We start from the raw sequence: 72,089 nt of genomic DNA, 5'->3' as shown, positions 1-72,089 counted from the left end.
GCTGGTGGAGGCTCTAAGTTTAACATTTACATAAAGCTAATTTTTCCCTACAACAAAGGAATAGATTTTTTTATTTACTACCAAGTTTATGCCATTATTGAGAAGGTAAGCCCAACTCAATCCCAAATTTTTCAGGTAACAATAATAATAATAACCCAACAAATTTATGAAGTAAAGTGATGAGATCAACCAATAACTCAAATACCAGATACTCAAAATCTCCATAACCGGGGACACAGCTAATCATGATTAGTTTGTACACTCTGCAGAGGTTTGCGCACTTCTCCAGACAAGACTCAACCGCATCCATGATCGAAAGATCGAGACATAGTCTTTCTAAAGAGGTCCCCTTAACCGATAGATAGGCCGGTAGACCTACAATTCCCCTACATCTGCTAGCCTATCATGGAAAGGTTTCCCACAACTTACATAACTATGCTAGAGCCCATAATGGCTTGTGGCTGGACACGGAAGTTTTTGAGCATGAATAATCTTACAATCCCTTTGAGCCTGGGTGGCATTCCATAGGATGATCACACGGGTACCCCGGGATCTCCTAGGACAACACTGGATTCCCCAGGTGCCCACAACCAATCCACCCATATGTGTATTAAAGTAGCCACCTTAAGTTTCCCTCAGTTATTATCTCTCACAACTTGCATGCTTCTCACATACCAATCCCCGTCTATGAGCATCGCTAAGCAATATAAGCATAACGTATATTCCCGGGGTGATCAAAGGTATTAGATTCCTACCTCATCAATGATACATCTCCATCGTATCTACTTTTCCAAACAGTTTTAACCTTGTTTTGGACTCTAACTTGCATGATTTGAATGGAACTAACCCGGACAGACGCTGTTTTCAGCAGAATTGTCATGGTGTTATTTTTGTGCAGAAATAAAAGTTCTTGGAATGGCCTGAAACTTCACGGAGAATATTTTTGGAATATATAAAAAATACTAGTGAAAGAATCAACACCAGGGGGCCCACACCCTGTCCACGAGGGTCGGGGCGCACCCCCTGCCTCGTGGGCCCCCCGAGGCTCCACTGACCTCAACTCCGACTCTATATATTCACGTTCGGGGAGAAAAAAAATCAGGAGAAGGATTCATCGCATTTTACTATACGGAGCCACCGCCAAGCCCTAATCTCTCTCGGGAGGGCTGATCTGGAGTCCGTTCAGGGCTCCGGAGAGGGGAATCCATCGCCATCGTCATCATCAACCTTCCTCCATCACCAATTTCATGATGCTCACTGCCGTGCATGAGTAATTCCATTGTAGGCTTGCTGGACGGTGATGGGTTGGATGAGATTTATCATGTAATCGAGTTAGTTTTGTTAGGGTTTGATCCCTAGTATCCATTATATTCTGAGATTGACGTTGCTATGACTTTGCTATGCTTAATGCTTGTCACTATGGCCTGAGTGCCATGATTTCAGATCTTAACCTATTATGTTTTCATGAATATATGTGAGTTCTTGATCCTATCTTGCAAGTCAATAGTCACCTACTATGTGTTATCATCCCGTAACCCCGAAGTGACAATAATCGGGACCACTCCCGGTGATGAATATAGTTTGAGGAGTTCTTGTATTCACTAAGTGTTAATGCTTTGTTCCGGTACTCTATTAAAAGGAGGCCTTAATATCCCTTAGTTTCCAATAGGACCCCGCTGCCACGGGAGGGTAGGACGAAAGATGTCATGCAAGTTCTTTTCCATAAGCACGTATGACTATATTCGGAATACATGCCAACATTACATTGATGAACTGGAGCTAGTTCTGTGTCACCCTATGTTATAACTGTTACATGAGGAATCGCATCCGACATAATTATCCATCACTGATCCGTTGCCTATGAGCTTTTCACATATTGATCTTTGCTTAGTTACTTTTCCGTTGCCACTGTTACAATCACTACAAAACCAATACTATTACTTTTGCCACTATTACTGTTACTCCCATATTACTTTGCTACTAAATACTTTGCTGCAGATACTAAGTCTTTCGGGTGCAGTTGAATTGGCAACTCAACTGTTAATACTTTAGAATATTCTTTGGCTCCCCTTGTGTCGAATCAATAAATTTGGGTTGAATACTCTACCCTCGAAAACTGCTGCGATCCCCTATACTCGTGGGTTATCAAGACTATTTTCTGGCGCCGTTGCCGGGGAGCATAGCTCTATTCTTTGAGTCACTTGGGATTTATATCTGCCGATCACTATGAAGAACTTGAAAGATGAAAGAACCAACATTTATACCTCAACTACGAGGAGAGGTAAGGAACTGCCATCTAGCTCTGCACTTGAGTCACCTTCTGTTATGAGTAAACTTGCGACACCTACTCTTGCTATTCATTCTGATATGCCGTATGTTATTGATGATGCCACTTCTGCCATGCATGATGCTTATGATGAAACTACTTCTATGCTTGATAATACTGTGCCACTAGGTGAATTTCTTGATGAACAACTTGCTAGGGTTAGGGAGAATGAAATTATTGAAACTGACAATATTGATGAAAGTGATGATGAAGATTCTCCCCCTAGAAATGAATTGCCTGTTGTGCCTGAGGGTTATGTTATGGATGAAGAAACTGCTGGAGACTTTTTAGCTTGCAATGATAGATATGATATTAAGAAATTGTTAGCTAAGCTGAAAGAAAAATCCTTGAATGCTAGAATGAAACATGACCCTGTTTTTGCTACTTCACCTATATGTATCTCTGATAAGGATTATGATTTCTCTATCAATCCTGAGTTAATTACTTTGGTTGAATCTGATCCTTTCCATGGTTATGAAACTGAAACTGTTGTGGCACATCTTACTAAATTAAATGATATAGCCACCCTGTTCATTAATGTTGAGAAAACTCGCTATTACTTTATCCTTAAATTGTTTCCGTAATCATTAAAGGGTGATGCTAAAACATGGTTTAATTCTCTTGATCCTGGTTGTGTGCGTAGTCCCCAGGATATGATTTATTACTTCTCTGCTAAATATTTTCCCGCTCATAAGAAACAAGCTGCCTTAAGGGAAATATATAATTTTGTGAAAATTGAAGAAGAGAGTCTCCCACAAGCTTGGGGGAGGCTTCTCCGATTACTTAATGGTTTGCCTGGTCATCCTCTCAAGAAAAATGAAATACTTGATATATTTTATAATGGACTAACCGATGCTTCCAGAGACCACCTGGATAGTTGTGCTGGTTGTGTTTTCAGGGAAAGAACTATTGATCAAGCTGAATTGCTATTGAATAATATGTTGAGTAATGAAAACGATTGGACACTTCCTGCACCAACTCCTAAGCCAACTCCGAAGAAAAGGGGTATTCTATTTCTTAGTCCTGAAGATATGCAAGAGGCAAAGAAATCTATGAAAGAAAAGGGTATTAAAGCTGAAGATGTTAAGAATTTACCACCTATTGAAGAAATACATGGTCTTGATAACCCGACATAGGTAGTAAAGGTAAATTCTATCTATAGATTTGATGATGGTGATATTCCTCGTTATAAGTCTGCTAACCAATGCTTAGATGAGTTTGATAGTTTTATTGTTAAACAAGAAAACTTCAATGCTTATGTTAGTAGACAATTGAAATGTAATGCTTATATGATTGAACACTTGAGTGATTATATGTCTAGAGTTAAAGGTGAACTTAAACTTATTAGTAAACATGCTTCTATGGTTACCACTCGAGTAGAACAAGTACTTAAAGCTCAGAATGATTTTCTCAATGAATTAAATAATAAGAAAAAAGATGATGCTATTAGAGTTGTGACTGGAGGGGGTAAAATGACTCAGGAACCTTTGTATCCTGAAGGCCACCCTAGGAGAATTGAGCAAGATTCTCAGAGAACTAATGTCGATGCACCTAGTTCTTCTAAGAAGAAGAAAAAGAAAAATGATAGGACTTTGCATGCTTCTAGTGAACCTGTTGTTGACACACCTGAGAATCCCAATGATATTTCTATTTCTGATGCTGAAACACAGTCTGGTAATGAACATGAACCTAGTGATAATATTAATGATGATGCTCAACCTAGCAATAACAATGATGTAGAGATTGAACCTGTTGTTGATCTTGATAACCCACAATGAAAGAATCAACGTTATGATAAGAGAGACTTCGTTGCTAGGAAGCATGGTAAAGAAAGAGAACCATGGGTTCAGAAACCCATGCCTTTTCCTCCTAAACCATCCAAGAAAAAAGATGATGAGGATTTTGAGCGCTTTGCTGAAATGATTAGACCCATCTTTTTGCGTATGCGTTTGATTGATATGCTTAAAATGAATCCATATGCTAAGTATATGAAATATATTATTACAAATAAAAAAAGATACCGGAAGCTGAAATTTCCACCATGCTTGTTAATTATACTTTTAAGGGTGGAATACCAAAGAAACTTGGAGATCTAGGAGTACCAACTATACCATGCTCCATTAAAAGAAACTATGTTAAAAGTGCTTTATGTGATCTCGGAGTCGGTGTTAGTGTTATGCCTCTCTCTTTATATCGTAGACTTGATTCGAATAAGTTGACACCTACTGAAATATCTTTGCAAATGGCTGATAAATCAACTGCTATACCTATCGGTATTTGTCAGGATGTGCCTGTTGTGGTTGCAAACGTTACTATTTTAACGGACTTTGTTATTCTTCATATTCCCGAGGACGATAGTATGTCTATTATTCTTGATAGACCCTTTTTAAATACTGCAGGGGCTGTTATTGATTGCAACAAAGGCAATGTCACTTTTCATGTTAATGGTAATGAGCATACGGTACACTTTCCGAGGAAACAACCTCAAGTCCACAGTATTAATTTTATTGGAAAAACTTCAACTATTACTATTGGAGGTTTTGAATTTCCTCTTCCTAATGTCAAGAAGAAATATGATATTCTTATTGTTGGGGACATGCATATCCCCGTTGAGGTAACTTAATGTTATTCGAAATTTCTCCGGTTTCATGTTATTCAAAAATAGTTTGTTAACAAGACTTGATCAACCTTGTTAGTGGATTCCTTTTGATGAGCATGAGATGGATGAAGTTAGAAAGCACAACTCTCTGTACCCGCTTTTTACTTTCTGTTATTTAGATTAAATAAAGCAAAAATAGTAATTTTTCTGAATTATCCTTGCAATAAAAAATACCCCAAAAATAAAAGTTCTTCAAATGTCCTGAAATTTTTATATGATTTTCTAGAATATTTAAGAATTATTGGCACTAACAACACACCAGGGGGACCCACCACCTGGCCATGAGGGTCTAGGGCACGCCCCCCTGCCTCATGGACCCCACGTGGGCCCCCTCCACTTATTCTTGCACCCACACACTTCGTCTTCATCAACAAAATCCTCCACCAGCTCAAACCCGAGTTCTAGCTCATCTTGCCACTATTTTTGATCTCCTTGATCAAAGCTCCATTCACAAAACTGCTTTGGGGGATTGTTCTTCAGTATGTGACTCCTCCAATGGTCCAATTAGTTTTTGTTCTAGTGCTTTTTATCTATTGCAATTTTTTGCTGCTTAGGTGACCCTGTTCTTGAGCTTGCATGTCAAATTTATGTGGTCGAAAGTAGTTTTAATGCATGATATGGCCTCTAGGAACTTGTAGGAGTAGTTGCTATCAATCTTGTTGAGTTTGGTTCTCTTTTATTTTGAGTCACTAAAAATTTCAGAAATTTTTCAGAGGAAGAAATATGTATAGGAAAATGTACCAAGGTGGTTCCTCAAGGAAGCAAGAACCGAGGCTCGTGATACGTGAGCCGGACAATGAACTACCAAGGGAAGCTTAGGTGCGGCCATGTGAATGGCCGTCAGAAGAGTTCATGGTCAGGGCAGGCATCAAGGATGTATTTGACGCGTATGTGCGTAACACTGATCTTGAGGGCTTTTTGTCAGATAAGTGCTGGCAATACCTCTATCTAACTGATTCCTTTGTGAGAAGGTTTAAATTTACATCCTCGCGCAATTCTCACACTGTTTTATTTAATCTTTATGATAAATCATATACCATGGACCTAGAAGATTTTAATATTGCTTGTAAACTCCCGCGATGGGGCAATGTTAGTGAACCTCTCAAATCTGAATATAAAGACTTTCTTGCTAGTATCACTGTGGGGGAATCTAGAGAAATCACACAACCTACCATAGGGAGCATTCATTTCCCTTCCATACATTATTTTGCTCTCTTCATTGGTAGATGCATTAACGGTAAAGATGAGGCTTGTCACATGTGCGTTCCAGATCTTAGTGTCTGCAAGAGTGTGGTATTAGGTGATAAACAATATAACTTGGGGGCTATTGTTGCACGTAGGTTGCATCACAACAGTATAAGTGGAGATTTGTTTGGTGGAATTTATGCAACTCGTGTAGCTAACTGTCTTGATATACCCATACGTGGAAATGATATTGAGTTGCCTCCTTCTTACCTAGATTATAATGCCATGGTCCGCCATCAGTTTGTTGAGAGGAATGAACAATTCCTCTAGTACCGACTAATCGTTGACAGACGGCGCACCGTCCACGTTGCTCTCCCTGCTCCTACTTTCTTTGACTTTCAGGCAAAAAGGAGATATGTTATAACCAGGGAGGAGGCAAACGAGTACGAGAGGAGGACAGAGGCAACTCGCCTCCAAGCTGCAGCTCGTCAGGCAGTAGCTGCTGCATCATAGTACGGCCCCAGTTACAACTTTGGATATCCACCAGGCCAGCTGTGGCCATAGACCAACTTAGGCAAAAAGCCTAAGCTCAGGGGAGTACGTATTTCTCACCGACATTACATTCATGTTCACACACTCATGCCAGTTGTCGGTGCTCATACTTTTTCATTGTACTATCCATGCTAGTTTATTTTCTATTCCAGCATTCTTCTTGTGTGTTTGAAAAACCTTAATAAAAACCAAAAAAAGTTGTAGCTTTTAGGTAGTTTACTTTCCACGCCCGTAGTGGTAGTAATTAAAATAAAACCCCAAAAGATTTCTCGTTCTTCTTTTGCTTGTTGGGAGCTTTCTCGTGTAAATAGTTTTGTTTCCTTTCTTTTCTTTGGGGTCGAGAGGATAAGACCATGATAAAAATCATGAGTGGCTCTCATATGCATTATTGTTGATCTAACAAAGAGTTTTCTCCTGTATATTGAATGCTTGTAGATTCCAGCTTAGTCCAATGCACGTGCGCTATTATTATTATCCACACCGTTCGGTCATGCAAGTGAAAGGCAATAATGACTATATATGATGGACTGATTGAGATGAGAGAAGCTGGTATGAACTCGACCTATCTTGTTTTTGTATGATTAGTTCATCGTTCTTGATTCAACCTATTATGAATGAAACATGTTTGCAATGACAATTAGAGATTATAGTTGCTCATGCCATGCTTAATTATCTAAGAGTTTATATGGTTTACCTTGCGTGCCAACATGCTATTAAAATGGTTGTGATGTGGTAAGATAGGGTGGTATCCTCCTTTGAACGATTTGAGTGGCTTGACTTGGCACATGTTCACGCATGTAGTTGAAACAAAATCAACATAGCCTCCACGATTTTTATGTTCGTGGTGAATTATATCCTACTCATGCTTGCACTCAGTGTTGATTAATTTTAATGCATGTTCATGATTGTTGTCGCTCTCTAGCTGGTCGCTTCCCAGTCTCTTTCTAGCTTTCACTTGTACTAAGTGGGAATACTGCTTGTGCATCCACTTCCATAAACCCCAAAAGTTATTCCATATGAGTCCACCATACCTTCCTATATGCGGCATCAACCTGCCGTTCCAAGTAAATTTGTATGTGCCAAACTCTAAACCCTCAAATGAAATTCCGTTTTGTATGCTCGAATAGCTCATGTATCAACTAGGGCTGTCTATATCTTCCATTCTAGGCGGGTTATTCTCAAGAGGAGTGGACTCCGCTCCTCACTCACGAGAAAAAATGGCTGGTAACCGGGATGCCCAGTCCCATGCTTAAATTAAAATAATTGCAAACAAAACTCCCCCGGGATTGTTGTTAGTTGGAGGCACCCCTTGTTTTGGACAAGCCATGGATTGATGTTTGTTGGTGGTCGGGGGAGTATAAAATTTACCATTCTGTTTGGGAACCGCCAATAATGTGTGTAGCATGGAAGATATCAAGATCTCTTGGTTGTTATGTTGACAATGAAAGTATAGCACTCAAAAAATTATTTATCTCTATTTCAAAATCGAGCTCTGGCACCTCTACAAATCCCTGCTTCCCTCTACGAAGGGCCTATCTATTTACTTTTATGTTGAGTCATCATCCTCTTATTAAAAAGCACCAGTTGGAGAGCACCGTTGTCATTTGCATGTATTACTATTAGTTTACATTGAGTATGACTGTGACTGGATCTCTTTTACCATGAATTACAATGTTTAGTCAGTCCTTGATCTTCAGAGGTGCTCTGCATTTATGTTTTGCGGTCTCAGAAAAGGCTAGCGAGATACCATCTTGTAATATCATATTATGATTGTTTTGAGAAAGTGTTGTCATCCGAGATTTATTATTATTGCTCATTAGTCGATTATGCCATTGATATGAGTAAACATGAGACCTAAATGTTATTGTGAATATGGTTAGTTCATAATATTTGCTAAAAACTTGAATGTTGGCTTTACATATTTACAACAATAAGATCAAACAGAGTTTGTAAAAGTTTTTCTTTATCACTTTCAGTTTGTCAACTGAATTGCTTGAGGACAAGCAAAGGTTTAAGCTTAGGGAGTTGATACGTCTCCATCGTATCTACTTTTCCAAACACTTTTGACCTTGTTTTGGACTCTAACTTGCATGACTTGAATGGACTAACCCGGACTGACGTTGTTTTCAGCAGAATTTCCATGGTGTTATTTTTGTGCAGAAATAAAAGTTCTCGGAATGACCTGAAACTTCACGGAGAATATTTTTGGAATATATAGAAAATACTGGCGAAAGAATCAACACCAGAGGGGCCACACCCTGTCCATGAGGGTGGGGGCGCGCCCACCCCCCTGGGGCGCGCCCCCTGCCTCGTGGGCTCCTTGAGGCTCCACCGACCTCAACTCCGACTCTATATATTCACGTTCGGGGAGAAAAAAATTAGGGAGAAGGATTCATCGCGTTTTACGATACGGAACCGCCGCCAAGCCCTAATCTCTCTCGGGAGGGCTGAACTGGAGTCCGTTCGAGGCTCCGGAGAGGGGAATCTGTCGCCATCGTCATCATCAACCTTCCGCCATCACCAATTTCATGATGCTCACCCGTGCGTGAGTAATTCCATCGTAGGCTTGCTAGACGGTGATGGGTTGGATGAGATTTATCATGTAATCGAGTTAGTTTTGTTAGGGTTTGATCCCTAGTATCCATTATGTTCTGAGATTGATGTTGCTATGACTTTGCTATGCTTAATGCTTGTCACTAGGGTCCGAGTGCCATGATTTTATATCTGAACCTATTATGTTTTCATGAATATATGTGAGTTCTTGATCCTATCTTGCAAGTTAATAGTCACCTACTATGTGTTATGATCCGGTAACCCCGAAGTGACAATAATCGGGACAACTCCCAGTGATGACTATAGTTTGAGGAGTTCATGTATTCACTAAGTGTTAATGCTTTGTTCTGGTACTCTATTAAAAGGAGGCCTTAATATCCCTTAGTTTCCAATAGGACCCCGCTGCCACGGGAGGGTAGGACAAAAGATGTTATGCAAGTTCTTTTCCATAAGCACGTATGACTATATTCGGAATACATGCCTACATTACATTGATGAACTGGAGCTAGTTCTGTGTCACCCTATGTTATAACTGTTACATGAAGAATCGCATCCAACATAATTATCCATCACTGATCCGTTGCCTATAAGCTTTTCACATATTGATCTTTGCTTAGTTACTTTTCCGTTGCCACTGTTACAATCACTACAAAACCAATACTATTGCTTTTGCCACCATTACTGTTACTTCATATTACTTTGCTACTAAATACTTTGCTGCAGATACTAAGTCTTTCAGGTGCGGTTGTATTGAGAACTCAACTGTTAATACTTGAGAATATTCTTTGGCTCCCCTTGTGTCGAATCAATAAATTTCGATTGAATACTCTACCCTCGAAAACTGTTGCGATCCCCTATACTTGTGGGTTATCAATCAACTACATAGCAATGCCTCAATTTCCAATCCTACTCATGCAATGTTTTAGGGTGTAGCTAATGCATAAAAACTGGGTAATAAAAGGGTATGATCAAAGTGTAACTTGTCTTGCTGACGATCGAAAAACCCTAGAGATTCGTAGTAGCAAGCTTCGCACTCCGGAAAATCTATCATAGAAAAACAATAGCATACATGAGCACTCAAGCATGAAGATGCAAATAATGCCAAAGAAAAAGATCTTAACAGAAAGTTTAGGTCAAGAACTTCGACATGCAAAAAGAATCAACTAAATTGGAAATACGAAACTCAAGTTACGATCAAAAGAAGTTCAAATTCGAATCTATCTGAAACCAAATTTTAAACTTTCAAAATCGTGTTTAAGTTGGTTATCTAGATAGAGGGGATCAGAACAAATAATTTGGCGTTGGTTTCATTGGATTTGGATAAACGAGCAAAAAGTTGAGACCGTTTGAACAACATGGACTAATATGTAAAATAAACCTAACGGATAGGTCCCTGGCAGAAAAACTAAAATAAAAAGAAAAATCTATCGAACGAACGTCCGCTACGAGAGACTAATGAATGAAACCATTCGTTAATAGATCTAAACTGACGAACGTTCGTTAATAGATCGAACCGAAAAGAAACCGAAACGAACCGAAACGAAAACCGGGAAAACAAAAAAAAACTGTTCTAGGGTTTTACCGGTTTTTCCAATGAGAACCGGTGACAAACTCCGACGGCTAAAGCGGCCGCGGCGGCGGGGCGAGGTGGCGTCGGCGGCAGCGATGGCTGGCGGCGGCGTGGGCGGTGAGGACGAGGAGGCGGTGGGGCGACGACTTATAAAGGGCCAGGGGGCCTGCCTTGGGGAAGGGGCGGCCGGGGTGGCAGCGGCTCGGACTCCTGCCGGAGTCCAGCTCCGCGAGAGGAGGAAGGCGGCGGTGAGTTGGGCCAGCTGGGCTTCGGCCCAGTTTGGTCCAAAAGATTTTTTTAAACAATTTTCAAGATACGAAAAAATATGAAAAACATAACAAAAATATTTTTAAAAATTCCAGAAAAATTCACATAATTCTCTCCTAATATTTGGACTAATGTGAACATTTTTTGAACCTAAATGCCTAAAAATAAAATAAACTTTTAGCACTAATAAAATAATTAAACACGCAAATAAAATCAAATAAAATATATCTTTATTCAAAAATAAATTTCCAATATTTCTTTACTATTTTTGAAGAAGTCATATTATCTTCTTTTATTATTTTATTTATTTGAAATTATTAGAAAATATTTTGAATAAACCACTTTGATCCACTTTGCCAAATTTGAAATTTCATAAGAGGATTTTTGAGAAAACCTCCAACTCTCTTCATTGGTCCTTGAGTTGCTTAAGGTTTCTAGGATCAAAATTCAAATAAACAAATTTTAAAAATGCACAAATGATGAATGCATATGAATGATCTAAATAACATCTAAATTGAAAATTGGGATGTACATCGATTTGAAAAGAAACTAAGCTGCTGGAAGGGCAAGCTGATGTCTTATGAAGGTCGGTTGGTACTCATTAAGTTCTAACAAGTATGTTGGTGTTCCTGTTATCTTTCTTCGAAGTACCTAAAGGGGTACGGAAGAGACTTGATTTTTATCGATCTTGACTTTTTGGCAGTCAGATGATATTAAGACAAAATATAGTCTGACAAGATGGGATATCATTTGCCGACCTAAGGACCAAGGGGGTCTTGGTATTGAGAACCTGGAGATTAAAAATAAATGCCTAATGAGTAAATGGCTATATAGGTTATCTGTAGAGACTGATGGCATGTGGGCACAGATACTATGAAATAAATATTTACAGTCAAAAACTCTGGCTCAAGTTACCGTAAGACCTAACGATTCACCATTCTGGAAGGGACTTATGAGAATGAAAGATATATTCTTTCATAGGGCCAAATTCTTGGTTGGTAATGGGATGACAACAAGATTTCGGGACGATACATGGTTAGCGGAGACACCTCTAGCCATATAGTACCCCACCTTATATAATATTGTACAGCGTAAAGAGGCTTACGTAACTATTGTGCTACAGGAGGTGTCCTTAAATATTCAGTTTAGGAGATCCTTATTTGGAGAGCACTAGAACTCCGGGCTTCACTTGGTGCGGAGGTTAATGGGGATTCAACTATCCGACCAACCTGATTCTTTCCACTGGAAATTAACTAGAGGTGGTGTTTTCACGGTCAAATATATGAATGTAGATCTAACTAATTCTAGCCCAATCCTAAGATCATTACATATCTGGAAAATAAAGGTTCCCTTGCGTATCAAGATTTTCATGTGGTTTGTTCACAAGCAAGTGATTCTCACCAAAGATAATTTAATAAAGCGACGTTGGGTAGGTAGTGCACGGTGTGGTTTTTGTGACCATGACGAAACAATACAACACCTATTCATAGATTGCCCTCTCGTGAAATTACTTTGGCAATCGGTTCATATAGCCTTTCACATTATTCCTCTGATTAGCATTGAAGCGTTATTTGCAAACGTGGCTAGCTGGAGTAGATCATATTACTACGTCTCGTATTCGGGTTGGAATATGTGCGCTTATTTGGGCTATATGGAATTGCATAAATGATATGATTTTTAACAGACAACATACTTTAAATTTCTTGCAGGTCATCTTCAGGGCTATGACATGGATCCGTACGTGGTCCTTACTTACTCCTACAGACTCCAGGGAGCCTTTGGTTACTGGGTGCATCCAGTGAAAGATTGTAGCATGGGCTATATTCAACCGGTTTGGATGGCGGTCTCATAATAGGATAGTCGTCTAGTGTTCTAGTCCTATTTATCCTGCCGGTTGTGGCAATGAGTTTTCCTTTATTTTTGTTTGCTCCGTTTGCGAACTGTAATGGAGCTAAGACTTTGTTTTATTCGTACTTTTTAATAATATGGCTGCATGCATTTTTCAGATGCAGAGGCCGGGGTGAGCCGCCTTTTCAAAATAAAATAAAATAAAAACAAATCTGTCTTTGGAACCCCCAGGTCTTCTTGCTTATGTTGATACAACCTTTAATCCTGCCGTAGCTGGAAATGAAGCTTCATTTGGAGTATTCCTGAAAAAAATGAAGATTCTAATCACTCAATCTTCATTCAAGCGGCGGTCCCGAATGTGTTTCCTGTTTTGCATGCAGAAGCTATGGGCTTGCTTCTAGCTGCTTCGGCTGTCAAGGTCTTTGGCTGTAACTTAATTTCTTTTCTGATAGTAGGAGATTGGTTGAAGCTGCCGAAGCAAGGAATTTGCTTGAAAAACCAGGACATTGGAGAATTAGGACATTGATAGTCACATTTTTTTTCTTTTGCATTGTTGCTACTACTCCCTCCGTAACTGGCGTTCAAAAACGTCTTCTATTTAGTTACAGAGATAGTACTATCCACTTCCTTCGTTTCAAATTACTCGTCGTAAAAGTGAATGTATCTATAACTAAAATACATCTAGATACATTCATTTCTATGACGAATAATTCGGAACGGAGGGAGTAACTAACAGTAAGCAGCTAGTACCTGATCCTTTTATCCAGCCCTAACGCTGTGAGCAGTAGTTGTACTTCGTAGTAAGTCTACTGCTCGTCGTGCAACGGACGTACTGTGAACCGACGGGGACGGGTTGGTGGGAGGACGTAGACGAAGACGGCCCGCACGGTACTATGAACGGGCGTACTGATACAAATACGTCGACCGTGGCGTCCGTTACTTGATCTGGTCCGATCCAATCCAATTCGATCATCGGTGATGTGGAGCTGTCTTTGCCGTGTGTGCCATCGGCTGCTCCGCGTAAACAACGATCAGTTCACATGGCCTACAGCAGTCGAATAGTTTCGTATAGTATATGGTTAAACACTAGACCAACAGTGCACATATAGGTACAAAAGGTAACCGAGCATTATATACCGCGACATGACATCCACGGCCTCCGGCGATCAATGCGTGGATGAACCCGGGTTAAATATGGTACTCATCCGGACCGATACGTTGCTAGATCTGGAGAGACACGGTGAGATCTCCTTTTTTTGTAGTTACTTTGGCGTACGGCGGTACAGTAATGGTGTGTCCGGGATCAGTGCGAGTAACGGGCTTGGCTTTGCGCGCGTGAGATCGCATTTCTGTCGCTAGATCTTGGGTAATAATGCTAGAGTAGGAGTAGAGTGCTGGTAACTTTGACCGCTCAGACGCAGGCAGCTCGAGACGGTCCCGTCATTTACATCTCATACAGTATCAACTTTAGATCGCTCATTCGCTCACACAGTAACTGCAGATCGCTCGAGAGGTGACTGTCTCGTACTGCTTGCGCGATCTTAAGTGACCCTACTGCTGCTGCGCGCTCCATGGATAAGCCCAACCCTACTACGTGTTAGTTAATCTTAGTCCAGATTCGGTGTCCATATATAGCAGTTCAACTCGACCAATTTTGCACAACCAACGGCACATCAACCCTACTACGAGTTGGGTTTCTTTTTGACTATTTGCAACGAGTTAAGATGCATTTTTATAAAGTCTCCTTGTCCGTAATATGTCTTTATGTCTCTTTCGGTATCAATATATAGCACTTCAACTCGATCAATTTTGCACAACCAACGGCACATCAACGCGTATGCAGAATACGCCGGCCATGTGTTTCCTTTTGACTAATTTGCAACGTGTTGAGATGCATTTTTATTAGGTCTCCTTGTCGGCAGTGGCAGGTCGAAGTTTTTATGTCCCTATATAGATACGTTAGCCCGGCCAATAAGTGGCTTTGTCTCACGCTAAGTACGCTTGCACAAGGAACGTAGGCGTGCTTGGCCACGCCAAGAGTTCCCTAGCGGATGAATGGGACTAGGCGAGATGCTACAAAAGAAGTGGTTGGGATTACACTCTCACTGATCTCCTTTTATACCAAAAAATGTGCGACTGAAGGCTGTGCAGCCTGCTCCTTGATGCAGCTTTGGATCACGGTTTCGCCGCGCATTAAGATAACTCTGACCCGACCTAATGGTGAGAAAGATAGGAGTATATTTTACATCCCAGAGGGGCTACCATGGCGCGTGTTTCTCTAGTCCGGGTGCAACTGGTGGGTACCTAACCATTTTTTGTGAACTTACAAATTCGGGGTCAGCGATTTCTTGAGGGCCACAAAATTTGCGTCCATAATATGACGTGTATGCCGAAGTATGTTGAAATTGTATGACTGTCCGAGGGACCATGCATATACATCCATCGATCGACGAAGTTTACTGAGAAAATCGTGAAACTTATAGAACGTGTATTATTCATCAACTATCTACATTCCTACCCAAATCATCTACAGCTTGGCTCGATTGACTCGGCCAATTAGGGAGGGCTAGAGTAAACACACAATCATATATGAGCAACCCGGCCCGAAAGTCCACTCGAAGCCCGAAATGACGAAAAAAGTATGGAGAGTATCATACCATATCGTTATTGTTTTTTTGAGCAAAAGAGGGTTTTCCCTCCGATTAACATTAGAGAAACCATCAAGCATCCGATAGGTTACTGTTATAATCTGACCCTAATATAACCTAGACATAGTTCAACGCGAAGACAAGCAAGAAAATAAAACAGGAGGCCACTGCCTAACAGCAGGCACTCGAACAAGTCTAAGAGATTAGAGGCTCCAGGTGAGCAGCGCGCCCAGGCTTCATTGTCCTGATCCGATTCACCAAAAGAAGCTTCCTTCACTGCTGAATTCGAAGCACGCCAAAACGCCATCCTTGCGCCGCCTTGTAAATATTTCTTGCTACCTGCTCCATGAGTCTTGCTCCCAGCGTCAACATTCTTTCCTCTGGGTCATTTCTCTGCAAAATAGCCCAATCACAAATCCAACCACACATCATTTTTTACAATCCCCATTGGTTGAGTTGTCTCTTTTCTATCAAAGACAATGTCATTTTTACATCTCCAGAATGGCCATAAAAGGGTTGAAGTGCCAACCAAGATCAGCTTCTTGTTATCTGTCTGAATTTTTTTTAGCCAATTCCCAAGACAGTCATTGAGATCTCTAGGAGTATTTTTAGATCAAAAGCATAGCTAACTAAAGCCCAAATTATTCTGGCTACAGAACATGAAAAGAATAAGTGATCATTTGTTTCATCTTTGCCACACAGCATACAATGTTTTTCTCCCTTCCATCCTCTCCTTAATAGGTTATCTCTAGTAAGGATACTTTTCCTAGCAATAAGCCAAAGAAAGAACTTGATTTTGGCAGGGACTTTAGTTTTTCACATCAATCCTAATCAGATGCTTGTACAATGATTTGACAGAGAATTTTCTGTCCGCAGACAACATCCACATAGGTTTATCACTCCCCCCATACATCAAGACTTCCTCACACCTTCTCAGACTATTCCAAAGCTGTTGAGTGTCTCCAAAAAGAGATCTCTTGAAAGTGAAGCCGCCCCAACCTTTATCAATAGCCTCTCTAACTGAAATCCCATGGTCATTGCTAATAAAGAATAGAGAGGAATGGGCATCTTTAAGTGGTTTATCTCCTACCCACCAGTCTTCCCAAAACCTGATATTTTTCCTATCCCCCATTTTTTTTCTTATCATGGGGGTAAAAGTATTTTTTGACTTCCAAATTGTTAGACCAAAATTGGGAGTCTCCATTTCTATGTTCAATCCCAGAAAGATATTTGTTCTCAACGTATTTTTCCTTAATAATCCCCTGCCAGAAACCATCTTCATTTTCTAATTTCCACAGCCACTTAGCTAATATAGCAATGTTAAACATTTCAAGGTTTGTAATCCCCAGGCCCCCTTGATGTTTTGGAAGACAACTGGTTTTCCAGTTCACCAGGTGGTATTTTTTATCTTCCTCAGCTTGCCATACCATCCTGGCTCTGTAAAAATCCATCTTCTTTCTGACAGCAGAAGGGAGGGGATAAAAGGAATATTAGAAAGACAAGAGTGCACCAAAGTAACTCTTCCTGCAATACTAAGTAATCTACCTTGCCAACAGGCACATCTTTTCTCAATTTTCCCAGTTACATTCTTCCACATACTATTTCTGATTCTTTTACTAGACACAGGCAAACCAAGATATTTTAGGGGGGTTTCCCCCAGGATGCATGTGAATATTTCCTGATACAAATCCTTTCTCTCTCTAGCCCCCCAAACAGAAATATTTCACTTTTATGAAAGTTTATTGTCAGTCCAGACATCTGCTCAAAAGCAGTTAAGATAAATTTGAGATTTCTAGCAGAATTTTCATCATCTTGGATCAAGAAAATGGTGTCATCAGCATATTGTAGCATGCTAACCATATTTTCATGGTAGTCAGTGAGTACCCCTTTAATGAACCCTTTAGTTCTAGCTTTGTCTAATATAATGACAAGAGCATCCACTGCGAGGTCAAAAAGCAGAGGAGACAATGAATCTCCTTGTCTGGGCCCTTTGAAAGTTTTAAAGTAAGGACCAATATCCTCATTGACTTTAACTCCCACATGTCCCCCCCCCCTCATAGTGTGCATCACCCAATCACACCATTTATATGGGAATTTTTTAAGTTTCAGCATCTTATGTACAAAAGGCCATTTAATTTTATCATATGCTTTTTCAAAATCAACTTTGAACAGCATATCGCTCTATTTTTTGGTGTGAATGGAGTTTAAAGTCTCATGTAAGATCACAACCCCCTCCATGATGTATCTTCCTTTCACAAAGGCAGTTTGAATTGGGGAAATAATGGGATTTACCACTTTACTTAATCTGTTCATCAACACCTTAGTAATAATTTTGAAACTAACATTCAAGAGAGAGATGGGTCTAAATTTTTGGATTTGTCTAGCATCTTTGGTTTTAGGGACTAGAGTGATAATCCCATAGTTCAGCCTAGCCAAATCAACCTTTCCACTATGAAAATCTTCCAGGATGGCTTTTAGATCTGTTTTCAGCAACTCCGAAAAATGTTGGTAGAAGTCAACATCAAATCCATTAGGTCCGGGACTTTTTTTCTTTTCCATATTATGAACTACCTCTCTGATGTCCTCCATACTAAAAAGGTTTGATCAGTTCTAGTTCTTCCCGAGGGGAAATTCCCTCAGGGTTTTGGATGTCAAGGTTGATGCTGGAATTCTCAGCTTGTCCAAACAATTTTTTGTAGTAATCAGTTACGTGTTCCATGAGTTTAACACCCCCCTCAATGGGTTCTCCCTCATGTTCCAAAGTAGTGATTATGTTTCTTCTTCTTCTCCCATTAACCTTGGCATGGTAGTATCTAGTATTAGAGTCTCCCTATCTAATTTCTCTGTCTTTATATCTTTGTAGCCATTTGATTTCCTCCATTTTAAGAATGTCTTTCAGTTCTCTTCTAAAGGCTTTCCGAATCTCTCTATCTTGGGCACTAAGGCCTCTGATTTCGGCATTCTTATCTAGCTCATCTAATAATCCAAATAGTTCGTTTTTCCTTTTCCTGTATACAACATTAGCATTGATTATCCAACCCTTGATTTTTTTTGTCTAATATTTCTCAACTTACTTTGCCAAATGTCCAGGCTGGAACCTCTACATTTAATATTCCAATTTTTCCACAAATTCTCTAAAATCCTCCATAAGCATCCAGGCATTTTCAAATCTAAAAATAGGCTGGCTTTTCTTATGATTTCCAGTATCCAAGAGGAGAGGGGTGTGATAAATAGTTTCCCTTTCCATGGCATTTACCATGGCTAGGGGATATTTATCTTCCCAATCTGGGACGATAAAAATTCTGTCCAATTTCTCATATGTGGGCTTAGGTAAATTATTTGACAAAGTATATCTCCTCCCATCCAAAGGGAGGTCCCCGAGACCAGCATGTTCTATAATTGCATTAAAGACAAAACTAAAATGATCCACTCCCCTAGGCTTGTTTTTCTTCGAGTTGTTTCTAATTAGGTTAAAGTCACCTCCAATCACACAGGGTTGTGGATTATCCTGATAGAATCTGGAAAGTTCAGCTAGAAAGGTTGCCTTTCCATCTTTTTGTGCATCTCCATAAACTGTGACTAAATTCCAGCTAAATTTAGCTATCTTGTCAAACAGATGTATTTTGACAAGGTAAATCACTATTAACCCCTACCAAAATTCCACCAGATTTGCCTCTAGGGGAAATCCATTCCTAGAGGAAATTTCTCCATCCAGAAAGGTTATGTAACTCATTTTTTGTAAAGTCACCCTTAATAGTTTCCTGAAGACCAAAAAAATCTAGTTGTTTCTCCAGTATGGTATCTCTAATAAAGTTCCTTTTAATATCCTGCCATATTCCCCTAACATTCCAAAAAAGGCCTCTCATCTTTTTTTCTTATGCTTAGCCCCCCCACTCGAGATGGATTTTTTCCCAGCACTAATGGCTATTACTCCACCTCTTATTTTTCTGTTGCTAGAGAAAATCTTTTTAAATTTGTCATAATGTTCTAGTTCTACTTCTGCATCAGAGTTATCTCCTTCTGAACATAAATCTTCTAACTCAGCATCTCCAATATCAATAAGACTTGAAGAGCTATCTTTCACCTCATCCATGTTCTTGTTAATTAAACTTTGGAGATATATATCTCTTCTAGCCTGCTCCATGTTAGAGATCAGGTCTAGGTTTTGGTTAACCATATCCAAAGCACACCCCAGATCAATCCCCACTTTACTTGTCATATCATATAAGGATTTTTTTTCATTAAAAGGATTAGTACTCTTACCATAATTGTCTTTTTCGACTACCCTTTCCTTGGCTAGGTCTTCAATTTTTGCATCCTTCTTGTCCAGGTTTCTATCACTTCTTCTAGTAGGGCCATCTTTGTATTGTCCTTTTCTCCTTCCACCTTATTTATCCCCAGTTTAACACCCAAAGATTCCACTGAGTCTTGGCTTGTGGAGTAGTCCACATGTTCTGTATATGCATCTTCGGGTGTGTGGTCCTGAGGGATTTCAGAATCTAACTCATTTTTTCTCCTATATCATCTCCATACATCTGTTTCTCTTCCCATGTATCAATCTTTTCCATGCATTTATTGATAAGCTCCCGTTGACCTTGAATCATCTCTACCAGTTTTTCTTCTCTATTTCCCAAGTGGCAGTCTTTTTTTCCTCCACTGCTCTCCAAGCCTCATGCCTGCATCTATTCTCTTCCACTTCTTGACATTTCATCATCGCTTTCTCTAATTCAGCCTCAACTTTCTTCCTCGGTCCTACTTCCACGAGATATTATTTCTACATCTTCAGGATCTCTTTATTTTTCTGCTTCATTTCCTCAATTGTTTGAGCCCCACACTGCCCAGGGAGATATTCTCCTTATTTCCTTCTGATTCCATGTCTCCTATTTGATTTTTTTTCCTACCCACCAACTCCCTCTAGATTCAGTACAGTTTCCATAGCTCGAAACTTTATTTTTTCCTCATATTACCCCTGTTCAATCACCTCCTCAAGCTCCATATTCACTGTATAGATCATCAGCTCTTTGTCAGTCACCTCAGTGTGATGGTTTTTTTCATAATCTCTGACTCCCACCTTAGCTCTGATTTTTTATTTTAGAATAGTGGTCATATCAATTTCCAATACAGGACCCACAGTAGCAGCCACCTCACACATCCCAAAGAAGTGTATGAAGCATTCAGACACTTTTCCAAACTGAACCCACACTGTGTGCAATTTGCCAATAGCTTGAGTATCATAAGTCCAACTGTCCACATTAATCACAACCTTGGTCCCCAGGAAGTTAAAATTCCCAAATTTGTGTAGTTCTGTAAGTATGCTTTTACTAGGAAATCTCATTAGATAAGCTTTGTCTCCATGTTTCTTATGTCTCCACTGCCAATTCCAACTAAACATATAGTTGAAGCCCTCTAGGAACTGTGTTTCATTGATCTCACCTGAAGTGATGTTGACTATGGCCATAGGGTTTGTCTGCTCATTGCTCACCACCTCTTTTGAATTTTTCACAAACAACACCCCTAGTCCTCTGGCAACATATCCTATAAACTTTGGGGTTGGCTTGATCTGCTTCAGCCATGCACACTCTTCAGTAATGTGAGAGTTTTTGTCACATATGATATAATGCGGTAACTTGTAGTCTCTTGTCATATGCCTAGTATCTTTGCATTTGTTGCACATGACTCTGAAATTGCCCCCATTTTTGCTCTGATCAATGTTATCTATCTGTCCAAACCTGGTATTCTGTGCCCATCCATTATGTCCTTGCTTGTTACCCATTCCTATTTCAGCCTCTCCCCTTCTTGTGTAGTCTTTTCCTTCTCCATAATCTCCTTTTTTCTTATCAAAATCATTGTTTCTACTACTTCCTGTAAGAGTAGCATCTCCCCCCAGATGAACTTTCCACCCTTGCTGGGCCATCTGAGCCAACAGAGCCCCAAACCACTGCCGCTGTTTGATCAAATCAAAGGAGGGAGCCAGAACCGCAGTAGTTTCTTTACCTTTGAGATCTCCATGTTGGAGATATGCCATAGAGGCAATCATGTATGATGATATTTCCTATGTGTTTATGAATAAAGATAGTCCTTGGACATTATCAATGATGTGTATCAGCAAGTACGTGACTTGTTTGTGGGACTATGCATTGTATGATGACTGTCCTAAAAGGTCCCTAGTCGAAAGGGTTGTGTGGACGCACAACCGACTAGACTAGCATATGACACGGTCGATGGCTTGGTCTCACTAGCTATGGAGCATTGGATGCTCACCGGATAATATGGACTTGGAAGGATTTAGTCAGATTCGACGTAGTCGGATCCGAATCGAGATAAGGTCCGAGTCGGACAGACCCAACTATGAGACGCAGCGATATGTCATATGTGGGTCTCTAGTACAACATACGTTCTATGTCCTAAGACCTGAGCTGGCGCATATACTCGGGATGGTAACAGACTTGCTTTGGGCCAACCAAACGCTACTCCGTGACTGGGTAGTTACAAAGGTAGGTTTCGGGCTTGTCCAGACCCATGCTGCGAGACATGGTCGAGCAAGATGGGATTTGCCCCTCCGATCAGGAGAGATATACTCTGGGCCCCTCGTGTGATCCGACCAGGATAAGCATGGCCATGCGACAAGGATTATGAGATAATCCAGTCTGTGGTCGGCCTCACTGGAACGAGAAAGAGGTCGGGCTAGCACAAGGATGACAGACTCGCCTTGAGCCCGACAACATATATCGTGTGGCAAAAAGAATGGAAGTGTGATGTACAGGGTCGCCTAACCAGCTTCATCGTCAGCTTGGTGGTCGGCACGCCTTGCTAGAGGCCGCTACTAGCCATGTAGTCCGGATGTGATCCGAACTGCGGCCAAGCCGGCTTGAACCTAAGGGGTTGCGCGCTTAAGGGAAGGAACCTACGAGGTCGGATCCGAGGACACTGGTCGGATGTGATCCGAGCTGTATTCGAATTGTGGCCGAGTAGACTTATGGGCTTTAGGGTCTGTGCGAGGCCCAAGTGTTGAGCCCGCGACGGACGCCTATATAAAGTGGAGGTGCCGCACACTCACGCGATTGATCGCTTCGGCGTTGTCACTAGGGTTTGCATGTGTTGCAAATAGACACCTCCAGTCACCGCCGGTTGTGTGATCGGACCTAGCAGTCCGCCACACGAAGTTCCTCCTGCACGCGCGAATACTGTTAGAGGCGGTGCACTTGCGTCGCTCCGGTGAACCTGTACGTTGGAACCGACTACCGGCTGTATGAGGGAGATCGGACGAGGAGGAAACGATCCACGCAGACGTGCTGCCCCAACTCTTCTTCCGCTGCACGGCACTGCGCGTCTAGTGGTAACGAACTGTGATCCATCTCCCATAGCATGTTCTTGGTTGTTCTGCGTGTAGGAAAATTTTAATTTGCAGTCGACACACCCTACGTAGATTCCAACAGTAGTATCAGAGCCTCTACTATAGGATTTGGATTCAGATTGTATGCATATTAGATATGTGGAGGCGATAGATGAGATCTATTGTCGTTGATGGGACCGCCGTGTGCATAGCGCCTTGTATTTCGTACACGATCACTCAAACCGGTAGAATGTGATTCTATGTGTAACTTTGTTTTACAGGTTTGATGTGAATAGTATGGCTCATGTGTATGTGATGCATGTGTGTAAATTATACATGGCCTGCGTGTCATGTTTGTCAGCCGGCGGGAGCCAAAGTGTTGTCATTATATTGTATAACAACGTGCGTGTCGACTTGTGACTCTATGTAAAATTCATTACTAGTTGTAGTAGTTAGATAACAGAGATCAGGTTGGTGGCTTGGCATCCCGGCGTGACAAACAAGATGGAGTTCCTAGATGGTCATCGGAGTCGGGGCCGACCTAGAAGGACATCCATGAAGGAGCCATACTATTTCACAATATATATTTTACTTGTGATTGCTATGCTTCTTTGTTTCTATGCATGTTCGAATGGTAGAAAGATCCCTCGTGAATACCAAGTAAATTTCCATTCCTGATGTTCCACCTTCGCACGTCAAGTACGTCTAGTAGTGGGCTCATAAAATTGGGGTGCTGCTAGGTGTCCTTGAACTGAAGGGTTCGTGTCGGACACGGACATGCACTGCATTAGGTTAACTTGACAAGGCAATCAAACGATTTTGGGCCTTGTGGCAAAAGAGGTCTGGAGCCGGGGTATGAGATACCTACTCGACCGACAGGAGTCGTATAGAGATAGGATTAGCAAGGAGTTGCTTACCGGATAGACATGTTGTCTAGCAGTGATGCTAAAGCTCACTAGCCGCATGTGCTAGTCGGATCCTGAATCACTGAGAATTTGCGGAGGGATGCTGACTTCAGTGGGAGTATTTCTCTTTAAGGCTAAAATTACTCTACATAAACACATTGCTTATTGATTGCATACTTTTCTGTTGTACATCAATGGCACCACCTGCTCAACCCAACTTTGCATTGAAATCAATTATGGAAAAGGATAAACTAAATGGAACAAACTTTACTACCTGGTATAGAAATTTGAGAATTGTTCTCAAGCATGATAAAAAGGAACATGTTCTAGAGGATCCGCTTCCAGAGGAACCTGCCGATAATGCTAGTACCACAACCAAGAATTCCTACCAAAAACTCGTTGATGATTCAAACAAGATCAGTTGCCTCATGCTGGCTTGTATGGAGCCCGATTTGCAGCAACATTTCGAAGACGTTGGGGCTTTCGATATGATCGAGAGTCTCAAGAGCATGTTTCAGGTGCAGGCTAGGACCGAAAGGTTCAACGTCTGGCGATCCTTGATGGATTATAAGCTGAAGGAAGGTGATCCACTGAGCCTGCATGTGATCAAGATGATTGGATATGTGCAAGCTTTGGATCGGTTGGGCCTCCCGCTCTTGGATGAGCTGGCTACTGATGCAGTTCTGGGTTCTCTTCTGCCCAGCTATGGGACGTTCATCTTGAACTATCATATGCATGTCATGGATAAGAATCTCACTGAATTTCATGGGATGCTCAAAGTGGCAGAGTAGGATATTAAGAAAGGCACGCATCAAGTGTTGATGGTGCAGAAATCGGCTAAGTTCAAGAAGAGTTGGTCCAAGAAAAAAGGCTAAGGCAAAGGGCATGGAGACGGTAACCTCCGCTGCTGCGCCGAAGTCTGGACCGGACTCAAAGACCATTTGCTATCATTGCAAGGAAACTGGTCACTGGAAGAGGAACTGTAGCAAGTGGCTTGCAGAGCATGGCAAGAAGGCCGGGAATGCTGCTTCAGGCAAAGGTACACTTGTTGCATATGTTATAGACATTTACCTTGCTGACATACCTACTAGCTCTTGGGTATTTGATACCAGATCGGTTGTTCATATTTGCAACTCGATGCAGGGGCTGGTAAGAACTAGGCGTGTGGCACAAGGGGAGATTGACATCAGGGTCGGCAACAAAGCAAGAGTTGCTGCGTTGGAGGTCGGCACAATGCAACTCCAACTTCCTTCTGGATTTATTTTGAAATTAAATAATTGTTATTACATTCCTGCACTTAGTCGGAACATTATTTCTGCCTCATGCTTGATGAGTCAGGGTTATGAATTCAATTTAAAGGACAATGGTTGTTCGATTTATTTGAATGGTATGTTCCACTGCTATGCACCCATCATTGATGGGTTATTTATATCGAATCAAGAACAGGAACCGGTCTATAACGTGAATGTTAAGAGGCATAAGCCTAATGAGATAAATCCGACATACTTCTAGCATTGCCGGCTTGGACACATTAGTCTGAAATGCATGAAGAATATCCATGATGATGGACTCCTAACTTCGACCGACTTTGGGTCATTTGAGACATGCGAATCATGCTTGCTCGGCAAGATGACTAAGTCTCCTTTCGCAAAGAGTTGTGAGAGGGCATCTGAGCTGTTGGAACCGATACACGGTGATGTGTGTGGACCAATGAGCACAACTGCTAGAGGTGGCTATCAGTACATCGTGCCTTTTACCGATGACTTGAGTAGATATGGATATATCTATTTGATGAGGCACAAGTCGGAGACTTTTGAGAAGTTCAAAGAGTTTCAAAACGAGGTTGAGAATCAGCTCGGCAAGACTATAAAACTTCTACGATCTGATCGTGGAGGTGAGTACATGAGCCAGGAGTTTGATGATCATCTGAAAAGCAGAGGTATAGTACCTCAGCTCACACCTCCGGGTACGCCACAAATAAATGGTGTATCGGAATGGAGGAATCGTACCTTGTTGGACATGGTTTGATCTATGATGAGCAAATCATATTTACCATTGTCATTCTGGGGATACGCTCTCGAAACTGCAGCTTTCACACTTAACAGGGTACCATCAAAATTCGTAGACAAGACACCACATGAGATGTGGACCGGGAAGAGTCCCAGTTTGTCTTTTCTAAAGATTTGGGGTTGTGAAGCATTTGTCAAGAAACTTATGTCAGACAAGCTTACACCCAAGTCGGATAAATGCATATTCGTGGGATATCCGAGGGAAACCTTGGGATATAGTTTCTACAACCGGGAAGAGAACAAAGTGTTTGTTGCTCGGAACGGGGTTTTCCTTGAGAAAGAGTTTCTTAGTCGGGAGGCTAGTGGGAGGACGGTCCGACTCGAAGAAATTCGAGGACCACTCGGGGACGGCTCAGCTGGTGATGAGATCATACCGGAGTCAGTTAGGGAACCCGTAGTGGAAGCGGCACCGGAACCACAGAGGTCGGAAAGATTGCGCAGAGTGCGTGATGTATTGTTGCTAGAAAGTGACGAGCTGGCCACGTATGCAGAAGCGATGGTGAGCCCGAATTCCGAGGCATGGCTAGAGGCCATGAGATCCGAGTTAAAGTCCATGGATGAAAATCAAGTCTGGGACTTGGTTGATCCGTCGCCTGGCGTAACAGCCATTGGTTGCAAATGGGTCTTTAAGAAGAAAACCGATGTGGATGGAAATGTTCAGATCCACAAAGCTTGGCTTGTCGCTAAGGGTTATGGACAAGTTCAAGGAATTGACTACGATGAGACTTACTCGCCGGTAGCGATGCTAAAGTCGGTGAGGATCATACTAGATATAGCTGCATATTTTGATTACGAGATATGGCAGATGGATGTCAAGACGGCTTTCCTTCACGGAAATTTAACCGAGGACGTGTATATGATACAGCCCGAGGGTTTTGTCGATCCGACTAGCACTAGTAAGGTATGCAAGCTCAAGAGATCCATTTATGGGTTGAGGCACGCATCTCAGAGTTGGAACATTCGTTTTGATGAGGTCATCATGGTCTCGGTTTCATCAAAAGTGATGAGGATGCTTGTTTATACAAGCAGTTAAGTGGGAGCTCGATTGTGTTTTTGATCTTGTATGTGGATGACATACTACTGATCGGAAATGATGTTTCGATGCTGAACTCGGTCAAGGAATCATTGAATGGCAAGTTTTCAATGAAGGACGTTGGTGAGGCAGTTTACATTTTAGGCATCAAGATCTATAGAGATAGATCGAGGAGGCTGGTCGGCTTGAGCCAAAGCACGTACATAGATAAAGTGTTGAAGCGGTTCAACATGAGTGAGGCCAAGAAAGGGTTCTTGCCTGTCTCACATGGTATAAGGCTAAGCGAGACTCAGAGTCCTTCGACATCTGATGAGCGAAGTAGGATGAGTCGGATTCCGTATGCCTCGGCAATTGGATCCATCATGTATGCCATGATATGTACCAGGCCAACCCAGGTGAGAGTTACTGGGCAGCGGTAAAGACTATTTTGAAGTACCTGAAAAGGACTAAAGAGATGTTCCTAGTTTATGGAGGTGAGGAAGAGCTCATCGTAAGGGGTTACGCCGATGCTAGTTTCCAAACCGACAGAGATGATTGTCGATCACAGTCCGGATTCGTGTACGTCATGAACGGAGGAGCAGTGAGCTGGATGAGTTCCAAGCAAGATACGGTGGTCGATTCTACTACGGAAGCCGAATACATTACGGCTTGTGAAGCTGCAAAGGAAGGTGTTTGGATCCGGAACTTTCTGGATGATCTTGGTATTTTCCCAGCCTCGATAAAACCGTTGGACCTTTATTGTGATAATTCTGGTGCCATCGCACAAGCCAAGGAGCCGAGGAATCACCACAAGGTCAGACACATAGATCGGAAATATCACCTGATACGAAAGATCGTAAAGAGTGGTGGTGTAGAGTTATGCAAAATTCACACGGATGCAAATGTTGCGGATCCGTTGACTAAGCCGCTTCCACAACCCAAGCATGAGGGGCACGTTAGAGCTATGGGCATTCGATGTCTATTTGATTGACTCTAGTGCAAGTGGGAGACTGTTGGAGATATACCCTAGAGGCAATCATGTATGATGATATTTCCTATATGTTTATGAATAAAGATAGTCCTTGGACATTATCAATGATGTGTATCAGCAAATACGTGACTTGTTTGTGGGACTATGCATTGTATGATGACTATCCTAAAACGTCCCTAGTCGAAAGGATTGTGTGGACGCACAGCCGACTAGACTAGCATATGACATGGTCGATGGCTTGGTCTCACTAGCCATGGAGCATTGGATGCTCATCGAATAATATGGACTTGGAAGGATCTGGTCAGATTCGACGTAGTTGGATCCGAGTCGAGATAAGGTCCGAGTCGGACAGACCCAACTATGAGACGCAGCGATACGTAATCTGTAAGTCTCTAGTACAACATACATTCTATGTCCTAAGACCTGAGCTGGCGCATATACTCGGGATGGTAACAGACTTGCTTTGGGCCAACCAAACGCTACTCCGTGACTGGGTAGTTACAAAGGTAGGTTTCATGCTTGTCCAGACCCATGCTGCAAGACATGGTCGAGCAAGATGGGATTTTCCCCTCCAATCAGGAGAGATATACTCTAGGCCCCTCGTGTGATCCGACCAGGATAAGCATGGCCATGCGACAAGGATTATGAGATAATCCAGTTTGTGGTCGGCATCACTGGAACGAGAAAGAGGTCGGGCTAGCACAAGGATGACAGACTCGCCTTGAGCCCGACAACATATATCGTGTGGCAAAAGGAATGGAAGTGTGATGTACATGTTCACCTAACCAGCTTCATCGTCAGCTTGGTGGTCGGCACGCCTTGCTAGAGGCCGCTACCAGCCATGTAGTCCGGATGTGATCCGAACTGCGGTCAAGCCGGCTTGAACCTAAGGGGTCACGCGCTTAAGGGAAGGAACCTACGAGGTCGGATCCGAGGACACTGGTCGGATGTGATCCGAGCTGTATTCGGATTGTGGCCGAGTAGACTTATGGGCTTTAGGGTCCGTGCGAGGCCCAAGTGTTGAGCCCGTGATGGACGCCTATATAAAGTGGAGGTGCCGCACACTCACGCGATTGATCGCTTCGGCGTTGTCACTAGGGTGTGCATGTGTTGCGAATAGACACCTCCACTCGCCGCCGGTTGTGTGATCGGACCTAGCAGTCCGCCACACAATGTTCCTCCTGCACGCGTGGATACCGTTAGAGGCGGTGCACTTGCGCCGCTCCGGCGAACCTGTATGTGGGAACCGACTACCGGCTGTACGAGGGAGATCGGACGAAGAGGAGGAGGAGACGATCCACGCAGACGCGCTGCCCCAACTCTTCTTCCACTGCACGGCACTATGCGTCTAGTGGTAACGAACTGTGATCCGTCTCCCATAGCATGTTCTTGGTTGTTCTGCACGTAGGAAAATTTTAATTTGCAGTCGACGCACCCTACCGTAGATTCCAACACTCCAGTTATCTGCTATTCTTCCATCTTTTTCGCAGAGTCTTCCTTGTTACCCATTGGAATCTTCAAATCTTCTCTCCCTCTTCCATCCAACTCCATTTGCTGATTAGAATTCCCAGCTCCTTCTCTAGATCCAAATATCTCTCATTTCTCTCATTGTTAGGGTAGATCTCTCTAAATCTATCTGTCTCCTCTTCTTTCTTTCTATATTGGAAGTTCTCTCAACCACCTCTATTGAATCTCCCCCCTAGATTTCCTCCAGCTCCCCTGTTCATCATCTCGACCTCTTTGTATTTTCCTGGCGGCGGCGGGGGCAGGGGAAACCCTAAATCCTCAAGGGGGTCGCACTCTCTCTCAAAGCAGAGGAGAGGCTCGTTAACAAAATGCCTTAATTTAATGAGCTAAATTGTCAAATATAGGTTTCTACTACAACGATAGCCAATAAAGGTTTCTACTGCAATGGTAGCCACACCGAATATATATAGCACTTGGATTAGGCCTCCTTTTTTAGTGGTCACTTCTAGTTTGCATATAACACTTTGATAATTCCCTACATTTCAATTCATAAGGACTTAAGTTTCCTCCTTTTTGTCGGCAAAAGGATTATTCTATGAAAGTACTCTTCAGCTCCCGACCTCAGATGCACCCAACATGAATAGTGAAGTAAAAAATAGTAAAAATAATCAAAATGTTTCTTTTGGTGGAAAACTTTGTTGAATGTTCTACATATCTGGAAGTTTTCGTGAAGAAAAAAATGTGATGCTCCTAACAAAAAGATACTAGTGCTCCAAAATGCTTTAAAAATAATTGTTTTGGAGCATTGTTTTTTCATAGCTTTATTAATGGTTTTTCCTTCACCAAAATTTGCATACATATATAACATTCAAAAATGTTTCTTGCCAAACTATCATAATTTTTTGAATCATTTGACCTTTTTTTACTGTCCACGAGGGTGCCTTTGAGCTTGAGATTAGAAACTCAATATGACCTAAGCGGTAGTGCCACGAGAAAGTGGTACTATCATTATTAACTCTACATCTTTTGGCGTGAACATGTGTATTACCACGACCGAGATTCAATGAACCATTCACATATGGTGCATGACCATGAAAGGTATCATTCATGTAAACAGAATAACCATTATTCTCTAACTTAAATGAATGACCGTATTGCAATGAACATGATCTAATCATATTCATGCTCAACGTAGACACCTGATAACATTTATCTAGGTTCAATACTAATCCCGAAGGCAGATGGAGCGTGCGATGGTGATCTCATCAACTTTGGAAACACTTCCAACACACATCGTCACCTCGCCCTTAGCCAGTCTCCGTTTAGTCCGTAGCTTTTGCTTCAAGTCACCAGTAATAGCAACTGAACCGGTATCCAATACCCAGGTGCTACCAGGAGTACTAGCGAGGTACACATTAATAACACGTATATACTTTGTTGAAGTTGCCAGCCTTCTTATCTACCATGCATTTGGGGTAATTCCGCTACCAGTGACCGTCCCCTTTACAATAGAAGCACTTAGTCTCGGATTTGGGTTCAACCTTGGGTTCCTTTACTGGAGCGGCAACTGGTTTGCCATCCATAAAGTTTCCCTTCTAGCCCTTGCCCTTCTTGAAACCAGTGGTCTTATTAAACCATCAACACTTGATGCTCCTTCTTGATTTCTACCTTTTGCGGTCTTAAGCACCGCGAACAGCTCCGGGATCAACTCCATCCCTTGCATGTCATAGTTCATCATGAAGATCTAGAAGCTTAGTGATAGTGTCTAGAGAACTCTATCAATCACTATCTTATCCGGAAGTTTAACTCCCACTTGATTTAAGTGATTGTTGCACCCAGACATTCTGAGCACATGCTCACTAGCTGAGCTATTCTCCTCCATCTTGTTGGCAAAAGAACTTGTTAGAGGTCTCACACCTCTTAACACGGGCATGAGCCTGAAATCCCAATTTCAGCTCTTGGAACATCTCATATGTTTTATGGCGTTCAAAACGTCATTGGAATCCCGATTCTAAGCCGTAAAGTGTGGTGCACTAAACTATCAAGTAGTCATCAGGATGTGTCTGTCAGGTGTTTACAACATCCATAGACGACGTTGTAGGGGTTTGCACATCGAGCGGTGCATCAAAGACGTAAGCCTTCTGTGTAGCAGTGAGGACACTCCTCGGACTACGGACCTAGTCCGCATCAGTGCTTACAATATCTTTCAACTTGGTCTTTCTCTAGGAACGTATTGAAATAGGGAGCTACAACGTGAGCTATTTATCTACAACATATTTGCAAAGACAATTTAGACTATGTTCATGATAATTGAGTTCATCTAATGAACTCCCACTCAGATAGACATCCCTCTAGTCATCTGAGTGAAACATGATCCGAGTCAACTAGGCCGTGTCCGATCATCACGTGAGACGGACTAGTCAACATCGGTGAACATCTTCATGTTGATCGTATCTTCTATATGACTCATGCTCGACTTTTCGGTCTTCCGTGTTCCGAGGCCATGTCTGTACATGCTAGGCTCGTCAAGTCAACCTAAGTGTTTTTGCTGTGTAAATCTGGCTTACACCCGTTGTATTCGAACGTTAGAATCTATCACACCCGATCATCACGTGGTGCTTCGAAACGACGAACCTTCGCAACGGTGCACAGTTAGGGGGAACACTTTTCTTGAAATTTTAGTGAGGGATCATCTTATTTAAGCTACCGTCGTTCTAAGCAAATAAGATGTAAAACATGATAAACATCACATGCAATCAAATAGTGACATGATATGGCCAATATCATTTTGCTCCTTTTGATCTCCATCTTCGGGGCTCCATGATCATCGTTGTCACCGGCATGACACCATGATCTCCATCATCGTGTCTTCTTGAAGTTGTCTCGTCATTTATTACTTCTACTACTATGGCTAATGCTTTAGCAATAAAGTAAAGTAATTACATGACGTTTATGTTGACACGCAGGTCATAAATAAATTAAGACAACTCCTATGGCTCCTGCCGGTTGTCATACTCATCGACATGCAAGTCATGATTCCTATTACAAGAACATGATCAATATCATACATCAGATATATCATTCATCACATCCTTTTGGCCATATCACATCACAAGGCATATGCTGCAAAAACAAGTTAGACGTCCTCTAATTGTTGTTGCAAGTTTTTACGTGGCTGCTATAGGTTTCTAGCAAGAACGTTTCTTACCTACGCGAAAACCACAACGTGATATGCCAATTTCTATTTACCCTTCATAAGGACCCTTTTCATCGAATCCGATCCGATTAAAGTGGGAGAGACAGACACCCGCTAGCCACCTTATGCAACTAGTGCATGTCAGTCGGTGGAACCAGTCTCACGTAAGAGTACGTGTAAGGTCGGTCCGGGCCGCTTCATCCCACGATGCCGCCGAATCAAGATAAGACTAGTAACCGCAAGCAAATTGACAAAATCGACGCCCACAACAACTTGTGTTCTACTCATGCATAGAAACTACGCATAGACCTAGCTCATGATGCCACTGTTGGGGATCGTAGCAGAAATTCAAAATTTTCTACGCATCACCAAGTTCAATCTATGGAGTAATTTAGCAACGAGGGGAAGGAGAGTGCATCTACATACCCTTGTAGATCGCTAAGCGGAAGCGTTCAAGTGAACGGGGTTGATGGAGTCGTACTCGTCGTGATTCAAATCACCGATGATCCTAGTGCCGAATGGACGGCACCTCCGTGTTCAACACACGTACAGCCCGGTGACATCTCCTACGCCTTGATCCAGCAAGGGGAGAAGGAGAGGTTTGGGAAGACTCCATCCAGCAGCAGCACGACGGCGTGGTGGTGGTGGAGGAGCGCGGGACTCCAGCAGGGCTTCGCCAAGCACTACGAGAGACGAGGAGGAAGAGGGGTAGGGCTGCGCCAATAGGGAGATTGAATGGTGTGTTGGGCTGCCCCTTTGCTCAAGTATATATAGGGGGAGGGGAGGGGCTGCGCCCCCACCTAGGGTTCCCTCCCTAGGGGTGGCGGCAGCCCCCAGATCCCATCTGGGAGGCGGCCAAGGGGGAGAGAGAGGGGGGCACCTAGGGTGGGCCTTAGGGTCCATCTGCGCCTAGGGTTTGCCCCCTCTCCTCTTGAGGACGCCTTGGGCCTTGGTGGGAGGCGCCCCATCCCACATAGGGGCTGGTCCCTTCCCACTATTGGCCCATGTAGGCCTCCGGGGCTGGTGGCCCCTCCCGGTGGACCCCCGGACCCCTCCGGTGGTCCCGGTACACTACCGGTGATGCCCGGAACACTTCCGGTGGCCAAAACCATACTTCCTATATATCAATCTTTACCTCCGGACCATTCCGGAACTCCTCGTGACGTCCGGGATCTTATCCGGGACTCCGAACAACATTCGGTAACCGCATACATACTTTCCCTATAACCCTAGCGTCATCGAACCTTAAGTGTGTAGACCCTACGGGTTCGGGAGTCATGCAGACATGGCCGAGAGAACTCTCCGGTCAATAACCAACAGCGGGATCTAGATACCCATGTTGGCTCCCACATGTTCCATGATGATCTCATCGGATGAACCACGATGTCAAGGACTTAATCAATCCCGTATACAATTCCCTTTGTCTAGCGGTACGATACTTGCCCGAGATTCGATCGTCGGTATCCTGATACCTTGTTCAATCTCGTTACCGGCAAGTCTCTTTACTCGTTCCGTAACACATCATCCCGTGATAAACTCTTTGATCACATTGTGCACATTATGATGATGTCCTACCGAGTGGGCCCAGAGATACCTCTCCGTTTACACAGAGTGACAAATCCCAGTCTCGATTCGTGCCAACCCAACAGATACTTTCGGAGATACCTGTAGTGTACCTTTATAGACACCCAGTTACGTTGTGACGTTTGGCACACCCAAAGCACTCCTACGGTATCTGGGTGTTGCACAATCTCATGGTCTAAGGAAATGATACTTGACATTAGAAAAGCTTTAGCATACGAACTACACGATCTTTGTGCTAGGCTTAGGATTGGGTCTTGTCCATCACATCATTCTCCTAATGATGTGATCCCGTTATCAACGACATCCAATGTCCATGGTCAGGAAACCGTAACCATCTATTGATCAACGAGCTAGTCAACTAGAGGCTTACTAGGGACATGGTGTTGTCTATGTATCCACACATGTATCTGAGTTTCCTATCAATACAATTCTAGCATGGATAATAAACGATTATCATGAACAATGTAATATATAATAATAACTAATTTATTATTGCCTCTAGGGCATATTTCCAACAGGAAGACCGAACCTTGCAAGTGTGTCCCATGCAGGATTTAACAATAGTTCAACATTTAACTTTTCAACCTTGCATTCACAATATACAGTTCTATGAAATCATTTGAAATTTGATGGGCATTGTCCATGTGCCGAGAGATAATTGGAGCTCATTAGCATACCAAAGCATGGAAATGGGTCCCACTTACTTGTTATAGATGCTTTCCCAAATTTGAACTTTGTAATGTAACTTCGTGCATGCATGGAGGAACAATTATTTGTATCTTGGTCCCTGTCGGTGTCAAAACCGGCGGATCTCGGGTAGGGGGTCCCAAACTGTGCGTCTAGGCCGGATGGTAACAGGAGGCAGGGGACACGAAGTTTTACCTAGGTTCGGGCCCTCTCGATGGAGGTAAAACCCTACGTCCTGCTTGATTAATATTGATGGTATGGGTATTACAAGAGTTGATCTACCACGAGATCAGAGAGGCTAAACCCTAGAAGCTAGCCTATGGTTTGATTGTTGATGTGTATGTTGTTCTACGGACTAAAACCCTCCGATTTATATAGACATCGGATAGGGTTAGGGTTACATAGAGTCGGTTACAATGGTAGGAGATCGGAACATCCGTATCGCCAAGCTTGCCTTCCACGCCAAGGAAAGTCCCTTCCGGACATGGGACGGAGTCTTCAATCTTGTATCTTCATAGTCCAGGAGTCCGGCTGAAGGTATAGTTCGGCTATCCGAACACCCCCTAATCCAGGACTCTCTCAGTAGCCCCCGAACCAGGCTTCAATGACGATGAGTCCGGCGCGCAGATTGTCTTTGGCATTGCAAGGCGGGTTCTCCTCCAAATTCCGTGTACCTGTTTGAATAAAGTCCAGTTTCTTGTAGATGTTGTGCTCCTTGGCTTCTACGCCCAATAATGGCCGTTTTCCACTGTCAAACGAATATGAAAAGTCTGAGTGTTTTTACATTCACACCCCTAGCCGTGTGAATGAGTTGCCCTTTTTAAGGGGACGAGGATTTAGATCCAATCCACACCTTCTCCCCTCCACGAGTGTTCATCAGAGCGCATCTGACAAAAGTCCATTCCACCATGGCCAGCCGCCGCAACTCCTCCTCTCGTCCTTCTAGCCCTAAGCCTGGATATTGGGAGAGATGTTCTACTCCGCAAAGCGAGCTAGTGACGCTTCAGACCAAAGGATTTCTCCCCCCGGCCTATATGGTCCCGGTCCGAGCCGGTCTCGCCGTCTACAACGGTGGAGAGCAAGCAGAGAATGCCCCTAATCCATCTAAAGGAGAGCGGGTGTGCCTTGTTCCTTACTTAATAAGGGGGCTCGGATTTCCCATCCACCCGTTTCTCCGAGGGCTGCTGGAGTTCTACGGCCTCCAGCTACATAATCTCACGCCTGCCTCAGTATTGCATATCATGGGCTTTGTAGGGGAGGTTTTTGAGGCAGAAGGCCGAACCTGTGGCGACAAACCAACCAGGGGCCGCAGGGCCCCATGGGCAGAAAAGAGGTGCAGTCCGGACCGAGGCGTCAACGTGAAGGTATGGCGCGCCCCTTTATCCCAGTCGTTATACCTTCAAGGCACACTTGACACTCCTGCCCTTTTCAGGACGAAGAGACCTCGCCGGGCTATATCCGGAGAGGCTGTTAATCGCGCCTCCACCAGCCAGGCTCCAAGGCCTGGTCCAGGGGCGGAAGCGAACGCAAGGCATGTGCCAGACGTTCCTCCGACAGAAGATGCGGACGGGTTATCTGCCACCAACTCAGAGGTGGAAAGTGCCATGAACCACAGGCATCGCCGGACAATTCTTCGCGACGCTTGCTTCTCCCAAGAGGCATTAGATGCCTTCAATTCGGGAGATGCGCACCTCCGTGCCGCTCAAAATGGTCTAGCCAGAGCCACGGAGCAATATGTAAAAGACATACGGGTAAGAAAATTTTGATAAATATATATGTAGTAGTAGCCCCCGAGACTGAAAACAGTTAGAATAAATGGTTTAAGGATCATTTGAAATGCAGGTTCTTACAGAAAATAATTCCCTACTGACCCAGGAGCTGGAAGAGTGCAAAGCCCAACTAGAGGCCACACTAGCCGCGGCAGGGGAGCCTAAGGAGACCCCCTCTGGTAATATTCATTTCGAAAGATAAGTATGTGGTGAAGCATGGCTTGTGTGCGAATCTAACAAATAAAATTGCAGATGGCGCCGGATTGAATCCGGAAAGGCAACACCTCGAACGCCAACTAAAGGCTGGTGAGAGGGTGCTGTTAAAGGTGATGGGGGAGAAGAACGTTCTCCAAGATGCCAACACCTGGCTGGGCGTCGAGCTAAAAGATGTTTGTGCCCAGCAGTCAGACTCCGTGAAGGAGAATCAGCGGCTTCGGCGCGGCATATTTAGTAAGTGCTTGAACGAACCTTTTAAAAGAAAGTTTGGCGGTGCCATTGACTAACAGAGCAATATCCGTAGGTATGTTAATAGGTCGTCCTGCAGAGGAGATGCCCGGTTCTACGGGTGACCTTATTCCCGAGCTCTTGCAATTGCTCGATCGAGTTCGGCAGGCGATGCGAGGCGTCGCCCAAGGCTTGTGGCCATCCGTCTCCACACCCGAAGGTCTTGGAGAGCTTGCGGAGAAGCTGAGGGGAGCACGGCGGCGATTACAGTTGTGCAAGATATCAGCCTGCCGTCAAGGCGCTAGGGAGGCCTGGGCCATGGTGAAGACGCGATATTCACAGGCCGACCCCAACCATATGGCCGAGGTTGGTCCTGTAGGGCCCGGTGGGAAGGAGATCCCTGTGAGCTTAGTATACGGCCAAGTAGAGTTGGCCGCAAAGTATTCCTAGAAGGACTGTAAATTGGACAGCCTGTTAGATGGTATTGAAGAGGAGTACAGTCAGTCAAAATGACTATGTAATTTTAATTGACATTTATAATGCCTTCTAGCCGGATTGTAGATCATTTGTCATGGCCGACCTTTTTGCTTCAGCCTCGGGACCTGACGGTCCGGAGTGTGTCCGAATTCCCGTGTGGTTATATAGGAACCGAGGAATGCGTGGAGACCAGGCGTAGGGGTCATTGTGGCATGAACAGACAAGTGCCCGACTAGTTATGTTATATTATATGGTTAGTAAGAAACATCTTCCAGGGAGAATAGTTCCATTAGGGGTTCCTTTCCCTGGGAGGCATGCCCTAAAGTGCATGTCCATGCTGCAAAGAGAAACGCAGGAAAAACATCTGGGGGCACGTGGAAAAAATGAAAAAGATCATCTTTAGTTCACCGACCGAATATTCCCTTAAGAACGCTAGCTTTCGGCTTCACCCAGTCTGAGGTACACGTCCGGCTGACCCGGCAGTAACAATAGCAGAGGTGCTCCCTTTACCGCCTAGCCGAACAATCAGTAACGTAGGGATAAGCACAGGAGCCAGGCAACCCAGCTTGGCCAAAACTTAAGTCATATCGATGCATATAGTGGTGAATAAAAGGTACATGCGGAAGTTTGACACATGTGTTGGGCGTGAAGCCCGTAGAAGTAAGCTTCTGTCGAAGGAAGCCCCCAGGTTTGCTGAGCGCGGATAGCGCGTCACTTTGTGAGCCTCTAAAGGCTATAAGAGGGGAAGAGAGAGAGAGAAGGAGAGAAATGTAAGACTGAAGGTATATATAAAAAATGGACAGAGTAAGGAGACGAACACGAGATCCGGCGCTAGGCATAGAATCTTTGGAGGCGGGCGGCGTTCCATGGGTTCGGCTCGAGTCGGTTATCCGATGCACTTCACAGGCGGTATGCACCACCAGTCAGGACTTGGTTGATGATGAAGGGACCTTCCCACTTGGGCTTGAGTTTGTCCTTTTTCTTGTCCGGCAGGCGTAGAACTAGTTCGCCAACGTTGTAATTTTTGGCCCGTACTTCTATGCTTTGGTATCTTCGAGCCTGCTATTGATAAAATGCGGAACGGGCCTTTGCCACATCACGCTCCTCCTCTAATGCGTCCAAACTGTCCTGCCGATCGAGCTCGGCTTCTCTTTCTTCGTACATGCGCACTCGAGGTGAGTCATGAATTATGTCGCAAGGCAAAACTGCCTCAGCGCCGTACACCATGAAGAATGGTGTGTATCCGGTGGTGCGATTCGGCATGGTCCGCAGCCCCCAGAGTACGGAGTCGAGCTCCTCTACCCAGTGCGTGTTAGATTCCTTAAGGGACCACACTAACCTGGGTTTGATGCCGCTCATGATAAGACCATTTGCACGTTCGACCTGGCCGTTGGTTTGTGGGTGATAGACGGAAGCATAATCGAGCTTGATGCCCATGTTTTTGCACCAGAGTTTTACCTCGTCGTCCGTGAAGTTCGTGCCGTTATCAGTGATGATGCTGTGGGGGACGCCGTAACGGTGTACAACCCCGGATATAAAGTCTATCACAGGTCCGGATTCGACCGTCTTAACAGGCTTGGCTTCTATCCATTTGGTGAACTTATCCACCATGACCAGTAAGTATTTGTGCTTGTGGGTTCCGCCTTTAAGCGGTCCAACCATGTCAAGCCCCCAGACCGCGAAAGGCCAAGTGATGGGGATGATTTGGAGGGCAGTAGGTGGCATATGGCTTTGGTTTGCAAAGAGCTGGCAACCGGTGCATTTTTGGACTAAGTCCTGGGCATCTGCCCGAGCCGTCGACCAATAAAAGCCTGTACGGAAGGCCTTGCTTACAAGGGACCGAGCTGCAGTGTGATGACCACCGAGTCAGGCATGAATTTCAGCCAGGAGGTTCCGCCCTTCCTCTTCGGAGATGCACCTTTGAAGGACTCCGGTAGTGCTTTTCTTATAAAGCTCTCCTTCATGGACTTTGTAGGCTTTGGATCACCGCACTATGCAGCGTGCCTCATTTTGGTCCTCGGGGAGTTCCTGCCTAGTAAGGTAGGCGAGGAATGGTTTTGTCCACGGGGCGATGACGACCATTATTACGTGGGATGAGGGTGTTATTTCATTGGCAGAGCCGCCGATTGTGTCAGAATGTTCGATGTCGGGCAGTGCGGTTGGGTCCGGGCTGTTGTTGTGCGACTCCCCTTCCCATACTACGGATGGCTTGAACAGCCTTTCCAAGAAGATGTTGGGGGGGACTACATCGCGTTTTGCGCCGATGCGTGCCAGGACATCTGCCGCCTAATTATTTTCTCGGGCTATGTGGTGAAATTCAAGCCCTTCGAACCGAGCTGACATTTTTAGGACGGCGTTACGGTAAGCTTCCATCTTTGGATCTTTGGCGTCGAAGTCTCCATTTATTTGGGATATTGGGAGGTTCGAGTCCCCGCGCACCTCTAGGCGTTGAATGCCCATGGATACTGCCATCCGGAGACCATGTAAAAGGGCCTCATATTCGGCTGCATTGTTGGAGTCTGTGTACATAATCTGTAGTACGTATTGAACTGTGTCTCCTGTGGGGGACGTCAAAACGACACCATCCCCCAGTCCGGCCAACATCTTGGAGCCGTCGAAATGCATGATTCAATTTGAATATGTGCCGTACTCTTTAGGGAGTTCGGCCTCCGTCCATTCTGCGACGAAATCGGCCAAAACTTGTGACTTGATGGCTCGTCGTGGCTTATAAGTTATGTCGAACGGGAGGAGCTCGATGGCCCATTTCACGATCCAGCCCGTTGCGTCACGGTTGTTAATAATGTCATTAAGTGGTACTTCCGAGGCGACTGTTATTGAACACTCTTGGAAGTAGTGTCGTAGCTTCCGGGATGCCATGAATATCGCGTACGCAATCTTTTGATAATGCGGGTACCGTGATTTGCAGGGAGTGAGGATAGTGGACACGTAATAGACATGCCTTTGAAGGGGGAATTTGTGTCCGTCCGCTTCTCATTCGACGACGAGCACTGCGCTTACAACCTGATGTGTTGCTGCGATGTACAATAGCATTGGTTCGCTGGTGTTTGGCGCGACCAGGACTGGGTTTGTTGCCAGTATGGCGTTTATTTCGTCGAGTCCGGCCGTGGCTACGTCCGTCCATTTGAAGTGTTCGGTGCGCCGAAGGAGGCGGTAAAGGGGGAGGGCCTTTTCTCCCAGGCGGGAGATAAAGCGGCTTAGAGCCGCCACACATCCGGTTAACTTTTGTATTTGTTTGAGGTCCTTTGGGATATCCAATTGCGACAGAGCTCGGATCTTGGCTGGATTTGCTTCAATTCCTCTACTGGATACAATGAAGCCCAAGAGCTTTCCGGCTGGGACGCCGAAAACGCATTTTTCCGGGTTGAGCTTGATGTCGTATGTTCGGAGATTATCAAATGTGAGTCTCAAGTCGTCTACTAGAGATTCAACATGTCTTGTTTTGATGACCACATCATCTACGTATGCCTCCACTGTTTTACCAATCTGGCTTGCCAGACATGTCTGAATCATGCGCTGATATGTTGCGCCGGCGTTTTTGATCCCGAAGGGCATCGTGTTGAAGCAGAATGGCCCGTATGGTGTGATAAATGCCGTTGCGGCTTGGTCTGATTCTGCCATCTTGATTTCATGGTAGTCAGAATATGCGTCGAGGAAACACAACGAATCGTGTCCTGCGGTGGCATCGATAATTTGATCAATGCGGGGGAGAGGGAAGGGATCCTTTGGGCAAGCCTTGTTGAGGTCTTTAAAATCGACACACAGGCGCCAAGATTTGTCCTTCTTTGGTACCATCACCAGGTTTGCTAGCCAGTCCGGATGTTTTATATCTCTGATGAATCCGGCCTCCAATAGCTTTGCTAGCTCCTCTCCCATAGCATGTCTCTTAGGTTCGGAAAAACGCCGAAGAGCCTGTTTGACAGGTTTGAATCCTGTTTGGATATTTAAGCTATGCTCGGCCAGCCTGCGTGGGATTCCTGGCATGTCCGAAGGATGCCAGGCGAAAATGTCCCAGTTCTCCCGTAGGAACTCTCGCAATGCGGCGTCGACATCAGGGTTTAACTGTGCCCCGATGGAAGCTGTTTTGTTGGGGTCCGTTGGATGGACTTGGAATTTGACTATTTCGTCCGCTGGTTTAAAGGAGGTGGACTTGGATCTTTTGTCGAGTACCACGTCGTCCCTATTCACGGTAGAGCGCAACGCAGTCAGTTCCTCGGCTGCTAGGGCTTCGGATAGTGCCTCGAGGGCCAGTGCGGCTGTCTTGTTTTTGGCGCGGAGTGCTACATCCGGATCACTAGCGAGAGTGATGATCCCGTTAGGCCCGGGCATCTTGAGCTTCATGTACCCGTAATGGGGTATTGCTTGGAAGATTGTGAATGCTTCCCGCCCTAGCAAAGCGTGATAACCACTGCTGAATGGGGCCACGTGGAACGTGACTTCTTCGGACCTGTAATTGTCCGGCGTGCCGAACACCACATCTAGTGTGATTTTTCCTGTACAGCGCGCTTCCCGACTGGGGATTATTCCTCTAAAGGTTGTGCTGCTTCGCGTGATGCGGTTCCAGTCTATATCCATTTTTTGGAGGGTTTCCTCATAGATGAGGTTCAATCCGCTGCCGCCGTCCATGAGTATCTTGGTGAGACGAAAGCCGTCCACTATTGGACTGAGGACCAATGCGGCTGGTGCTCGGGCTGTTCGGAATTTAGGTTCATCACTGGCGTTGAAGGTAATGGCCGTGTCACTCCACGGGTTCACTGTTGCTACTTGGTAGACTTCGGCAAGGCTGCGGAGTGTCCTTTTTCGCATATTATTTGATGCGAAGGTCTCGAAGACTGTTAGTACCGTATTGGTGTCTCTGGGGTGGCTTTCTGTGATCTCCGGGATTAGGAGGTTCTCGCCGATCTTGGCCACCTGCCGGAGTATCCAACATGCTCTAAGGCTGTGAGTTGGTGTGGCGTCCTTTGTGCTATGAATTTTACAGGGTCCATTAAGCCATCCTTCCAGTATGGTTCCATGCCCTGTAGAGGGTTTTTGCTTTTTGGTGTTTGACCCGGGTGTCTGGCGATGATGCACCCTTTTGTTTCGGACTGGGCTTGCATTAAGGGCCGGATTGTCCCAAAATTTTGTTTCGGTTTTCCGGGCGCTTTCTATCGCACAGTACTTTCGTACTATGGATGCTAAGTCAACGAAGCATGTAATATCACGGCGACTTATGGCGTTGAGTATTCCCTTGTCCGTGCAATTATTGCAGAAGGATAGAATTGCGTCTTCCTTGCAACAACCCTTTATCCTGTGCATAACCAGGAGGAATTTGGCCCAGTAATGATGTACTATTTCGTTGGGCTCTTGCCTGATTTGGGATAGATCGCTAATGTTCGGATGGGTGGGTGCAATTAAATCCGAAGCCTTACCCCTTCTGAGGCTCACAGGCCGAGGAATTTTCGAACTCGAAAATTTGGATTCCTAGATGTCATCCAATGAATCCAGTCCGTCGCCTGATTCTAGGTTCAGGTCTTGAGTGATATCCTCCCCTCCACGGACATCCAGCTTGGAGGGATCGGGAATCCGGACGTAGCGAGTCCTTAGGATAGATGAAGGGTCGCCGCATTGTCCCTCTACCATGGCAACGTGGTGGGTGGCTTGGGGAGAGTTAATCTTTCTCAGATCGGTTTTAGGCCCAATCTGGTCGTAATCCGTAGCGACTCCCAGGGCGGCGAAGCGATCCAAGAGCTCGTTTATGGAGGAAAGCTCTATTGGATCTAACTGCTCGGCAAGTTCCGAGTTGACATGAAGATTGTTTTCGATGGCTCGAGAGGTCATCGTCGGCGTAGAAGCTGAACAGGTGGTCATAAGAAAACCACCTAGCCGGAGGGTTTGGCCGACATCCAAAGCTCCCTTAGCAACGGTGCCGTCTTTAAAGACGGGGCGAGGCATCCTTCCTGATGGCGACGACACAGAGGAACTCTCAATGAAAGCACCAATGTCGGTGTCAAAACCGGCGGATCTCGGGTAGGGGGTCCCGAACTGTGCGTCTAGGCCGGATGGTAACAGGAGGCAGCGGACACGAAGTTTTACCCAGGTTCGGGCCCTCTCGATGGAGGTAAAACCCTACGTCCTGCTTGATTAATATTGATGGTATGGGTATTACAAGAGTTGATCTACCACGAGATCAGAGAGGTTAACCCTAGAAGCTAGCCTATGGTATGATTGTTGATGTGTATGTTGTTCTACGGACTAAAACCCTCCCGTTTATATAGACACCGGATAGGGTTAGGGTTACATAGAGTCGGTTACAACGGTAGGAGATCGGAACATCCGTATCGCCAAGCTTGCCTTCCACGCCAAGGAAAGTCCCTTCCGGACACGGGACGGAGTCTTCAATCTTGTATCTTCATAGTCCAGGAGTCCGGCTGAAGGTATAGTTCGGCTATCCAAACACCCCCTAATCCAGGACTCCCTCAGTCCCAATATGAACCGGACTCACAAATCCATTTGAGTCTTTCTTGGTAGTAAGAATTGTCTTCCTTATATTCCAACTTGGTGAAATTGGGTTTAGAATTAATAGACTGTTTTCAGATAATGCTCTGGGTGTGAATGTAGCCACGTAAATGACGACGTAGCTGCGGGGTTGGTAGCTATCAGTGCAACCACCGCTCCATGTAGGATCGACATACTCTCTTTACCGTGAATTGCAATAGCCATGTGCCCTTGCAGGTCATAAATATCCTCTATACGGATTGTTTTGCACTCTATTTAGGAGAAAATTTTCATACACTCAAATTTCTGTTTACAATTCCTTTGTTTTTTCTATGGCATTACAATATTTGATCCAAATTCTTGTTGTTTTATAATCATGCAGGATCCAAGAGGACATGCCACCCTAATGATGTATTTTCTTCAATCCCCTAATTTTGGAAAACCTAGAAAGCCTTTTCTCTCCGATACACACGAGTGTGAGTATCATATATTAAAGAAGAGAGGGTGAAAAAAACCCCCACCACCGTACAGTTAAACATACATGCGTCTAAATGACGCTGCACGTCCACCTAATTTATAACTCCCGAGTCTTTTAGACCACTTTCAATGCAAAGGTGCTTAGATGAGGTGCTAAGTGCATTAAATAGCTTAACGACTCAATTTCTCAATGTACTTAAAAAACTCAATTTCTCAATGCATGGGTGCTTAATTTTTGTTGTTGTTAATCTCAATTTATTTAATGATTTACCACCTAAACTTTTTTCATGCATCGGCCAACTTCTTTCATTTAAGTGATCTGCCTAGGTTCACATGTTTGGCACTGGTTCTTCTTGGGGTCATCAAAGTGCTCTCTCTCTCTCTCCTTCTTAAGGCTAGCCATAGTGGGGGTAACTTAGGTAATAACTTAACACACCCAAAACAATTTTACTTATGTGGCAAGTATTTAATGAGAAAAGAGGTGTTTGTGTTAACATAATATGTTACCGTAACATAGTGCTTCCAGTGGCAAAATGAGTCTATGAGCTAATAAATGAAGCAATCTATGACACTATCACTATATTATTTTGCACTATGGAGGTAGTAATTTAGACTAATGTCATATGCATGACACTAGTATAAGTTACTTCCCACTATGACCAGCCTAATTGTTGTGTCATGTCATTTTTTTGCTTATGTGACATGCTTAGCACTTGTCCACGATGAAGCATTCAGAAGGGCCTTACATCCACCCACCTGATTAAACACCAGAAAGCTACCCATATCTCCTATAAAAAAACCTATGAATCGAAGAGGCCATATGGAGAAACAATTCTTTGTTTTTCGTGTGACGCAATCAGACGAACGAAATTCCATAGGATTCGAATGTGTATGACATTCAATTAATTTCAGAATTTCCGACGATGCACGTTTAGTAGGAGAAGATGTCCTCCTTGACTACGAGACGTCAATGGTGACTTCATCAATCTCAGTCCGTTGGAGGTGTCCACAGAGGTAGGATGCGCCGTGCGTTCATAGGGGTAAATATATATATATGCGTATTTACGAGCAACTGTGTTAAAAAAAGAATGTGCGCGACATTTAATTTCCGTAGCAAGCCCGGTTTTGCAGCACCGAATCTGCACCTACCGGGAAAGTGCAGGCTAGTCACGGTGACATTATGAATTTGCTCGAATCTTGAGGAATGCATCTTGACCAAACAAGAAGGCTTAAGGTCATTCAAAAGAGGGAGAAAATTCAGAAATATCAGAAGAGCGTCGTGCGTGCCGCAGTGCAGTGTGGTGAGCCTGCGAGAGCCACTTAAATAGAGGGCAGCGGCTTGACCGCTTGAGGCGCGGCCACCTCGCCCTGCCTTCTCCCCCCTTCTCCACTCCCACTGCCAGCTCCGGCGGCCTTTCCCCGTCCGGATCCTAACCCTCATGGTACTTTGACAAAGCCCACCAGTGCTACCGTCCGGCGGAGTGTACATAACGGAAGCACGGAGCGGATCGAGAATGGAAGCCGAGGACTACGCGGCCGGGTGCTGCTTCTCTCTCATGTGCCAAGAGGACGGCGCCGACCTCGGCGACGGCCTCGCCGACGACGACGCCGGCAAGCTGCTGCTGGTGTACAGTGCCGGCGACGATAACGGCGGCGAGGAGGAAGACGAGGAGGGGTACTTGGACCACCTGGTGTCCAAGGAGAGCAGCTTCTGCTCCGTCGATCCGTCGCCTTCCATGGCGTCCGAGGACTGGTTCCAGTGCGCGCGGTGCGACACCGTCCGGTGGATCCTTGAGGTGAACCATCGATCCAACAGACGCGTCTATATATCTGCATCCGTTGGTTTTTTGATGGTGGAACAGAGCCCCTGACATCTCTCGCCGGCGCCATTGCAGACGCGCGGGCACTTCGGGTTCTCCCACCGCACGGCGTACGTGGCGATTGCCTACTTCGACCGCTTCTCCCTCCGGCGATGCGTCGACGTACGTCCACAATCGCCATCCATTGATCCCACTTAGCTTCCTCTGTTTCTTGAACCACACGGAGACCGGTCACTGATTCTTTGGTTCGTGTGCGTGCGTGCGTGCAGAGGTCGGTGATGCCGTGGGCGGCGCGGCTGTTGGCCATCGCGTGCGTGTCGCTGGCGGCGAAGATGGATGAGTGCCAGGCGCCGGCGCTGTCGGAGTTCCGCGCTGACGACGACTACGATTTCAGCTGCGACTCCATCCGCCGCATGGAGATGCTCGTGCTCTCCACGCTCGACTGGCGGATGGGCGCGGTCACGCCCTTCGACTACCTCCCCTGCCTCTCCTCCAGGCTCCGGCGATTCAACGGCGGCGGCCGCGGAGGTGGCGGCGGCCTCATCGCCGTCAAGGCCGCCGCCCTCATCTTCTCCGCCGCCGAAGGTTGGTTACTTGACAACCACATCGATCCATGGACCGTGCTCTGCTTGTATCAACTGACCGTGCTCTGTTCTTGCAGTGGCGAGCGTGCTCGACCACCGGCCGTCCACCGTGGCCGCCGTCGCCGTCTTGGCGGCCACCCACGGCACGCTCACGAGGGAGCCACTGGAATCCAAGATCAGCAGCCTCTCCCCGACCTGCCTCCTCGAGAAGGTGACTTGCTCGTCCTCGTCCACCATACTCAAAGCTCCTTCCAGTGGGTCGTCAAACCAGTTCGCCTGACGGCCGATGTTGTTGTGCGCAGGAGGATGTATATGCCTGCTACACCATGATGCTGCGCGATCCGTCGTCGCCGAGCAAGGCGGCCAAGAGATCGGCGTCCGACCGGGGCGACGCCGACAGTACATACGCGCGCCTGGACGCCGCCTCCTTCTCCGTCGCGGCGGCGATGAACAACAACAAGAGGGTGAGGCTGGAGCTGCCGGCCGTCCACCGGTGATCCAAGCCCGCGCTTGTTTTTCCCTAGGTGTCCAGCCGCGCGGCCGGAGCTTCATCCATTAGTTGGTCGTCGCAGCAGTTGCAACTCCGGCCGTTTTCACCCACGATTTCCTTCCCATTTCTCTAGATTTTTTTAGTTCTTTGATGATCGGCGCACCGCCAAACAACCGGTTATTGGCAGTGCGGCCGGATTGGATTGGTTTGATTCCCGCGTGCCATCGAGTGGAGACAAGAAGAAGGAAAAGAACAAAAAAATAATCAAGAAGGTGGCGAGCTCGATGATGCCCGAGCTTTCCTACGGAGAGGAGAGCGTAAAGCGGCGCAGGATCGGAGGGAAAGCTTGGCTGGCCGGCTGCAAAGTTGCACGTCGGATTCCACTCCACTTCCCGGGAGGCGGCAGCCGCGGCGGCGGCGGCAGCTGGCTGGTGTAGTGTAGGCGTAGAGAATAAATATCTCTGAATTCATATGGAGGATGTAGAACGGTGGTGGTGGGCGGTGCTGTTGTTGTTGCAAGTTGCAAGCAAAGCAAGTACCATGGTCCATTGCTCCTTGAAAATTCTGATTTGGTTCAAAGGCGGGCTAGGCCTTTTGCTTCCTTCCCCACCCCTGCTCAAAGTGGGCGCGCACACATGTACCAGTGGTGGTGGTGGTGGTGGTGGTGGAGGCTGCTCGCAGAGCAGCGCTGCACTTGCATGTGGTTTTTAGCGGTTCATTCGGCTACGTACTGCTTACTGAACTGGCTTTTGTAATCCCTGTTCGTTTTGGAAAGATGGCTGGTACGAGAATAATCCACGCATGCAATTCTTCGCCTCTCTCTTTGTTCGTATGTGCGTAGCTCTACATCTTGTATACCCTCCGTTTTTTAAGACAACAAGGATGTATCGACGACACGGAACCTGAAATTTCGAGCAGTTCAAAAATCACATTTCAAAGTTTTGAAAAAATATGGAAAAATACACATGCACGTAGCGATGGTGTCTACAAGTGTGTAAGTTTTCATTATGAAATGCGTTGTTATGTGATCTACACAAAAATAACAAAATCATGGACTTTTTAGTGAATGATACATGTGCTAAAATACATGATTTTTTTCTATAGCTCACATCATAATGTATTTCACCATGAAACTTTACACAGATGTGGAAAACATACCTAGAGGTGTAATATTTTCAGAATTTTTTAAATTACCAAGATTTGATTTTTGAAAATTTGAAATTCCAGGCTCCATGGAGCTCGAGCTCCATTAGCAATTTCCTTATATCAACATTTTATAACAATACGACGGATGAACCAATAGAGACGTCGAGGATGCACACGACCAAATTATTATTGAAAAAAAAACACAGTGACCAAGTTCCGTTGCTGCGGTGGGTATCACCATGGGGAAGCGGTCTTGAGCCCTCACATTTGGAGAAGAACCTTCACATGTCGTTGTTTTCGATTTCAATCACTGAAGGACAAATTAGAAACTCTCAACCTAGATAGAAGGTTCAAGTGTCGTATGGAGGTCGGCATTTCTTGGTTCAACCAAATAAAGACCACACATAGGGTTTTCACAACCCAAAGCTCAAGAACCCATAGCTTGGTATCATTATCAAAACTAAAGCCCCAACATTGCCATCCCTACATGCCAAGTGTTAGTGTCCTGAATTAGGAGGTGTTTGCCACATCGGTCCGCCAGCTATGGGCCGGGCCGAGGACCCACCGAAGACTGATGAATGAGCCATGTTGGCCCTGGCACTCGGTGTAATCAAGATGAAGATCTCTAGGAGGCTTGGCGTATACTTCAAGCATATTTTAATAGTTGGCATGTTTATCCCTCCATTGTAACCGGCATTGTAAACCCTAGGTACCCTTGGCGTCTATATAAGTCGTGGGTTTAGTCCATAGAGGCATACACATTCACCTTTGCAAGGTTTAGAGCTTACACAATACTCATATGATCTCGATGTAGATCAATTTGTACTCTCTGCCCCATCATCATCAAATTTTTTATTATTGCTCGCTAGTATATTATGCCATTGATATGAGTGAATATAATTAATAAGAGTTGTCATTTGCATGGTTAGTTATAATCTTTGGTGAATACCTGGTATTATTTAAGCATATATATGGATACAGGAACAAAAGAGTTCGTCAAAGTTTTTCTTTGTCACTTTAAGTTTGTCAACTGAATTGCTTAAGGACAAGCAATGAGTTAAACTTGGGGGAGTTGATACGTATCCATCGTATCTACTTTTTCAAACACTTTTGCTCTTGTTTTGAACTCTAATTGGCATGATTTCAATGAAACTAACCCGAACAGACGTTGTTTTCAGCAGAACTACCATGGTGTTGTTTTTGTGCAGAAATAGAAGTTCCCGGAATTGGACAAAACTTTTTGGAGATTCATTTTGGAACAAAATAAAATACTGGAGCAAACACCCACTGGTGGGGGGCCTGCTGCCCACTAGGCACCAGGGCGCGCCACTGATGTCTACTGCACAACCTTCTTCTTGTAGACTCGTGTTGGGCCTCCAAGCGGAGAGTTTTCTAGGACTAGCAATTTTCTCTCAAGTGGATGACCTAAAGTTTATCAATCCGTAGGAGGCGTATGATGAAGATGGTCTCTCTCAAACAACCCTGCAACCAAATAACAAAGAGTCTCTTGTGTCCCCAACACACCCAATACAATGGTAAATTGTATAGGTCCACTAGTTCGGCAAAGAGATAGTGATGATACAAATGTAATATGGATAGTAGATATAGGTTTTTGTAATATGAAAATATAAAAATAGCAAGGTAACTAGTGGCAAAAGTGAGCAAAAACGGTATTGCAATGCTTGGAAACAAGGCCTAGGGTTCATACTTTCACTAGTGCAAAGTCTCTCAACAATGATAACATAATTAAATTATATGGAAATCCCTCAACATGCGACAAAGAATCACTCCAAAGTTTCTATCGGAGAACGTGGGACGAAAACATGCATCAACCCCTATGCATAGATTACCCCAATGTCACCTCGAGGATCCGCGAGTTGAGTACCAAAACATACATCAAGTGAATCAATAGAACATCCCATTGTCAACACAGATATCCCATCGCAAGACATATATACATCAAGTGTTCTCAAATCCAATACTCAATCCAACATAACGAAACCTCAGAGAGCAAGACTCAATTCATCACAAGAAGGTAGAGGGGGAGAAACACCATATGATTCAACTATAGTAACAAAGCTCACGGTACATCAAGATCGTGCCAAATCAAGAACACGAGAGAGAGAGAGAGAGATCAAGCACATAGCTACTGGTACATACCCTCAGCCCCGAGGGTGAACTACTCCCTCCTCGTCATGGAGACCGCCGGGATGATGAAGATGGCCTCCGGTGATGATTTCCCGCTCCGGCACGGTGTCGGAACGGGCTCCCGATTGGTTTTTCTTGTCTACATAGGCTTGCGGCAGCGGAACTTCCGATCTAGGTTTCTTTCCAGAGGTTTCTATATTTATAAGAATTTGTGGCGTCGGAAACAAGTCAGCAGGGTGCCCAAGGGGCCCACAATCCCTCAAGGCACGCTCTGGGTGTAGGGCGCACCCCTTACTTGTGGACTCCTCGGGACTCTTCCGGTCCAGCTCCGGTACTTCAGGGGTCTGTTTTGGTCCATAAAAACACCATAAATTTTCAGCCCATTCTGAGAACTTTTATTTCTGCACAAAAAATGACACCACGGTAGTTTTGCTGAAAACAGCGTCAGTCCGGGTTAGTTCTAATAAAATCATAGCAAAACCATATAAAATTGTGGCAAACATGGCATGAATACTTCATAAATTATAGATACTTTGGAGACGTATCAGCATAAGAAAGCTTAATTCCCGCTCGTCCTTGAGTAGGTAAATGATAAAAGAAAGAATTTATGAAGTGTGGATGCTACCTAGCATATTTATCAATGTAATCTTCTTTATTGTGGCATGAATGTTCAGATCCATGAGATTCAAAACAAAAGTTTAATATTGACATAAAAACAATAATACTTCAAGCATACTAATAAAGCAATCATGTCTTCTCAAAGTATCATGGCCAAAGAAAGTTATCCCTACAAACTCATATAGTCTAGCTCTGCTCTATCTTCATCACACAAAGTATTTCATCATGCACAACCCCGAAGACAAGCTAACCAATTGTTTCATACTTTTAATGTTCTCAAGATTTTTCAATTTTCACGCAATACATGAGCGTGAGCCATGGATATAGCACTATAGGTGGAATAGAGTATGATAGAGGTTGTGAGGAGAAGACTAAAAGGAGAAAGTCTCACATCAGCTAGGAAAATTAATGGGCCATGGAGATGCCCATCAATTGATATCGATGCAAGTGAGTAGGGATTGCCATGCAATAGATGCACTAGAGCTATAAGTTTATGAAATCTCAAAAAGAAACTAAGTGGGTGTGCATCCAATTGCTTGCTCACGAAGACCTAGGGCAATTTGAGGAAGCCCATCATTGGAATATACAAGCCAAGTTCTATAATGAAAAATTCCCACTAGTATATGAAAGTGATAAATAAGGAGACTCTCTATCATGAAGAACATGGTGCTACGATGAAGCACAAGTGTGGTAAAAGGATATTAACATTGTCCCTTCTTTCTTTTTCTCTCATTTTTTGGTGGGCTTCTTTGGCCTCTTTTATTTTTTGTGGGCTTCTTTGACCTCTTTTATTTTTTATAAAGTCCGGAGACTCATCCCAACTTGTGAGGGAATCATAGCTTCCATCATCCTTTCCTCACATGGGACAATGCTCTAATAATGATGGTCATCACACTTTTATTTACTTACAACTCAAGAATTACAACTCGATACTAGAACAAAATATGATTCTATATGAATGCCTCTGGCGGTGTACCTGGAGTGCAATGATCAAGTGTGACATGTATAAAAAAATATGAGCGGTGGCCAAGCCACAAATACTATGTCGACTATATGATCATGCAAAGCAATATGATAATGATGGTATGTGTCATAACAAAATGGAACGATGGAAGTTGCATGGAAATATATCTCGGAATGGCTATGGAAATGCCATAATAGGTAGGTATGGTGGCTGTTTTGAGGAAGGGTATATGGTGGGTTTAATGCACCTGCGAAAGTTGTGCGATACTAGAGGCTAGCAATGGCGGAAGGGTGAGAGGGCGTATAATCCATGGACTCAACATTAGTCATAAAGAACTCACATAATTATTGCAAAAATTTATTAGCCATTGAAACAAAGTACTACACGCATGCTCCTAGGGGGTAGATTGGTAGGAAAAGACCATCGCTCGTCCCCGACCGCCACTCATAAGGAAGACAATCAAAAAATAAATCATGCTCCGACTTCATCACATAACGGTTCACCATACGTGCATGCTTCGGGAATCACAAACCTTAACACACGTATTTTTACCAATCCACAATTACTCACTAGCATGACTCTAATATCACCATCTTTATATCTCAAAAAAATGCAAGGAATCAAACTTCTCATATTATTCAATGCTCTTAAATGAAAGTTTTTATTATATCCCTCTTGAATACCCATCATATTGAGACAAATTTTATAACACATGCATGTTACCATTACTATTTATAAGACTCTCAAAAATATATAAGTGAAGCATGAGAGTAAATGACAAACTACTCCAAAAAGATATGAGTGAAGATCAATGAGTAGTCAAATAATTATGTAGCTATGTGAGGACTCTCTCTCATTTAAAATTTTAGATCTTAATATTTTATTCAAACAGCAAGCAAAATAAAATAAAATGACATTCTAAGGATAGCACATATCATGTGAAGAAGCAAAAACTTAGGCTCAACCAAAACTGACCGACATTGTTGAAGAAGAAAGGCGGGATGCCAACCAGGGCATCCCCAAGCTTACATGCTTGAGACTTCTTGAAATATTATTTTGGGATGCCTTGGGCATCCCCAAGCTTGAGCTCTCGTGTCTCCTTAATTCCTTTTATATCACGGTTACCCTACTTCATCCACACAAAACTCAACAAGAACTCGTGAGATAAGTTAGTATAAATCAATGCAAAACCTTATCATTCTCTACTGTAGAAAATCACTAAAATTATAATTTGACATTGCATACAAAATGCCTCTGCATATATAATACTCCTATCCTCAAATATAATCATTGAACGAGCAAACATAAGCAAACAATGCAAACATAACAGCAATCTGTCTAAACAGAACAGTCTGTAAAGTATGCAAGAGGAATCATACTTCCCTAACTCCAAAAATTCTGAAAAATTACCCCACTGTACACAATTTGTTGTTACTCATTGTGTAAAAATTTCAAGATTTTATCATGTTCTGAGTATTCACGAATATTCAGACAATGATAGAAATCTTTCTGTTTTCAAAACAACAACATATAATAAGCATGGTAAAGGCTATACTTGACCTTTTTATTGAACTAAAAGATGAAAAACATTACTCTAAATAATAGTAAGAAAATACTAATAAAATAAAATGACGCACCAAGCAAAACTCATATCATGTGACGAATAAAAATATAGCTCCAAGTGAGGTTACCGATAATGTTGGAGATGAAAGAGGGGATACCTTCCTGGGCATCCCCAAGCTTAGTTGCTTGGGTATTCATTGAATTATCTTGGGGTGCCTTGGGCATCCCCAAGATTAGGGTATTCACACTCCTTATTCTCCTTGTATCCGTATCTCACCCAAAACTTGAAAACTTCAATCACACAAAACTCAACAGAAAACGCGTAAGCTCCGTTAGTATAATAAAGTAAATCACCACTTTGGTACTGTTGTGAACTCATTCTAAATTTACATTGGTGTTATATCTAATGTATTCCAACTTCTCCATGGTTCATACACTCCGATACTACCCATAGATTCATCAAAATAAGCAAACAATACAACGAAAATAGAATATGTCAAAAACAGAACTGTTTGTAGCAATCTGGAAACTTCGTATACTTCTGTAACTCCAAACATTCTGAAAAATTAGGAAAACATAGGCAATTTGCATATCAATCATGTGTAATTCAGAATTTTATCACGCTCTAGTGAATTTAAATAATTCTGTTACTGGAAGCAAATGTTTCTGTTTTTGCACAATATCAAGTCAACTATCACCCTCACTACCCAAAGGCTTTACTTGGCACTTTATTGAAACAAAAGCTATAAAAATGATTACACCAGTATCTTAATCATGTGTACTCACAAAAACAGTAGGGGTAAATGTTGGGTTGTCCCCCAACAAGCGCTTTTCTTTAATGCCTTTCTAGCTAGGCATGATGATTTCAATGATGCTCACATAAAAGATAAGAATTGAAACACAAAGAGAGCATCATGAAGCATATGACTAGCACATTTAAGCCTAACCCACTTCCTATGCATAGGGATTTTGTGAGCAAACAAATTATGGGAACAAGAATCAACTAGCATAGGAAGGCAAAACAAGCAAAACTTCAAGATTTTCATCACATAGAGAGGAAACTCAATATTATTGCAATATATAAAAGCGTATGTTCCTCTATCATAATAATTTTCAGTGGCATCATGAATGAATTCAACAATATAACCATCACATAAAGCATTATTTTTATGATGCACAAGTATAGAAATTTTACTACTCTCCACATAAGCAAAATTCTTCTCATTCGGAATAGTGGGAGTATCATAAGAAACTCGAATACTATAAATTGTTTCCACATTAAAAGAGTAATGTTCAGAAAAAAGGTAATCATAATTATGACAAGTTTTATAAATATAATCATCACTACTTTTTATAACATAAGTGTCATCACAATAATCATCATAAGTAGCAACTTTGTTCTCATCAAAATCAATTGAAACCTCTTCCAAGATAGTGGACTCATTACTAAATAAAGTCATGACCTCTCCAAATCCACTTTTACCATTATAATAAAATTCAAACCCCTCAAAATAGTGGGATAATTATTATCTAAAGTTTACACTCTTCCAAACTCACTTTCATAAATATTGCAATCATCATAAATAGGAGGCATGCTATCATCATAATAAATTTGCACATCAAAACTTGGGGTACTAAAAATATAATCTTCGTCAAGCATAGCATCCACAAGCTTGGGACAAACATTAATTGCAGAAAATAAATTCTCAAACATGTCATTGTCATCAAACATAGCATCCCCAAGCTTGTGGCTTTGCATATCATAAGCATATTCACTCTCAGCATTAATAGTATGAATAGCACCAATAGTATAGCAATTATTATCATCACAATTTTCTAAGTTGGTGCCAAAAGATTTTCAAGATTATTAGAGGTATCATTATTTTCCCAATTATAATCATCACAATGAGTAATAGGCATAACAAAATCATCCTCAATAGTTTCTTCGAACATTGTACCATAAGACAAAGAATCAATATCATCATCAAGTATATCATCTTCCACATTTATTTTTGGTTCATTCTCATGAAGAATAACAATAGTGGGAGCAACATCATTTGGGAGTGATACCTTTTTACCTTTGCTTCTCCGTCTTTTCTTTTTCTTGTCCACATCATGTGTGGGTTTAAACAACTTTTTGGAGCTCCTTATTGATGAGATTGGTTGCATAGGGAGCTCATTCTCGTAACATGTTTCACATCATTAGTACTTTTATATTCTATTGTTTTTCCCATCTTTCTATAGTTGGCAATATAAGCATTTTCCTTGCAATTTACCATGCAAAACACATATATTTCTTTAAGAGTAGTTTCAACATGGTCGGTGAATATGGATGCTTCAAACCAACTATTTTTATGTGACAATTATTCACACCCCCAAAATAAACAAATTTCATTATAAAGTTCAAGGGTGATAAAGTTATTGCTGTTTTTAGCCACGATTCGATCATGAAAAAGTGTGCATTGGAAATTAAGATGACCAACTCTATTACAAAGTTCACAAGTAATGGGATGAAGAGAGCATAATTTTGTAGCAAATTTATCTATCACCTTAAGCCACCGATTGGTTTCATCATGTTTATGCTTCTTACAAAATCTATCATCCCTATAAGGCATGTCTTCACAAACTCTATTCACTCCACAAAAATTGACATTCTTATAAGAAACTTCTTTATCATGACTGGTGCAATCATCATTAGTATCATGAATATTCACAGCAAGCACACTAACAACATTGCAATCATGTTTATCATTCAAAGATTTAGAGCCAAACATTTTATTGACTTCTTCTTCTAACACTTGAGCACAATTTTCCTTTCCATCATTTTCACGAAAGACATTAAAAAGATGAAGCATATCAGGCAACCTCAATTCCATTTTTTGTAGTTTTTTTTATTAACTAAACTAGTGATAAAACAAGAAACTAAAAGATTCAATTGCAAGATCTAAAGATATACCTTCAAGCACTCACCTCCCCGGCAACGGCGCCAGAAAAGAGCTTGATGTCTACCGTCTACTACACAACCTTCTTTTTGTAGACTCGTGTTAGCCCTCCAAGCGCGGAGTTTTGTAGGACAGTAGCAATTTTCCCTCAAGTGGATGACCTAAGGTTTCTCAATCCATGGGAGGCATAGGATGAAGATGGTATCTCTCAAACAACCCCGCAACCAAATAGCAAAGAGTCTCATGTGTCCCCAACACACCCAATACAATGGAAAATTGTATAGGTGCACTAGTTCGGCGAAGAGATGGTGATACAAGTGTAATATGGATGGTAGATATAAGTTTTTGTAATCTGAAAATATAAAAATAGCAAGGTAACTAGTAGAAAAAGTGAGGAAAAACGATATTTTAATGCTTGAAAACAAGGCTTGGGGTTCATACTTTCACTAGTGCAAAGTCTCAACAATGATAACATAATTAAATCATCTGGCAATCCCTCAATGTGCCACAAAGAATCACTCCAAAGTTTCTATCGAAGAACGTAGGACGAAAGCGTGCATGAGCCCCTATGCATAGATTACCCCAATGTCACCTCAGGAATTCGCGAGTTGACCGCCAAAACATACATCAAGTGAATCAATAGAACATCCCATTGCCACCACAGATAACCATCAATGGACATACATGAAGTGTTCTCAAATCCAATACTCAATCCAACATAATGAAACCTCAAAGAGCAAGACTCAATTCATCACAAGAAGGTAGAGGGGGAGAAACACCATATGATTCGACTATAGTAACAAAGCTCGCGGTACATCAAGATCATGCCAAATCAAGAACACGAGAGAGAGAGAGATCAAGAACATAGCTACTGGTAGATACCCTCAGCCCCGAGGGTGAACTACTCCCTCCTCGTCATGGAGACCGCCAGGATGATGAATACGGCCTCCGGTGATGATTTCCCCCTTCGGCAGGGTGCCGGAACGGGCTCCCGATTGGTTTTTCATGTCTACAGAGGCTTGCAGCGGCGGAACTTCCGATCTAGGGTTCTTTCGGAGGTTTCTATATTTATAAGAATTTTTGGCGTTGGAAACAAGTCAGAAGGGTGCCCGAGGGGCCCACAAGCCCTTAGGGCGCGCCCCTGGCTTGTGGACTCGTCGGGACTCTTCTGGTCTAGCTCCGGTGCTTCGGGGGTCTCTTTTGGTCCATAAAAAATCACCGTAAATTTTTAGCCCACTCTGAGAACTTATATTTCTGCACAAAAAAACGACACCACGGTAGTTCTGCTGAAAACAGCATCAGTCCGGGTTAGTTCTAAGAAAATCATACCAAAACCATATAAAATTATTGCAAACATGGCATGATTACTCCGTAAATTATAGATACATTGGAGACGTATCAGCCACCCCCTCTAGCGCACCCTGGTGGGTAGTGGGCCCCACGAGGCTCCCCTGACCCTAATCTGGATACTATAAATTCCTATTTCCCGAGAAAAAAATAGGAGAGGAAGTTTCATCGTGTTTTATGATACGAAGCCGCCGCCACCTCCTGTTCTTCATCGGGAGGCCAGATCTGTAGTCCGTTCGGGGCTCCAGAGAGGGGGATCTTCCGTCTTCGTCATCATGAACCATCATCCATCACCAATTTCATGATTCTCACCGCTGGGAATTAGTAATTTCTTCGTAGGCTTGCTAGACAGTAATGGGTTGGATGATATTCATCATGTAATCGAGTTAGTTTTGTTAGGGCTTGATCCCTAGTATCCACTATTTCTGAGATTCATGTTGCTATGACTTTTCTATGCTTAATGCTTGTCACTAGGGCCAGAGTGCCATGATTTCAGATCTGAACTATTTATGTTTTCATCAATATATTTGTGTTCTTGATCCTACCATGCAAGTTGTATGCACCTATTATGTGTTATGGTCCTCATACCCCAAGGTGACAATAATTGGGATTCTTTTTGATGATTATCGTAATTTGAGGAGTTCATGTATTCACGATGTGTGAATGCTTTGTTCTGGTTCTCTACTAAAAGGAGACCTTAATATCCCTTAGTTTCCTTATGGACCCCTGATACGTCTCCAATGTATATATAATTTTTTTATTGTTCCATGCTATTATATTATCTGTTTTGGATGTTTTATATGCATCACTGGTGCGCGTCGGTCCTAAACAAATGGTTTTTTACCCCTTTCCGCGACGGCTTTTGGAACCGTCGCAAAGTGAGTGTGTGCGATAGGGTCTCCTTCCCACACAACCCAGAAATCATCGGGCATAGGCCCTCCTGGGACCCAGGCTGGGGCCGCATGTGATCGGGCGAGGCATCGAAACCTAATCATTTCCGTAGGTATGTACATCCCACACGGTAATCCGAGAAAATCATTTCTGTAGGTATCTACATCCCACACAGTGAATTCCAGAAAAACATTTCCACACGGTGAATCACACACAGTCAATCCAAGCAATGCGTTTCCGTTCTTATGTACATCTCACACAGTCAATCCAGGGTAAACGTTTCCGTTCGGACGTACATCCCACACAGTTTTATGTGTAGGCTTGTGTGTGAAAGGTGTAACTATCACACATGGTCTTCCTTGGTTAACTATTTGCTTTTATCAACTATATCACACACGATTTGATGAAGAAAACTATGTGGCATTGGGCTATCCATCGTAAGCGCTTTTACTGCTAGAACCGTTTGCAAAGATCCATGACACATTTAGCAGGTTTATTAGTTTACAATTAATAATTCCAGTATTACGCAGATTCACATTTCATATCGAACAGCTGTTTGCCAATTTCATATCAGGCACATAAATATATTATAACATCACAGTACGGTAGCTACATGAAAACAACACAGTACAACATATAGCTAGTTCAACTTCATAAGAGCAATATATTCATTTCCCTAATCGAGATCATCCAGGCTCGTCTTATCCACCTCTGCTTTCAGTTCAGTAAGAACCCGTTTTGCACGGGCCAACTGGGAAAGTGCCTCCTCCTTCGCCAACACCATCTTAGCAAAGTCTGATATAAAAAATCTGAGCTCATTCTCCACCTTCAACTTTTTATCCCGTATCTTGAAATATGCTTCAACGTTGACAAGACTTTATCTAAGCCTACGCGTGTTCTCTTCCTCATACATGCTCCAGAGCTTCGTTAGGCACATCTTCAAAGACTGTGGCCACTCTTGATCAACCCACTCCAAGTAAGAATACTTCCGTTCATCCTATAATATTTAAAACTAGATCAGCAACAATTGTATGGGAAATGGGTTTATAGCAACATAGAAAATCACCAATGCTTATTTTGAAAAACTGAAGAAACATGTTAATTATGACATATCTTCTCAAAAAGAACAATGTGCAAATGAAATAAATGGTACTAAGACAACGACCAAATTCTGGAACATCAGAAGCTATAATTAACTACAACGACGCTACAAGTTCTTACTCATGTACAATAAATAACAAATTGAACATTTTATGAGGAAGGTAAAAATAATTGCAACAGCATAGCGACAGTGTTTGGATGACAGCAAATTGATACTAACAGGTGTGTACATGCACAAATTTAGTAACATAGAACTAATAGCACTAAGGCCGTCCACTATGTATGCCAAAACTGGGGTAAAGACAACTTCCTACATCTCGCACCGGTGCCCTGCACTGACGAGCCGATGCAGCGGAAAAAAATCAGGGATCTGGACTCCGGAGCACGTAGTTGCTCCGATGCCCAGTTCCTTCGTGCCATAAAGATTTAGTATTTTACTGATTGGTTGCTCGGATGTGTGGACCAAAGTTGGCTGCACAAACTGCTGAAGCGGTGCCAAATAATTTTCAAATGGCACCGCTGATGAGATGGCAACAATTTAAGATACTAGGTACAAACTATGACACTGTCTTAGGATGCGTTTGGTTGAAGGTGTGGTATGAATGGATTGGTACCGTGACAGTGTCTGAATCACATCTAACAAATGATTTGTAACAACGAAAGAGGGTCTAACCTTCTCTGCACATGCCAGAAACTTCCTCCCACTGTCCACAAAATCAAACGCAACTAGCTTCATTCATGGAGATTGATGGTGACAACGAGCAGATAGATCTTCAGCCACCCCGTTCCATTCGTTGCCACTAATGGTCTTAGGGAGCTACAAGAGGAAGAAATGACTCAAATCGACCTTTGGGTAAAAATCCTTCATTCCAAGTCATAGCCCAAGAGAGAGAGAAGAGAGGCATAACCGGGTGGTGAAGGAGTAGTCGCTGGAGGAGGAACCGCCGAAGATGTCTTTGAAGAATACCATTGAGGGAGTCCTGGACTAAGGGGTGCTCGGGCGTCTGGCCTGTTGGACATGGGCCGGACTATTGGGCCATGAAGATACAAAATGGAAGACTTTCTCCCATCTCCGGACAGGACTCTTCCTTGCGTGGACGGCAAGCTAGGCGGCCGGATATACTGTTTCCTTTCTATGTAACCGACTTTGTATAACCCTAGTCCCCTCCGGTGTCTATATAAACTGGAGGGTTTAGTCTGTAAGGACAATCATAATCAGATAGGCTAGAATTCTAGGGTTTTATCCATTACGATCTCGTGGTAGGTCAACTCTTGTAACCCCCATACTCATCAATATTAATCAAGCAGGACGTAGGGTTTTACCTCCATCGAGAGGGCCCGAACTTGGGTAAACATTGTGTTCCATGTCTCCTGTTACCATCAACCTCAGACGCACAGTTCGGGACCCCCTACCCGAGATTCGCCGATTTTGACACCGACATTGGTGCTTTCATTGAGAGTTCCACTGTGTCATCGCCAAGAGGTTCAATGACCCCGTCAATCATCAACAACAACATTGTCCAGGGAGAAACCTTCCCTCCCGGACAGATCTTCGTGTTCGGCGGCTTCACTCTGCGGGCCAACTTGCTTGGCCATCTAGAGCAGATCGATAGCTACGACCCTGGCCATCAGGTCAGATTTGGAAACTTGAACTACGTCGTGGACATCCGCGGAGACTTGATCTTCGACGGATTCGAGAGACCGCGGCAATAGCCGCTCCTTGTCACCACGATCAACATGGCCTAAATCTGTCATCGAACTACACCCAGGAGATAGAACCTACAACTGCTTCGGCTCTAGATCCGGAGCAGGTCACGCCATCCGGGGACAGGAGGCTCAACCCCGCCACGGAGGCCGCAGACTCAGCGGCGTTGGAGCCGCACACAGACCCAACCTCAAGTATGATCTGTATTGCGAGAACCTCGGACACGTTTCCGTCTATAGGTTCCGAAGCATGTGCGTCCGTGCACGATGAGCTTGATCGGGTGTCGATCATTGAATTTAGCTCCGCGGATGTCTTCCGACACTCGCCCTTAGGCGATGTGCTAAACTCATTGAAAACACTCTCCTTAGCGGTGGACTCACGGCCGAATTATATCCAGTTCGAACTAGAGGCTGATGATGAATTTTGCTTCCCACCCCCGCCCACTTAATAGCCACAGTCGAAGACTTAACTGACACGCTCGATTACGACACCGACGACATCGACGGTATGGACGACGATGCCGGAGAAGAAGGCCCAAAACATGCCGTTTACCGGACGCTGGACGGCCACTTCCTCGTATGGCGTATACATGGTGAATGCACCAAAAGAGAATAGCGGCGATGACAAGGAAGATCCAGTTGAGGATAAACCTCCCGAGATACAAACAAAGCGCCGACGTCAGCGGCACCGCTCTAAGTCACGCCGCAGCAAAGACAACAACACCGGCACAGGAGAAGATAACACTCCGGACGGTGCCGAAGACAATGAAGACCCCGTTGAGGCACTGCCGAACAAAATGAACGGGAAGACGGGCAAGTTAGCCCTGGTGAACAGGCCACACACGAAGTCTCGGAGGACAATAATTATCTTCCACTCTCCGAGGATGAGGCAAGCCTCGTCACTGAGAATTTTATTGTGCCCGAGGAACCTCTCGAGCAGGAGCGCTTCAAGCACCAGCTAATAGCCACTGCAAGGAGCCTGAAAAAGAAGCAGCAATAGCTTCAAGCTGATCAAGACCTGCTCAATGACAGATGGACTAACGTCCTGGAAGCCGAGGAATACGGCCTCAAGCGACCATTCAAAAGTTACCCGAAGCACAAATTATTACCTCAATTCGATGATGTGGTATTGGAGCCCATGCCATCAGCGCACAATGCGGCTGACCGACCACTACGTGGTCGGGACAAAGCGGCAACCCAAGCCGAACACCAGCCTGTGCCACCTCGCCATAAAGACAAAACTGCGCAGAGATACACATATGATCTCCGGCAGGGCCTGAAGAATAAAGCAGGTCCGGCCAGATCGATCTATGTATCACGGGGGCATGCCTCGACGCGCGACGACGGCTATCGAGCCAAACATGGCAAGTATAGTTACGTCCGGACCAGAAATCGCAGACGGACTCCATCTGAGCTACATCGCGATGTGGCTCGATACAGACGCGCCACTCACCCACTTTGCTTCACTGACGAAGTAATGGACCACGAATTCCCAGAGGGGTTTAAACCCATAAACATCGAATCATACGATGGAACAACAGATCCCGCGGTATGGATTGAGGACTTTTTTCTCCATATCCACATGGCTCGCGGCGATGATCTCCACGCCATTAAATATCTACCACTAAAACTAAAGGGACCAGCTCGGCACTGGTTAAACAGCCTGCTGGAGAACTTCGTTGGCAGCTGGGAAGACCTGGAAGACGCCTTTCGCGATAAACTTCCAAGGTACATATGTCCGGCCACCAGATGTCGATGACTTAAGTCACATCATCCAGCAATCCGGACGCCGAAGCCCTTGCGGCCTTCAAACACATCGTCCGGTATGAATGGCTCGCTCGCCACCTCGGTCAAGAAAAACCAAAATCCATGACAGCCCTTACCGCTCTAATGACCCGCTTTTGCGCGGAAGAGAAGACAGCTGACTCACTCGTAGGAGCAACGGTGCCAGCGACCCGGGAACTTCCGATGTCCGAGATGGCAACGGAAAGCCACGACACAATAAAAACACAAGCGTCGTAATAATGACAAAATAATGCAAGACACAGCAGTTAACACCGGATTCAGCGGCTCTAAGCCCGGTCAGCGGAAAAAGCCATCCAAGGCAAATAGAGACGGACCATCCAACCTCGATAAGATATTGGACCGGCCCAACTAGATTTATGCCACCCCCGATAAACTAGCTACGCATACTAACAAAAGATGCTGGGTCTTCAAACAAGCCAGCAAGCTAAAAGCCGAACACAAGGGGAAGGGACCGTCCAGTGACAGCGGTGACGAAGAGACTCGCCACCCGAACACCGGGGCTCAAAAGCAATTCCCCCGAAGTGAAAACCGTAAATATGGTATATGCGATGCACACCCCTACAGGGGAGCACACGCGCGCACTACGGGACATATACGCCATAGAGCGGGTTCCCCCAAAAATTAGACATACCCGTCCCGAAGGATCGGCAGCTGATCATCGATCCAGTTGTCGATGGGTTCCATCTCACGGAAGTCCTTATGGACGGCGGTAGTAGCCTTAATCTATTGTACCAAGACACTGTCAACAAAATGGGCATTGATCCTTCTAGAATCAAACCCACCACAACAATCCTCAAGGGAGCAGTACCCGGCGTAGAAGCTCACTGCACGGGCTCCGTCACACTGGAAGTCGTTTTCGGTTCGCCAAACAACTTCCGAAGCAAGGGCTTGACCTTTGATATTGCCCTGTTCCACAGCGACTACCACACACTAATGGGGCATACCACTTTTGCTCAATTTAATGCGGTCATACTCTACGCCCTCGCAAAACTTAAAATGCCCGCCCCGCGCGACATCATAACAATAAACGAAAATACGGGACACTCCTGCCGTACAGGGGATTGCACTATGGCCATTACATCCGAAGCACAAAGCGGCCTCGTCAAAGACGCACAATTCATCAGCCATTAAGCCGCCGGTTCCCATTAAATGGAATCAATCTGTCTCGGAGTAGAATTAGCAGTCCAGCCTCCGTCATTCGCCTCACAATCACGGGAAGTTTATACCGCGCATGCGCAATTATGCACTTAAGATACCCTGGCCATCGGCGGAGGCACAATACGGGCAAGCCTACAAGCACTCCCATTTCCTCCTTTTCATCTCTAACTATTCCTTTTTATCTTATCACATGTGACGCAAAATATCGGTCATCTCACAGACTCTTTCGGAGTTCGGCTTCATACACTTACCCCAAGGTTGTTCCTGTTAAAGGCATTCTTTCACCGAGGCAAGGCAGCGCAGACGTGCGGCAGGAGGTCCAAGTAATTTTGTAGTGTTTTGATCCTGTAGAAATGCCTTCTCCCTCAGCCTTCGACCACCGGCATGACAAATGGCCTGGGTCGTGGCATTATTATTTGTAAAATGGCAATTGACATATCAATCCGATCCCTGTGAACATAATCCATGTCCAGCATTCGTTTTTTTCCAAAAAACAGAAGTTGAATTTCTCCGGTTGTTTCACACTCGCACCTCAGCACGGGTTGCCAGGGGCTCGATATGGGAACAATTGAATTGCCGACAAGTCCGAACAGCTTTATAGCACACTTCGGCGTCGCGAGTTTGGCCTTATATGCATTAGCTCCGAATCATGTCTTTGGTCAATAGTTGGGTTGCTCGGCTCCTGTGCTTACTACCTTACGTTCCGCTATATCAGCTAGGGTAGTAAAGGCAGAACTACTGCGATTGTGTCCCGGTTTATCCGGATGAGCACCACAGTAGAGAAAGCCGAAAACTGATTGTCATGATGTGGCGAGAGCTGGTCAACCACTCGATGAATTATTAGAATCTTTCGCGATTCCTCCCGTATTGCACGAAGGACCGTTCTTCTGGTCACTCGTGTAACGCACCGTATTCGGATAACTGCGTACATACCAGGGGCTATATCGTAGACCCACTGTCAAACTCTGATGGCTAAGTGAAAATGCTAAAGCCCTATAGTTCGATTGCCTAGTTCGCCGCATTGACACCTCCTTCACGGACCAAGACGTTGGATCAAGAGTGATCAAATGCTTTTCCGAACACCCTTGTATTTTATGTGAGGGGGTTGAAGCCGACGACTGGAAAACTTTTAGATTATACAAAAACGACCGCACAGGAGGAGCCACAACTTCTAGGTATAATCTTAAAATATAATAAATTTGTTTTTACAACCTCAATACATTTCACTCGAACATCATCTATTTCGAGCACTGACCCTCTATTAAGCAGGTGCTACCTCTTGAGCATGCGTTGGTTTTCCCTTGAAGAGGAAAAGGTGATGCAGCAAAGCAGCGTAAGTATTTCCCTCAGTTTTTGAGAACTAAGGTATCAATCAAGTAGGAGACCACGCGCGAGTCACCTCATACCTACACAAACAAATAAGAACCTCGCAACCAATGTGATAAACGGGTTGTCAATCCCTTCTCGGCCACTTGCAAGAGTGAGATCTGATAGAGATAATAATAATAAGATAAATATTTTTGCTATTTTTATGATATAGATTGAAAGTAAAGATTGCAAAATAAAATAGATTGGAAACTTGTATGACGGAAAATAGACCCGGGGGCCATAGGTTTCACTAGTGGCTTCTCTCAAGATAGCATAACTATTACGGTGGGTGAACAAATTACTGTCGAGCAATTGATAGAAAAGCGAATAATTATGAGAATATCTAGGTATGATCATGTATATAGGCATCACGTCCGTGACAAGTAGACCGACTCCTTCCTGCATCTACTACTATTACTCCACACATCGACCGCTATCCAGCATGCATCTAGAGTATAAGTTCATAAGAACGGAGTAACGCCTTAAGCAAGATGACATGATGTAGAGGGATAAACTCATGCAATATGATATAAACCCCATCTTTTTATCCTCGATGGCAACAATACAATATGTGTCATTTCCCTTTCTGTCACTAGGATCGAGCACCGCAAGATTGAACCCAAAGCTAAGCACTTCTCCCATTGCAAGAAAGATCAATCTAGTAGGCCAAACCAAACTGATAATTCGAAGAGACTTGCAAAGATAACCAATCATACATAAAAGAATTCAGAGAAGATTCAAATATTGTTCATAGATAATATTGATCATAAACCCACAATTCATCAGATCTCGACAAACACACCGCAAAAGAAGATTACATCGAATAGATCTCCAAGAGAATTGCGGAGAACTTTGTATTGAGATCAAAAGAGAGAGAAGAAGCCATCTAGCTAATAACTATGGACCCGAAGGTCTGAGGTAAACTACTCACACATCATCGGAGGGGCCATGGAGTTGATTTAGAGGCCCCCCGTGATCAATGCCCCCTCCGGTGGAGCTCTGGAAAAGGCTCCAAGATGGGATCTCTTGGGTACAGAAGGTTGCGGCGGTGGAATTAGGTTTTCGTGGTGCTCTGCAATGTTTTCAGGGTACGTAGGTATATATAGGAGGAAGAAGTAGGTCAGTGGAGCCACGAGGGGCCCACGAGGGTATAGGGCGCACCCAGGGGGGTAGGCGCGCCCCGCTGCCTCGTGGCCTCCTCGTTGGTTGCTTGACGTCCACTCCAAGTCCTCTGGATCACGTTTGTTCCAAAAATCACGCTCCCAGAGGTTTCATTCCGTTTGGACTCCCTTTGATATTCTTTTTCTGCGAAACACTGAAATAGGCAAAAAACAGCAATTTGGGCTGGGCCTCCGGTTAATAGGTTAGTCCCAAAAATAATATAGAAGTGTATAAATAAGCCCATTAAACATCCAAAATAGAATATATAATAGCATGGAGCAATCAAAAATTATAGATACGTTGGACACTTATCAAGCATCCCCAAGCTTAATTCCTACTCGTCCTCGAGTAGGTAAATGACAAAAACAGAACTTTTGATGTGGAATGCTTCCTAACACATTTCTCAATGTAATTTTTCTTTATTGTGGCATGAATGTTCAGATCCGAGAGATTCGAGATAAAAGTTTAATATTGACATAAAAATAAGAATACTTCAAGCATACTAACTAAGCAATCATGTCTTCTCAAAATAACATGGCCAAAGAAAGTTCATCCCTATAAAATCATATAGTTTGGTCATGCTCCATTTTCGTCACACAAGAATGCTCTCATCATGCACAACCCCGATGACAAGCCAAGCAATTGTTTCATACTTTAGTAATCTCAAACTTTTTTCAACTTTCACGCAATACATGAGCGTGAGCCATGGATATAGCACTATGGGTGGAATAGAATATAATGAAGGGGGTTATGTGGAGAAGACAAAAAGGGAGAAAGTCTCACATTGACGCGGCTAATCAACGGGCTAGGGAGATGCCCATCAATTGATGTTAATGCAAGGAGTAGGGATTGCCATGCAACGGGTGCACTAGAGCTATAAATGTATGAAAGCTCAACAAAAGAAACTAAGTGGGTGTGCATCCAACTTGCTTGCTCACAAAGACCTAGGGAACTTGAGGAGGCCCATTGTTGGAATATACAAGCCAAGTTCTATAATGAAGAATTCCCACTAGTATATGAAGATGACAAAACAAGAGACTCTCTATCGTAAATATCATGGTGCTACTTTGAAGCACAAGTGTGGAAAAAAAGGATAGTAGCATTGCCCCTTTTTTGGCCTTTTTTATTTGGCCTTTCTCTTTCTTTTATTTTTTTTATTTTTGGGACAATGCTCTATCATGGTGCTACTTCTATTTATTTATTTATTTACAACTCAATGATTACAACTCGATACTAGAACAAGATATGACTCTATATGAATGCCTCCGGTGGTGTACTGGGATGTGCAATGACTCATGAGTGACATGTATGAAAGAATTATGAACGGTGGCTTTGCCACAAATACGATGTCAACTACATGATCATGCAAGGCAATATGAAAATGATGATGCGTGTCATAATAAACAGAACGGTGGAAAGTTGCATGGCAATATATCTCGGAATGGCTATGAAAATGCCATAATAGGTAGGTATGGTGGTTGTTTTGAGGAAGATATAAGGAGGTTTATGTGTGATAGAGCGTATCATATCACGGGGTTTGGATGTACCGGCGAAGTTTGCACCAACTCTCAAGGTGAGAAAGGGCAATGCACGGTACCGAGGAGGCTAGCAATGATGGAAGGGTGAGAGTGCGTATAATCCATGGACTCAACATTAGTCATAAAGAACTCACATACTTATTGCAAAAATCTACAAGTCATCAAAAACCAAGTATTACACGCATGCTCCTAGGGGGATAGATTGGTAGGAAAATACCATCGCTCGTCCCCGACCGCCATTCATAAGGAAGACAATCAAATAATACCTCATGTTTCAAATTTATTACACAACGTTTACCATAGGTGCATGCTACGGGACTTGCAAACTTCAACACAAGTATGTATCAAATTCACAATTACTCAACTAGCACAACTTTAATATCACAATGTCCATATATCAAAACAATCATCAAGTATCAAACTTCTCTTAGTATTCAATGCACTTATATGAAAGTTTTTATAGTATCAAAGGCAAATTACCATGCTGTTCTAAAGGACTCTCTAAATAATATAAGTGAAGCATGAGAGATCAATTATTTCTATAAAATGAAACCACCACCGTGCTCTAAAAGATATAAGTGAAGCACTAGAGCAAAAACTATATATCTCAAAAGATATAAGTGAAGCACATAGAGTATTTTAATAAATTCCGATTCATGTGTGTCTCTCTCAAAAGGTGAGTACAGCAAGGATTATTGTGGTAAACTAAAAAGCAAAGACTCAAATCATACAAGACGCTCCAAGCAAAACACATATCATGTGGTGAATAAAAATATAGCTCCAAGTAAAGTTACCGATAGACGAAGACAAAAGAGGGGATGCCTTCCGGGGAATCCCCAAGCTTAGGCTTTTTGGTGTCCTTGGATTTTACCTTCGGGTGCCTTGAGAATACCCAAGATTAGGGTCTTGCCACTCCTTGTTCCATAATCCATCAAATCTTTACCCAAAACTTGAAAACTTCACAACACAAAACTTACAGAAAATCTCGTGAGCTCCGTTAGTGAAAGAAAACAAAACGCCACTTCAAGGTACTGTAATGAACTCATTCTTTATTTATATTGGTGTTAAACCTACTGTATTCCAACTTCTATATGGTTTATAAACTCCGTTACTAGCCATAGATTCATCAAAATAAGCAAACAACACACGAAAAACAGAATCTGTCAAAAACAGAACAGTCTGTAGTAATCTGTAACTAACGCAAACTTCTGGAACCCCAAAAATTCTAAAATAAATTTCTGGAAGTGAGAAATTTATCTATTAATCATCTTCAAAAATAATTAACTAAATATCACTCTCTAATAAAAATGGCAGAAATTCTCGTGAGCGCTAAAGTTTCTGTTTTTTACAGCAAGATCGCAAAGACTTTCCCCAAGTCTTCCCAACGGTTCTACTTGGCACAAACACTAATTAAACACAAAAAACACAACCAAAACAGAGGCTAGATAAATTATTTATTGAATAAAAGCAAGGAAAAATATTGGGTTGTCTCCCAACAAGCGCTTTTCTTTAAAGCCTTATAGCTAGGCATAAGATTTCAACGATGCTCACATGAAACACAAGAATTGAAGCACGAAGAGAGCATCATAAAACACGTGACAAACACATCTAAGTCTAACATACTTCCTATGCATAGGCATCTTATAGGCAAACAAATTATCAAGGCAAGCAAAAACTAACATATGCAAGGAAGCGGAAAGAAACAATAGCAATCTCAACATAACGAGAGGTAATTTAGTAACATGAAAATTTCTACAACCATATTTTCCTATCTCATAATAATTACATGTAGGATCATAAGCAAATTTAACAATATAGCTATCACAAAACATATTCTTAACACGATACACATGTATGCAAAGTTGACACTCTTCCAAAATAGTGGGATTAACATTAACTAAAGTCATGACCTCTCCAAACCCACTTTTATCAACAAATTCATAAGATTGAACATTCTCCAAATATGTGGGATCTAAAGTTGACACTCTTCCAAACCCACTTTCAATATTATTGCAAACATTATAATCAATCTCATATTCATCATGGGGCTTAAATAAATTTTCTAGATCAAAAGAAAAATCACCCCAATCATGATCATTGCAACAAGTAGTAGACATAGCAAAACTGGCACCCCCAAGCTTAGGGTTTTGCATATGATAAGCACAATTGACATTAATAGAATTTATACTATCATCATTCCCATCGCGAATCACTCCATAAAGTACTTCATCACAATTTTCAGATTCACAAATTTCAAGCAAAACTTCATAAAGATAATCCAGTGCACAAAACTCACTAGCAATTGGTTCATCATAATTGAATCTCTTAAAAAGATTAGCAAGCGGATGAGGATCCATAGATCTTAGGTTCTCTATTTAGCAATAAATAAACAACTATTCCAACCAAATGAGCAAACAATCCAAGTAAGACATCAGAGCAAACAAAAAGACGAACAGAAGAAGAGTGAATAAAACGACAAAGGTGAAGTGGGGGAGAGGAAAACGAGAGGCAAATGGCAAATAATGTAATGCGAGGGATAAGAGTTTGTGATGGGTACTTGGTATGTCTTGACTTGGCTTAGATCTCTCCGGCAACAGCGCCAGAAATCCTTCTTGCTACCTCTTGAGCATGCGTTGGTTTTCCCTTGAAGAGGAAAAGGTGATGGAGCAAAGCAGCATAAGTATTTCCCTCAGTTTTGAGAACCAAGGTATCAATCCAGTAGGAGACCACGCGCGAGTCACCTCGTACCTACACAAACAAATAAGAACCTCGCAACCAACGCGATAAAGGGGTTGTCAATCCCTTCTCGGCCACTTGCAAGAGTGAGATCTGATAGAGATAATAAAAATAAGATAAATATTTTTGGTATTTTTATGATATAGATTGAAAGTAAAGATTGCGAAATAAAATAGATTGGTAACTTGTATGAAAGAAAATAGACCCGGGGGCCATAGGTTTCACTAGTGGATTCTCTCAAGATAGCACAAGTATTACGGTGGGTGAAGAAATTACTGTCGAGCAATTGATAGAAAAGGGAATAATTATGAGAATATCTAGGTATGATCATGTATATAGGCATCACGTCCGTGACAAGTAGAACAACTCCTGCCTGCATCTACTACTATTACTCAACACATCGACCGCTATCCAGCATGCATCTAGAGTATTAAGTTCATAAGAACGGAGTAACGCCTTAAGCAAGATGACATGATGTAGAGGGATAAAC

The 72,089-nt window shown here is 43.5% G+C and overlaps 1 protein-coding gene and 2 pseudogenes across 2 annotated transcripts; 1 reads left to right on the top strand and 2 right to left on the bottom strand.

Annotated features, from left to right (window-relative positions):
* Positions 1–19,470: 19,470 nt before the first annotated feature.
* Positions 19,471–20,388, bottom strand: LOC147974788 (uncharacterized; annotated as a pseudogene).
* Positions 20,389–20,414: 26 nt separating this feature from the next.
* On the bottom strand, positions 20,415–21,522 carry LOC147974787 (uncharacterized; annotated as a pseudogene).
* Positions 21,523–45,808: 24,286 nt separating this feature from the next.
* LOC125553545 (cyclin-D5-2-like) lies at positions 45,809–48,009 on the top strand. Of its 2 annotated transcripts, XM_048717314.2 has the most exons (5): positions 45,815–46,310; positions 46,410–46,496; positions 46,604–46,919; positions 46,996–47,129; positions 47,221–48,009. In XM_048717314.2, the coding sequence occupies exons 1-5, from the start codon at positions 46,029–46,031 to the stop codon at positions 47,413–47,415; spliced, it is 1,014 nt and encodes a 337-aa protein (XP_048573271.1). In that variant the 5' UTR covers positions 45,815–46,028; the 3' UTR covers positions 47,416–48,009. The 2 variants fall into 2 exon arrangements, with proteins under 2 accessions (XP_087373903.1, XP_048573271.1); XM_087517777.1 differs by having other exon boundaries at positions 45,809–46,310; positions 46,604–47,129.
* The last annotated feature ends 24,080 nt before the right edge of the window (positions 48,010–72,089 follow it).

This window comes from Triticum urartu, chromosome 4A (genome assembly GCF_056163025.1).
Source record: "Triticum urartu cultivar PI428250 chromosome 4A, HENAU_Tu73, whole genome shotgun sequence".
Classification (NCBI taxonomy): Eukaryota; Viridiplantae; Streptophyta; class Magnoliopsida; order Poales; family Poaceae; genus Triticum; species Triticum urartu.
The sequence above is the reverse complement of the archived record's forward strand: the minus strand, read 5'-3'. Positions and strand labels throughout refer to the sequence as shown.

Coding starts and splice junctions, on each gene's coding strand:
- LOC125553545 (XM_087517777.1), top strand. CDS start 46,029: ATGGAAGCCGAGGACTACGCGGCCGGGTGCTGCTTCTCTCTCATGTGC. Junction 46,497..46,603: donor CCCTCCGGCGATGCGTCGAC/GTACGTCCACAA, acceptor GCGTGCGTGCAG/AGGTCGGTGATGCCGTGGGC. Junction 47,130..47,220: donor CGACCTGCCTCCTCGAGAAG/GTGACTTGCTCG, acceptor TGTTGTGCGCAG/GAGGATGTATATGCCTGCTA.